The sequence below is a fragment of the Chenopodium album genome, chromosome 26 (genome assembly GCF_948465745.1).
Source record: "Chenopodium album chromosome 26, dcCheAlbu1.1, whole genome shotgun sequence".
NCBI classification, from domain to species: Eukaryota; Viridiplantae; Streptophyta; class Magnoliopsida; order Caryophyllales; family Amaranthaceae; genus Chenopodium; species Chenopodium album.
In genome coordinates, this window is record NC_137859.1 from 13,070,807 (window position 1) to 13,132,500 (window position 61,694).

Here is a 61,694-nt window from a genome sequence, read left to right on the forward strand (position 1 = left end):
GATAGGAAAAATTGATTTACTCACTCTCAGAGTCTCAACTGAACAAAATGAGCAATTCATTGTACCTTGTAAGATACAACCGGTTGTATGTAATGATATGTTTTCTTCGTATTTTCAAAATTGCAAAATTGATGATATATACTTGTATATTCAATAAGCGTTCAACAAAACTACAAAAAGTACCAATTGAATGTTGGTGTAGTGGTTATTGAGACTACATTTGGTAGAGAGGACCTATGTTCGATCCCCCGTAACAACAATTGAGAATGGACTGGAACCCTACCACGCAGAACTGATCCCCGAATTCGGATTAGTCCAAAGAGTGACTGGGTGGAACAAAAAATAAAAAAATAAAAAATAAAAAATAAAACTACAAAAAGTCAATTTTGTTGAAAATAAGTATTGATAGATAATCTTACAAAATTTTGCATACTACTTTTATTTCTTATTATGTACAGCATTTACTATGTTAAACATTATGTGCTACAAATATCTTCTTTCCTTTTTAACTTGTCAATTGTTAATATCTCTCTCCTCATCACATTTTTTTTTTTTTGAGGGAGAGCAAACAAATTACTCATTAATCAAAGTATCCATGAGTACAAATGAAGCTACAATGGGGGGAATACAATTTTCCCAAATCTGCTCTACACCAAATGAAAGTATTTTGGCCAAATTGTGAGCAACCATATTTCCATCACGTTTGATGTGCTGCCATTGAAGACTAGAGAACAGAGAACTCTGGTACATAGCATCACAAAGAACAGAATCAAGATCAGTATTAAACGCAGCCCCCTTCGACAGTTTGTTGATAATTAGCTGGCAGTCCGATTCAATAACCACTTTATCACAACCATACTTACGTCCCAACCTGAGAGCCATAATGATAGCTTTCGCTTCAGCAATTTCCACCTGCCACCATGCCCTTAGTCGTCGTGTTGCAGCAAACACCACTTCACCTTTCGAATTACAAGCTAAAATGCCTAAACCCACCCAACCCTCTTCTGCCAGGGACGCATCTGTGTTGATTTTGATGAATCCAGCAGGGGGGAGACCAAACTGCAGGGCTGGGCTGATGAGAGCTAGCAGGGGACTTGTAGATAGCATTGGCATATTTATTCGTTTCCTCAACCCATCTCAAAACACGAGTAATGAGAATATTATTAGGAGTGCTGGAGTTTTGGAAAACCTTGAGATTACGGTCCTGCCAAATTCCCCACATGAGATACACTCCACGCACCACACCATATCAGCTTGCATTCCCTTCCATTGTTCAATTAAATCACAGGCCCCCTCAGAGGACTCATGTTTAACCATCTCTCCTCATCACATACATCTCTATCTTTTTCTCTTCCTTTAACACTCACTAATAAACTCTCTTATTTGTTTCTTTTTCATTCGGTTTCCAATAATTGCACCAAATGCCCCCTTAATTAGAATTCTTGAGCGATTGAGCATATATTGTCTTGGGTAAACTCTAAAACATAAATATTATATACACATTAAAACTGATAGAGATGAATATCCCTAGAATATTCTCATCCTAGGTTTAGGATATATTTTGTATAAGATTATTACCTAATATAATTAGGTTTCTGATTGTAACCTATAAATATTGATCAATGGAAATCACTCTAATTAAGGAGTTTATATTATCTGACATGGTATCATAGCTTGGTTAGATCTTGGGATTGTTTAGATCTAAAATTTTCTCTTCCCCTACCTAGAGCTGTCAATTCGGGTAAATGGGTCGGGTTTGAGTCGGGTTTGTGTGGGTCGGGTCATCTCGGGTCGGGTCAATACGGGTTAATGTCATGACCTATGTGGGTCGGGTTCGGGTTGGGTCATGCTTGAGTCGGGTCACGTCGGGTCATACATCTTTTAGGGTTCGGGTCGGGTTTAGGTCGGGTCAATAAAAGGTCGGGTTACATTCGGGTCGGGTGAAAAACAAGTTGGGTTAAATTCGGGTTTTTACGGGTTTAAATGAGTTAAGGTCATGTTCGGGTTCGAGTCGGGTTCGGTTCAAGTCAATTATTTTCGGGTTATAATCAGGTCGGGTCATTATTGGGTTTGAGTAGGGTTCGGTTCAAGTCAATAATTTGCGGGTCATTTCCAAGTTGGGTCATTATCGGGTTTGAGTCGGGTTCTATTCAAGTCAATAATTTGCGGGTTATAATTAAGTCGGGTCATTCTCGGGTTTGGGTCGGGTTCGGTTCAAGTAAAAAACTTGCGGGTTATAATCGGGTAATTTCCAAGACGGGTCATTCTTGGGTTCAAGTCGGGTTTAGTTAATAATTTGCGGGTTACAATCAAGTTGGGTCTTTTAAACTTGTCTGGTCATTCTCGAGTTCTAATTGGCAAGTCAATAATTTGCGGGTTATAATCATGTCGGGTCATTTCCAAGTCGGTCTCGGGTGTGGTTCAAGTCAAAAATTTTCGAGTTATAATAAGATCGGTCCTTTTCAAGTCTTTTTATTCTCGGGTTATAATAATCAAGTCGGGTCATGTTCGAATTCGGGTATCAAATATTGGATTAATATGGGTTTAAGTTTGATATTAGGTCGGGTCATATTGGGTCCAGTTACATTTTTTTTAAGGTCATATTTAATTTAGGAAATTTTGTTTTTTACCACCTCACAAAAGCACTAAAATCTATTTTACCACCTCCCAAAAAAAAAGTATTACTTTACCACCTTATAAAAAAAATAAATATAGGTTTTACCACCTCCACCTGACTCCGGTGACAGAAATTTGCTGTGGGTCCCATTGTAACGGCTACTTTTTAAAATCTGGCCCTTTCTTCCTCGATTTTCCGTTAAAAATAACCCGTTTTACCAATTTGTTGAAAAAAATCCACTGATTTTGGGTTTTTTTTTTCGATTTGCTTCCAAAAAGCTCAATTTCACTGTGCCCTAGCATTCCCAGCATCGATTTGTTCCATATTTGTGCTCAATTAACAACGTTCACTGAGACAGAAATTGGAAGGAGGTACGTTGTTCAATTAAATCTCGAATAAGATGAATTTGTAGCAAATTTTTGCAATTGTTGTCTGAATTATGTCGCAAATGTGATGTTTGATTTTAATTGTGGATATGACTTAAGAATTGACCCCCAATTTCGTATTTTTAACATTAGGGTTCATGTTAGTTTCAATTGAATTGGGGTTTTTTAAATTTGAATTGATTATTGTAATTAGGGTATGGCAATGGTAATTTTGTTCAATTGGGAGTAATGTTGATGATGGTGCTTGCCAATTGTTGCAGGAAATGTCTTCCATAAGTTATTCACCATCAAAAGAAAAAAAATGTCAATGTTGAGTGAAGAACTGTGCGACTTAGGGTTTACATTTTGAGAAAGATCAGAAAATGAGAGGAGAGAGATTGAATTTAAGGGAATAATTGATGAGAAATTTATGGAGAGAGGTGAGAATTGATGAGAATTCATAGGGGAAGGTGAGAAAAGGAAGAGAGAGAGAGGGAAATCGTATTCTTTGTCTTAAATGTGGAGGGAAATGATAAATGGTGGGACCCACAGCAACTTTTCGTCACCGGAGTCAGGTGGAGGTGGTAAAACCTATATTTATTTTTTTTATAAGGTGGTAAAGTCATACTTTTTTTTTTGGGAGGTGGTAAAACAGATTTTAGTGCTTTTGTGAGGTGGTAAAAAAACAAAATTTCCTTTAATTTATTTAAAACACCAAATTTTTTTTTTTTGGCTGCTGTCTAGTTCAGTTTTTCTTTGACGAGGATTATGTAAGAGATAAGTCAAGTAAGATGAGAAAGGCCACTTTTGTTTTATAATTGAAATCCATGTTAATAAATTGAAAAAAAAGCCTAAAACTCAATAGTCAATACGGAGTACTCTTTTTATCCTAAAAATTCCTAAATCCTAAAATTCGGGTTAGTATTAGGTCGAGTTTAAATTCAGGTCGGGTCAATAACAAGTCGGGTTGATTTCGGGTAAGGTTTGTAACAGGTCGGGTTTAAATTCGAGTCGGGTTAGGAACGGGTCGGGTTGAACTCGGGTCGGGTTAGTAACAGGTCGGGTTGAACTCGGGTTTTGACGGGTTAAATCGGGTTTGGGTCATTCTCGGGTTTAAGTCGGGTTCGGTTCAGGTCAATAATTTACGGGTCACATTCGGGTCGGGTCCTCTCTAGGTCGGTTCATGGTCGGGTTCGGGTCTCAAATACTTGGGTCAACTCGGGTCTAGGGTTGGTTTCAGGTCGGGTTAGGTCGGGTTCGGGTCACCATTTTTTTCGGGTTCAGACGGGTTCGAGTTAGGGTCGGGTAAGGGTCGGTATTAAACCCACCGGCGGGATTCATAAACAATTACACAAAACACATTTTTTTTCGCTTCCGCAATTTAAGTATGGATTACGATGGTTTACCATCACCGGAAACCCCTCTTGTGCTCCAACTTCCCACCACACGGGAGCGTTGTGCACCACCTCTATCTCTTGGTTCTCCACTTAATACACCACCTAGCTCACTCATAGTCCTCCTTCTTTAACCTAATCTGTGAGTGACTTGCAATCTTGCATAGGTATCACTAGTGTGAGATGAACTAGACCCACAAGATGAACCACCCTTCATTTTTAAATATTTTTTTTCCATCCAGCAGCAAAGGCAGAATCATCCTCCACCTCCTAATTTATTGTCGTCACACTCCAAGCCACCCTTCCAAGCGGAGGTATTTAAACAGTGGCCATCTTTCCTCTTTGGAGTCATGTTCACGTGCAATATAAAGAGAGGGGAGTTGTTAGATTATTTTTGCTCAAATTGCCAATAAATTTTGACCTTTTAAATTAATTTTAATTTTCTTACTAATGCATATATACGGTGGGCTTTGTCATTCTCTAAATGCACCCACTACTTTGTATTAGTTTTTGGTGGGATTTATCACTTCGTGTGGTCATTTTTTTTAAGAGGTAGATGTTTCTAAGTGGTTTAGCGGTGGAAATTTAGTATATTCCCAAGCAATTTTATTTGCTTTTATTCAATTGTGATTTCCTGCAGCATTAGTGCTCTCTCTTTCGACGGTGGTACGATCTTCTCCTTTTCTCTGGATCTGCAATATGGCCTAAACTCGCAACCCATGCGCGGCCCTTCAATCTCTACTTGGCCTAGCAGCATTCTTTTCTCTTATGCGTAGATTGTGGCTATTGCTTCTCCTCGTCATCATCGGCACTCTTTGGCTGCTTCTCTTTTGATCGTGGGTTACCATAATATCCTATATTGTTCGATGCAAGATTCAGATCCAGTCTGAGCATTCAATTTTTCTCCCACTCCGACTGCAGGGGTGTGATAGAGAATATCCCTAGAATATTCTCATCCTAGGTTTAGGATATATTTTGTATAAGATTATTACCTAATATAATTAGGTTTCTGATTGTAACCTATATATTGATCAATGAAAATCACTCTAATTAAGGAGTTTATATTATCTGACAAAAACAAATTGAGCATATATTGTCTTGGGTAAACTCTAAAACATATATATACACATTAAAACAAATCGTAAGATACCATTCAATAAGTTTTGAATTTGTGAATTCTTCAATCACATGATTATTAAATTAACGAAATTGAATTGAGTTGTACAAGTTTAGGGATAAATTAGGTTGATATACATGATACACTCATAGATTTTAGCTGCTATCAAATAGTAATAGTAATTGCAATCACTGAATCAGATAGAATTCACATACAGAACCAACAAGGAAAATTCAAAACAAATAAAAACAAAACAAGCCAATTTATCAAACATCAGATATAAGCTTGTTACAAAGATCAATTATATTCATAGCTTGTTGTCTTGCTTTATCCCCTTAAGCTTGTTTCTGCAAGATCAACAGTCTTCTTCCAAGCAGGCCTAGCCAAGATATCCGAACACCAAGCACTCACACAAGGTCTCTCATCGAATAGTTTCTTGACTCGGGTGCCCATTAACCTATTCAATTGAGGCAAGTGATGAAGGTCAGCTAAGGTGAATGTTTCACCACCCAAGTACTTTGTTTGACTTAAACGAGCCTCGTATACGTCAAGGACTTTAACCAACTTAGCCTCGTTCTCCTCGACTATAGCCATGTCGGGTGGTTGCATTCCAAACATGCCCTTGAACACAAGCTCCCAAACGAGCTTGGTAGCAGGTGGATCAAATTGATGAGCCTCGACTTCCATCCAAACGGCTTGGATCGCCTTTTGTTTCATGTCTTGGCTTATTAATGTAGTCCCATTTCTTTCGTACATGTGTGTTATGTAATTTGTAATTGCTCTTGATTCTGATACATAAAATTTTCTAGTTAAAACAGATTGATTTCAATATAATGAATGCATATTGAAAATTCTGTTTTTCATATGCATTTATTGAATTGGTGTACAAATTAGTCATTGTCAAAGAACGTAGATTTCAATCTTTAATTTCAAGTGAATTGATATACTAATTTGTTATTCGATCACCATAATAATTTAATTAATATTGCTAATTTCAGTTCAATGAACAACTTATATAGCTAGAAATAACACATCCTTAATTCAATAGCAATGCAAGCAAGTAAACTCACCAAAAAGTTGGAGATCTCCATCTTCAAAAGCAGGTACTTGACCAAATGGCTAAAATTATAAGATAGGGAAAAAAAAATGTTACAACGTTTCTCATTTTATGTTTGGCAATGCATTATCTCATGCATAATGTATTAATAGGTAAAAATTATTATAATTTGATATTATATATAAATATGTAATTGAGGCGAACCTGGCCTAACAAGATCGTCTTACATGATTACACATATATTTTTTTCACTAGCTATAAATCATAGTTTCCGTTACAGTATGTTACTGTCCTTACTGACTATCAAGACCATCACACAAATCCTATCAAGTAAAATTTCATCACATAAACAAGTCAAATAAATTACGAAGTAGGTAATTTGGATCTTTTTTCACTTCTTATATAATACTCCTTCCATCTCATAATTCTATTTTAGACAATTTCCTTAAGATTTTGATGTTATTCATGTTATTAATTTTTCTATTATTATCTTATACTCCGTATTTTATTTAATAAGACAATTATTATTTATAGCAAAGAAAACAAAATCAAAGACCAATATAAAGATCATAAATGATAAACTAACTTACATTAAGGGCAAGATGAGGGAGTTGTTTGTGAGCACCAGATTCAAAGTCAACGGGAACAAATTGAAAGTCAACCTCCTTTTCATGAGCGGCAACCACGACTCGGAGAGTCGGGCCGGAGAGTGAACTTCCATGAACCTTGACCACCATGGCTTAGGCTAATTTGTTTGACTTTGATCCAACCAGTCAAAGGAGAGATAAAGATAGGAGAAGATATGAATGAGTATTCTTCGCCAATGACTCAATGATCTAGTGCATGTTAGTCTTGCAAACCCCATCTATGGTCTTCTTTTATTATGTAATTATGTGGGACCACAAAATGTAATTTCGTACACTTATTAGTTGGTCGCTTGGACCAATGGGTGATTTTGTAAAACAAAAAAAAAAAAAAAAAGTAAGACTAAGGTCCCGTTCTCTTCACCTTAATTTTGCTGAACTGAAATTATTTTTGCTGAACTTAAATTATTTTTACTGATTTTCTATTATAATTCTTCTTTAAGAAAACTGAATTCTACTGAATTGAACTAAAATTATTTTTACTAAACTGAAATTATTTTTACTGAACTGAAATTTATTTTACTGAACTAAAATTATTTTTACTTAATATTATTTTTTTTAAAAGTGAAGAGAATAGGGCCTAAATCATAATTTATTTTTCTGGTTAATAGACTAAATTATTTTTGGTTAAATCAATTAAGATTTTGCATTTTATTGTTCTTCTTAAAATTTAATTATTAACTTATTTCTACTTATATTAACATTAATATATTAAGGGCATAAAGGATTTAATTTTAATGTCATTAGAACTTAAACTTTTATGCTCATTTGTAACACAACATTGCCCCCACAGAAGCAATGGCACAGGTTCTTATAAAAATTGATTTTTTTTTAATAATATAGATTAAGAATAGAACCCCAAAGTAATATCAATAGTCAAAAGTCTCAAAACTGTTATGAAAAATGCAACAAAAAAGAATAAAACTCAACTATTGAACAAACAGTATCACAAATTTACATGAATCACTAATAATGAACTGGGTTAGCTAGGCCAGAGAAGAGAAGAGAAGAGAATATTAATCTTTAAAAAATGACACCATAATATAATGATGTGGCAAAATCTAATTGGTCTATATTATGTATTTTGATTTTTGTTTTGAATTATTTTTAAGGTCCATAATATTCTAAAAGTGTATTTATACTACATATGTATTCTTTAGAACTTAAACTTTTATGCTCATTTGTAACACAACATTGTTATTGATTGGTTATTAGTGATTCATGTAAATTTGTGATACATATGAAACCTAAGAAGGCGGTTGGCCCTGATGGGGTACCGATAGAGGTGTGGAGGTGTTTGGGTAAGATTGGTATTGATTGGTTAACAAACCTTTTCAACAAGATATGGACGGCTACAAGGATCCCACAAGATTGGAGGAAGAGCACCTTGGTCCCGGTTTATAAAAACAAAGGAGACGCTCAAGATTGTTCTAACTATCGAGGAATTAAGCTTATGAGCCATACTATGAAGTTGTGGGAAAGGGTGATTGAACAAAGGTTGAGGGCATGCACAAGCATTTCAGATAACCAATTTGGTTTTATGCCTGGGAGATCTACTATGGAGGCAATCCATTTGATAAGACAAATGATGGAGTTTTATAGGGTAAAGAAGAAAGATCTTCATATGGTCTTTATTGATTTAGAGAAGGCATATGACAAGGTGCCAAGAGAGATACTTTGGTGGGCAATGTTGAAGAAAGGTATCCCACGAAGGTATGTAGACCTAGTTAAGGATATGTATCGGGATGTGTCAACAAATGTGAGGACATGCGGAGGGTTGACAAAAGATTTCCCTATTACAATCGGATTGCATCAAGGGTCTGCATTAAGCCCTTTTCTTTTTGCAACGGTTCTAGATGAATTAACTAGACCAATTCAAGATGAGGTTCCATGGTGTATGCTGTTCGCAGATGATATCGTTTTGGTGGATGAGACTAAGGATGGGGTTAATGTCAAGTTGGAGCAATGGAGGCAAAGGTTGGAATCTAGAGGGTTTAAGCTAAGTCGGAGTAAGACTGAATATTTGGTATGTCGTTTTGGCACTCAGAGGGGGACAAGCAATGAAGTGGTGAGTTTGGATGGAAAGGATTTGACCATGAGTGAATGTTTTAAGTACCTAGGGTCGATCATCCAGAAGAATGGTGACATTGATCAAGACGTGACCCACAGGATTAAGTCAGGGTGGCTTAAATGGAGAGCGGCCACGGGAGTGTTATGCGACCGCAGCATTCCCTTAAACTTGAAGGGAAAATTCTACAGGACTGCCATAAGACCAGTGTTGCTCTATGGTACAGAATGTTGGGCTTCTAAGAAAGAGCATATTAAAAAGATGGAGGTTACGGAAATGCGCATGTTAAGGTGGATGTGTGGAAACAATTTAAGAGATAGAATCAGAAATGAGGTTATTCGCAAGAAAGTAGGTGTGGCGGGCATTGTAGATAAATTAAGGGAAAATCGTCTGCGTTGGTTTGGACATGTAAGACGGAGACCCGAGGGTGCACCGGTGCGAAGAGTGGAAGAGTGGGACCATGGAGGGATTAAACGAGGAAGAGGGAGACCAAAGATGACTTGGTTGGAAGGAGTGAGGAAGGATATGAAGTGCATGGATTTACGTGAGGATGAAGTTTTGGATCGTAAGGGATGGAGGAGAAAGATTTATGTTGATGACTACACGGAATAATCAAATTTGGTTCATGTTAGCCGACCCCACTTTTGGGATTAAGGCTTTGATTGATTGATTGATTGATTGATGTATTCTTTAGAATACATGTATTTATTAAAAAATAATTAATAATAATTATGAAAATCCCTTTTGTGTCCTTGCCTTTACACCACGTCAATCACCACCACCAACAACTCCCAAAACCACCGCCTACAACCCAACAACTCATCGCTGCCGCACCACCAAACAGCAAAACTACTACCTCCAACCGTCGGACAGCCAAGAAACCACCATTAGCCCTCTTGATGCTCCACCCACCGCACTGCTACAACAGGTCAGCAGCCCCATCTGCTCATCCTTCAGCCCCGCAATCAATCACCACCGCCCAACTCTCAACCGCACAACAACACCATTTTCAGTCATCAATGCAACCACCACCTTCAATCCACGCCGCTTCAATTCACCAACACTGAAACGCAGCAACATTAGAACCTCAAATCCACCATCAATTACATTAATTCACTACCCAGTTACAATAATTTCGGCCTCCAATTCCAGCAACATTAGAACCTCCAATCCACCATTAATTACATCAATTCGCCACCCAATTACAACAATTCCGACCTTCAATAGCAACAACCATTTCGAATTGTGCTCCAATTAAAGATCCAGAAGGTGCACTCATGGAAGAAATTCGTAAATAATAAAAAATTAAATACTATAACTATGTATTTTATAAAAAAAATACATGTATTTGTATAATTTGTGTTTTAAAAATAAATAAAAAATTGACCAACCATAACATGCCACATCAGCATATTATGGTGTCATTTTTTGAAAAATGACACAGTAGAATCATCCATGTTATTTTATTTATTCGTTGATGGATTTGTTGATTGATTAACGTAATATTTTTTTCACCACCACCGACACTTTCAACGACTTTGTGTTGTGCTTGAAAAAATTATAATTGGACATGCTAAGCTACTTGTCATTTTCTTCCATTTATTTATGTTTCAACAATTTCTAGTATATTAGGATTGCAAAACAAGTGGTAACAAACTACTAACAACTAAAGGAAGTGCACGACTTGACTCACTATTTTTCGTTTATGTAATTGTAAAAGTTTTCACAATAATGGTTATTGGCACGAATTAGCTTTTTTAATTCTTAATTTTTGTCCCTATATGAAGTCAATGAAACACACATAACTTAGGTCATATATTGTTAAATTACAATAACAATTACTCGTTCTCATTATAGACAAATAGATGTTATAGGTTCATGTATAATATTTAAAATTAATAAAATCGAGGTTTATAATATCGTTAGTAAGACGTATAATATTATAAATTTAATTATAATAAAATAGTACTGTGCTGGATTTTCAATATACTTTTATTAATAAAGATAAATCTTAACTAACGATAACATTTGGGTACACAACACAAGTAGTAAAACACCAACATAACTTAATATAAGAATACAAGATTGGACATGGTACAAATAAACTACAAACAAGCATTACAAAGCTTATAATGATGAGGTTGGTGACAATAAGTTAAAATTAATTAAGATCATTTTGCATGGCCCAAGCCTTTCCCCAAGCAGGCCTAGCCAAGATATCCTTGCACCAAGCACTAACATGAGGCCGTTCATCGACCAATTGCTTCATTTTATTAAGCATCATGTATTGAAGTGCAGGCAAATGATAAAGATCAGCCAAAGTGAATGAATCACCGGCTAGGTACTTGGACGTTGCTAATCGTGCCTCGTAAACGTCTAGGACCTTAGCCAACTTAGCTTCGTACTCCTCTACAACCGCGTTGTCGGTTTCCAAGCCTAAGTAAAGCTTGTAACCTAGCTCATAGTTGAGTTTAGTGGCTACTGGATCGAATTGGTGAGCCTCGACTTCCATCCATACGGCAAAGTCTGCCATTTGCTTTCCATCTTTGTAGAAAAGAGATGTTCCATTTTCTTGATAGGTGAATGCTATGTACTTTGAAATTGCCCTTGATTCTGTTTAAACATATAGAGAAAATGCAAGTTTATCACTTTGATTAACAAAATCAAATGACAAAACCGTATATTAATCAACAATTTTTTTTTATCAAATATGAGTCCCACTGCTGTTGATATATTTACAAAAATGTGATTGAAAATTTATGTTGTCTTATTTACCATTTTTCCACTGGAGGCTTTCTCTTAAACATAATAGGTTATTAAACATTTTATTACAAAATAGATTTTCTAAGGAACGTGAACATATGGACACATTGCATAATAGCACTTAAATTTCATGGTGAATGATGTTTGTTTAATTAAGCATCGATAAATAAATCTTACCAAATAGCTTTAGATCTCCATCTTCAAATGCTGGAACTTGACCAAATGGCTAAAAGTACAAGACATAAAATGAATAAGTAAAATAGATTAGGAAACTCCTTTGGAATGGCAAAACAATGACTATTTAACCTATAGCTCAAGTGGTTAGAGCTTCCCTCCCGATTCCAGGAAATTCTGGAATGGGATTGATTCTCCCCCCACCCTTGTGGCTCTCTAAATACTAAAAAGAAAAAAAAAAAAAAAAAAAAAAAAAAATTAAGGTTCGTTGCTTACGTTAAGGGAAAGAAAAGGTTGTTGCTTGTGAGCACCAGTTTTCATGTCAATGGGAACTAACTCGAAATCGATTTCCTTCTCATACAGAGTGGCCAAAACACGAAGGGTGGCGCCGTGAGGGATTCCATGAACCTTGATTCCCATGGCTATGCCTTAAGCTTAAATGTAAGAGAATAATCTAAGAGATGAATGAAGTTGGCTATAAAAGTGGTTGTTGACTTAATTTGATGAAATCTCATCTATACTAAGTAGAATATTTATAATGTGAGCTGAATTAGTCCCATTAAGGTACCTTTCGTTATCATTTCCAATCAAATAAGTTTCTTCACTTTGAATTAATGATCTTAAATTAACAATAATTGATGGAGATCTTGAACTTATCTCCCTTAACTACGTCTGTGATGATGTAATGTGTTTGGGATTTGGTTCGACGAAATTGCCTAGAGGTGGAATATTCACAATCGTCAAGAAAATTTATATGGTAGCACGACTACGAGTGTAGCACTCACTCTAAAAGTCTAGCTAGTACACATACTAGTCTCGATCTAATCCTTTTTATTCTTCCTATTTGAAGTTTTTTGTGAGGAAAAAAAATCGAAGTGGGATGAACACAAAGAACCGTAGAGAGTAGGTAATACACTTGTACCATTTTATGAAGTACTAAAGTTTTGGTATTGATTCTCCATTTCTTTTTTTTTTTTTTTAGGGAAATTCTCCATTTCTCCATGTTCAAATAATTTATCTATACCACCTTCAAAAAAAGAAAATATATCTATACCACTATCCACCGTGGTATTTTGTTACATAGAGCAACTCCAATAGTTCTAGTCTTCTAGGTAGAGATTTTCTTGCAATTATAAATAGTCCCTAGCTACTATCATTTGGAGCTAGAATATGCAATTAGCTTGGTCAAGCTGTTTGAAATGGGAAAAAAAAAAAAAAAAAAAAAAAAAATTGCCTAAAAGAAAATGCTAAAAGTAAATTAATAATTAAGATGAAAACAATAAATTAATCATTTAAATAGTAAGCTAATAGCTAGTTAACCATTGGGACTCAAAGTAGCAAGAAAGATAATTACCTTAAAACTTATGTAATATGACAAGTTAATTTGACAATTAGCTTGCCATTGGAGCTCTAAGTAATTACGTTTTCATGTTTGTCGATAAATAACGGTCAACTATTGATAATATTTTACTAAAATGAACGAATTATAATGTTACAAAATTTTGATAATTTGAATATTTAGATTTCATAACTAAAGTACTTGAGAAAAATATTGTCAAATTCTGTATAAATAATACAACTACCAACCCCCTCCGCCTTTCATTTTCATACATGGCCTCAAAAGTTGTCTTCATGTAAACCAATTCAAGTCAACTACCTACAAATCGCTTTCATGACTTGGCCGCTTGTCGTGGTTTACATGATTGTGCTAAGATTTTTTTTTTGGAAAATTTGTTCAAAATGACTACTTAAGTGGCCTCTTTTGTTCAAAATGACCTACAGTATTAAGAAAAAGTTGTTGAAAGGGAACATAAAAGACAGTTTAGGTTGTTGAGGAGGATCAAAGCCGATTTTCAGGCAAGTCAACGCCGGAGTCCGGCGTTGACCATCACGTGCTTCATTATTTTGAGGCCAAAATTTTTTTTCCCTCATTCCACCAATTGCCCTTAAATTTCCCCTTTACCCCCCAATTTTTTCCTTTCTTCTTCTTTCTAACTCCTCAAAGCATAAACCATGAATCTAATTAAACCATGAACCAAATTTGAGGAAAAGCAAGTTTATCTCAGGGGTAAATGCGTAAATTTATCAGTTAAATGAATGACTAGACTAACAGACGTTATTGACATAAGGTAATCATGGGTTAGCTAAAGTAACCAGCCTTTAGGGGAAGAGAGAGAAAAACTAAGTCAGAAAAAATAGAGGAGAGAGAAAAATTATAACCAGCCACTATAGGGGAGAGAAGAAAGAAAAACTAAATCAGAAATATGGAGGAGAGAGAATAATTAAACCAGAAAATTCCAACGAAAAAGATGACTTCAAGTTGAAACTGGAACAAGAAGAAGACGAACAAGAAAAAATCGGACCACCGTCACAACCATTAACACCACCGCGCGAGCTAATTCCTTTCCCTTAGGGGTTAGTATGGGCCCACTTTACAAGCTTTGTAATTAGGGTATCGTTTGTATGGTCGGCTGGCTTGCTTTAGCGGCGACGATCATTATTGTGCAATGGTGGTCATACAAAGGACAGAGAAGAAAATGCTTTTGCAATGAAAACTAGTTCACTTCTAACCATGGGTTAGCTTTAGAATCAGAATCTAACAGACGTTTTTTCATGAAAGGACCCACACTTATTACTTTTCACGCACCTTTTTCAAGTTTTTATTATATTTTATTCAGCCTTTCTTGAGATATCTAATTTTTGTTAATCTAGGAGATAAATGGGGGCAGCCTCAACCAATGCAAATTTGGTTTTTCCTTTTTCCATGATTTCCCCCCATTTTTCCCTTTAACCCCTATTATCCCTTTTTCCCTTCATTCTCTCTCCTCATTTCTGTAACCTTTGATTATACTCAACCCGTAATTTCGCATTTATTTCCAAACGATCACACAACAATTGAGGATAATTCGCACAAGATAATCATTGTGGGTTTAGGTGGTTGTGGGTTCGTTAGGTGTTTGTTTGGGCTGTTTGGTGGAGGTGCGGAGGTGTGTTGGAGTGGTGGCCTGGTTGCTGCCGGTGGTGAAGTGGGAGGAGGGTTAGCGTGTTGTGGGTTGCTGTTGTGCTTATTTGCTGCTTGTGGTGAAGTTATTTCATTAGCCAGTTAACTTGATGCTTTGACCTCACTAACAATGGCAAACAAGATGAGTAAATGCCATGAAAAATGCTTCTAGATCGAGAAAGAAAGGAGGAGAGATAATGAAATTGGAAAGGGTTAAATTGGGTTTAATTGGAAAATTAGAGGAAAATTATGGAAATAGGAAAAAAATTAAATTTTGATGAATTTATTAGTGAGTCACGTGCTTGGCACGTGATGGTCAACGCCGAAGTCCAGTGTTGACTTACCTGAAAATCGGCTTTGGTCCTCCTCAACAACTCAAACTGTCTTTGATGGTCCTTTTAAACAACTTTTTCCTTATTAGGTCATTTTGAACAAAAGAGGCTATTTCAGTGGTCCTTATAAACAAATTTTCCTTTTTATTCATACATACTTCTTTTATTTATTTTTATTTTTTTTTAATAATTTGGCATACAAAATTATTAACTCATACGTACCTTTTGCCGAACATACAATAATGTACCGTTTATCATTTTAATAATTTTGCATAAGAAATTATTAATTCATACATAATTAGTAAAATACCAACTTAAAATAATTTTAAAACCTTAGCTCAACTCCTTCAACCTCTTTTCTTGCAAAGCCCAAACCTTTTCCCAAGCAGGCCTAGCCAATATATCCTTACACCAAGCACTAACATGAGGGCGTTCATCGATCAATTGCTTCACTTTTGTACGCATTAAGTATTGAAGTGCAGGCATATGATGAAGATCAGCCAATGTGAAACATTCACCAGCTAGGTACTTGGACATTGCTAGCCGTGCCTCATACACGTCAAGGACCTTAGCCAACTTAGCTTCATTCTCCTCAACAATCTCGTTGTCTGTTTCCTTGCCAAAAAAATCGGCGAAAAAAAGCTCATGAATGAGTTTAGTGGCTATAGGATCGAATCGGTGAGCCTCGACTTCCATCCACACGACTATGTTTGCCATTTGGTTTTTGTCTTTGTTTATAAGTGAAGTTCCTTTGCCTTCGTAGGCGTGTGCTATGTATTTTGTAATTGCTCTTGATTCTGTTTGATATTAGTGAAGATTTAATCAAAATTACATAAATAACATAACCTTAATTAATCACAAGTTCACAGTATAATATCATAACGTTTATAATTCATGCAATTGAAAGTTGTTCAATCTCATAAAATTCTCTAAGTGGATGCATGCACTATATTACTTCATGATAAATATATATAAGAATTTTAAAATAATAAGTCATTCAATGCGCGTGAAAAATAATAATAATAATAATAATAATAATAATAATAATAATAATAATAATAATAATATTCAGATATATGTATTACACACAACTTGAAATTAACCTCTTCAACCACTAGATCGTACCACTTGCAATTAAAATATTACATGTTGATGACCTATTTAATTAAAGGTGTATCATATCTTACCAAATAGCTTGAGATCTCCATCTTCAAATGCTGGAACTTGACCAAATGGCTAAAATGACAAGACAAACAAAATAATTAATCAAGATGTATGTAACCTATAATCTCTTTTGCAAATGCAAAAAAAAAAAACGAGTCTCACGATGTGTTTGGATAGAGAAAGGGGAAGGAAAAGAATGGGAGGGAGAGGAAAGGGTAGGAATTGGAAGGAAAGAGAAGGGGAGGGAATATTGATGAGTTTTCCTTCTATATCCATTCATTGTTGGAGATATCAATTTCTTACAACTTAGGGCATGTTCTGATTTACTGAATTGAACTGAACTGAACTGAACTAAAATGAATTCTTAAAAAGAGAAGAAAATTAGGAACTGAACTGAAATTAAGCTGAAGAGAACAATTAGTCTCTCCATTTCATTCTCTCCCCCCCCCCCCCCCTCCCATCTTCCACACGTCCTTCCTCATTTGTTATCTAAATGAAAGATAATAATTTATCTCTCCATTTTCCTTCCCTCTTTCCCTCCATTTCCTTTAATCCAAACAAAGTGTCAAATTTGATGCATGAAATCATTGATGAAGGCCATTCTTTCATATTTATGAATGATATGGAAAGTCATGAATTCTATGATGTCTCTCTGAGAAAGACTATGATTAGACTCTAGATAAATTAAAGGGATTTCTATCTCCAAATACCTTCACTTTACAGTATTCAGTATTCACCCTGTAAAATTTAAAAGTCTATGGTAATTAGTAACCCATTTACCAAGTGAGTCAAGCTTTAATGATTATTCTAATTTAAGACAAATGTATAAAAAAAAAACATTTTGAATAAGAAATAAATACTCCGATCACCATTTGTCCTAAATAGTTCGAATACTTATTCAATTCATCCATATTAGATTAGTTTGAAAGCTTTCTATTGGAAAAGGTCAACTCTACTATTATTTCAATAAACTCGCTTTCCACTATCAAAAAAATAAAGTATCACTCTATCACATTCAACTACTAAATAAAGATAATAAAACTTGATTTATTTTATTACATCTACTTCTTTAACAAAAAACAAGGCACCACTTTCTTCTAATTCATCCAATTTTTTAATTTAACGATACTTAATAACGTCTCAACAAACTATTATCAACTTAAACTCTATGCTCAATAAAGAGTTCGAACTCAGAAAATGGAGTATAATGTATGTCATATTTTTTATTAAGGCTCTGTTCACTTTAGCTTATTTTTAGTTCAGTTCAATTCAGCTCCAATCAGTTCAGTGCAACTCCTAATTTCCTTTTCTCATAAAATATTCATTTCAGCTCTCTTTAGTTCAGTTCAGTTCAGTTCAGCGCGACTCCAATCAGTTCATTTCAGCTCAATTCAGTAAATGTAAAGAGGTCCCAAATCATATTGAAATCTTTTGATTAGTAGTTACAGTTTTGATGTATAAAACAATTTTAGAAAATAACTTAAATAAAAATACTACCTCTATTTCTAATTACTTTTTTTTTTTTTTTGAAACCAATTACTTACAACAATTTAAAGAGCTATTATTATTTTTGTGACATACAAAAATTCCTTAATTTGTTGCAAATAATTAAAAACGAAGGTAGTAATATTAGGCCAATGTGTAGTGTCTTGTATTTAAATAGATGAAAGAAAACACACTCTCTGTTTATTTTGGCCTCTTTATTCAATTGTTATTGCTAAAAAAACTAAAGAGAGATGAAAATGAGGATTATGCATAAAAGTACTTTTACTCTATAAAAAGAAGATAGATAGAAAATAAGATTTTGATCTTTTGAGCTTCTAAGCAGAGTAAAATAGAGCAGATTATTAACATGGATGGCTCAGTAAAGCAGGGCTTAACAGAGCATAATAGATTTTAGCAGAATAGAGAAAACCACAACAGCTCAAAAGAACAGGGCCTAGAGATTTGTTAAATACAATTGGTTCCACATAGTGTAATAGTATATGATGAAAGATGTTTTAAAAAAAATAGTTATAAAAGAAATACGGATAGTAAGTCAAACTTAGACCATCTCCAACGGTGAGACTCAAGTTTGAGTATTTGTTTTTTTACCTCCAATGGTGATATCCAACCCACTTTTCAATTTAGCAACTCATATAAAGTTTAATTTCCCAATTATGAGACTTTCTAAAGTTTGTTAATGTCACAATCAATTTATGGCCTACCAATCATATTATAAGTTTTTTTACAAAAAAAATAAAAATAAAATTGAAAACTTTAATAAATTACAAAACATATTATAGTATTGATAGGGGCTCACACTCTTTGTCAAATGAGACTCAAAGTTGAGTATCTAAACTTAGCAACTTTCTTTTGGAGTTGCTAAGTTTAGATACCAACTTATTGGTATACATTGCAAAAATTACTCTCTCTCCAAAAGATACTCACTTGAGGCTCACCATTGGAGAGGGTCTTAAAAAAAACGGAGATAATATGATAAGATGCTTACGCTAAGAGAAAGAAAAGGTTGTTGTTTAATAGCACCAGAATACATGTCAACTAGAACCAATTCGTAATCGATCTCCTTTTCTTCAAGAATCGCCAAAACACGAAGGGTGGCACCTACGGGGACTCCATGAACCTTGATTCCCATGGCTATGCCTTAAGCTATAAGAGTTGCTAGCTAAGAAAAAATAAGACCGTTTACTTTGCTTGTTTAGTTGATGAAATTTCATCTACTATTAGTAGATTATTTATAGTAAGAGCTAATTCAAACAAAGTTTGTTTAGTGTTTTTTAGTCTATTTTATAATTTAATTCTAACAACCCTAAGCTAACACATAGGTAATGATGTTGCATTGTGTTTGGGGTTTGGTTTGGTTTGATTTTTTTTTTTTTTTTTTTTTTTCATCTGGTTCACCCTTTGGACTACTTCGGATTCAGAGTGAGTTCTGTTTTTTAACAACCGTGAATTAGTATTGCGGAGGATGAAACACGTAGTCCTTCTCACCAGTTGTGGTTTAGTTTAATTTGATGAATTTTATGTGTAGCACAATTAGCACGGTATAACACCCACGATATTTTGGTTTTGACAATTGACTCTCTATATGCAAATATTTTGTCAATTATTATTTCTCTTTTCTCCTTTCTCCATTTTTTTTTTAAAGGAATAATACACAAATTACAATTATACTTCGTACCTATCTTCTTTCAAAATTAATACTAGTACAGTTTTACATAATCTTATTATAAAGAGAAAAAAATTTGGAAAACTTACTATCCAGTAGTAATTTTAATTTGTTGATTATTAGTCTAGTATTCTAGCAAAGTTACAAATACAATAATTTGCAACCTTTTTTTTTTTAACGGGAATAATATGCAACCTTAAATATTTGTAGATTGATCTAATTAAAGTTGTTGGATAAATGGCTTGATTGACTTTGTCCACTGAAAGATGAATCTTTTCATGGGCTGGAGGCATTATTCAAGTAAAATATTAATAACAATTATACTGTCACCTTCAATAGAAATATGGGAAATGAGGATGTTTGTTGGAGAGCTTATTGGGGCAAGCCGGGCAACATTAACTTATTTGACTAATATTAGTTGATTGCCCACTACAATATACGAAGTATAATCTAAGGTGGTGATTGGTGAGCTGATTCAAAACGTTGATTGCACCAAATAAGCACTTTTCAATAAGATAATTGGATTAGCCTTTCATCATCTTATTCAAGTATTCTAATATAAAGTGAAATGACAATATAGTTATACCAAAACTCTATGCTACAACAATAAATAAGTCAATGTCCTTATTGTCATTTTGCATACGCAAGCAACTTTAATTTAAAAATCAATTATTACCAAACACTTTTATATAATAGATTAATAGTTATTAGCCAACTCATTTAATGCAATCCATAAGAAACTTTGGTTAAGACTATTTGAAAAAAAAAAAACTCCACATTGCCTCATTCATAGGAGGACGATCGTGTAGCTTAGCTTAGCCTGGCCTTCTCCTAGGAAGGATTAGGTTTTGGGGTTAGCCGTGCTATTCAATACTTAGAAGTTGACGATAGATAAACATAAGTTGCTTATTATTCTGACCTACGTTCGAATATAAACAATTGGTCAAAATTAACTTACACAATCATCTTTAGTTTTCAGCAATTCACCAAACATGGCCTAAGACGTTAAACAGGTAATAGTCCATTACCAAAAAGCAATTGCTTAAACTAAGAAGGAGAGCAATAAGCATTGATATCCAATGACAACTCCTGCAAGCCAAAATTATGACAACTCCGCACATATCCTCCTACTATTGCACAACTTAGGGTCTGTTCACTTCAGCTTAATTTCAGTTCAATTTAGTTCAACTCCAATCAGTTCAGTTCATCTCCAATTAGTTCAGTGCAGTTCAGTTTAGCTCAGCTCCTAATTTCCCTCTCTCATAAAATATTCATTTCAGCTCAGCCCCAATTAGTTTAGTTCAGTTCAATTCAACTCCAATCAGTTCAGTTTAGTTCAGTTCAGCTCAATTCAGTAAATATGAACAGGTCCTTAAGCTATCAATATCTCTGATTTAATTGACACAAATCTCATGATCTCATACGTAATTTTTTCTTTTCTGTAAATGGTGAGAATTTATATTTAAGATCAAACAAACTTTTTGAGTTTGAAACTAATTAATTTTGAACAATGAAAGTATATAGCAACACTCAGGCAATCAGTACTCTTATTAATTAAAATGACAAAGTTGGAATACAGAAATTCAAACGATCAATTATAAAATCAAAGCAATACAAACAAACAAATTAGGTAACAAACATAAAATACTGGCTTGATTCTTGTCCTTAAGGTTGCTTAAGCTTGGTTTTGCAAGGCTACTGTTTTAACCCAAGCTGGCCTAGCCATGATATCAGTGCACCAAGCACTCACATGAGGGCGTTCGTCGAAAAGCTTCTTGACTTGGGTGTTCATTAGAAAATGAAGTTGAGGCAAGTGATGAAGATCAGCCAAGGAGAAAGTGTCACAACACATGTACTTGGACTGACCTAAATGAGCCTCATAAACATCAAGGACCTTAGCCAACTTAGCCTCGTTCTCCTCGACTATTGCCATATCGACTTCCATGCCAAACATGCCCTTGAACACAAGCTCCCACATGAGTTTGCTAGCTGGTGGGTCGAATTGGTGAGCCTCAACCTCCATCCATACGGCTTGAGACGCCTTTTGCTTCATGTCTTCACATACCAATGCAGTGCCATTGCTTCCATAGGCGTATGCTATGTATTTTGTAATTGCTCTTGATTCTGTTTGATATGAAAAAAAAAAAAAAAAAAAAAAAAATGATTAGAAATGTTCTCACTATTATATATTGAATAATGCATACCTCACTAAAATAATTTAATTATAAAATTGAATGAATAAAACAAGGCCTTAATTAGATGTACGAGTTGACTTACCAAAAAGCTGGAGATCATCATCTTCAAAAGCTGGTACTTGACCAAATGGCTGAAATCATATGGTAAGAAAAATAAATTAAAATTTACATAATTGTAACATAGGATCACTAAAATGATTATCAATAGAACCCGGTCGTAATCTACTTTTGAGGTGAATATTTGATCAAATTGTACGTTGACCCAAAAAGTTCAGCTATATCAGCATATATTTGACTACAATACATTATGGTCAATTATTGATCAATGAAACAATCATCGTCAACTATTGTGTACTCTAATCCAAGTAATGCTATGACTAATAACATACATTTATATAATTAAAGTTGTTTCTTTAAACGACTTACATATACTTGACCTCAAAAAAATAAGCTATAATTTCCAATGATTATGAGATTTCCATAGAACAAATCATTTTCAATCTCAAGTTTTTAATTATATCTATTAGATGACAGATTGTAATGTACGTATTTTTATCACCAAGACGTAAGAAATTGATTTAGAAATTTAAACTTAAATAACCAAAAAAAAAATAACAATACTAATCAAAAGAGTAGTACAAGTTAAATGATGTTAAGTGATAAACTTACGTTAAGGGCAACATAAGGTTGTTGCTTGTGAGCACCAACACTCATGTCGACGTGAACAAATTCAAAATCAAGTTCCTTTTCATTAGCGGCAGCCACGACACGTAGGGTGGCACCGGAGAAAGGGCTTCCATGAATCTTGATCCCCATGGCTTATCTTAGACTTGTAATAATTAAAGGAGAGTTTGAGAAATTAAGGAGAAGATAGAATTAATTAGATAACAAAAGAAGGAGATGGATGATAGAGGATTGTTAAGAAATGCTACAATTCGAGGTTGAATTTATAGGACATGTTAGTCACTACCTAAATACATTCCACAATTGTTTAATATAGCTTTTTGTTGAATGTGTAGTCGATACATGAATGACAAGGAACAAGCTAGGGGAGTGCACATCTTGACTACGTTCATTTTCGTTGACTTTTGAATTAATCCAAGAGAGTAAAAAAATAAGGTTCTTTTTTCCTTCCTATTGATGGTTAATGTTTTGTAAACTATATATCTAGTAAGTTTTTATTTTATGTCTTTATAATTATTAGAGTTGTCAAATCGGATTTATGTTTCATGTGATATTTTTTGATAGTTTAAACAAGTTTATTTTGTCCATAATTCCAAAAAAGGGATTGAATTTGTAGAAATTTTAATTTGTTCAGGTCATTTTTGCTTTTGTCATGAATCATGACAGTTTTCTTACTCCCTCCGGTTTTTTTTAGGTGTTACACTTTGACCAACATATAGTTTTAGGCAAAATAATTAATTTAACTTGAATACATAAAGATGAAGGTGGGTAGTTGCGGGTATTTTTAATAAATTATAAGAAAAGATAGTGAGATTAACATATTTTATTTAAAAATAAGAGATATGATGAAGCAAAGATTAAAGTCTAATACTAGTACTACGTATCTATTTATCTATCTATCTATCTATCCATCTATCTATTAACTTATACTAAAAGCGAATAACCAATAACACTTGTCATTACTTGATAAAAAAATTTCCCGCCGTTTTCGCTTTTTTTTTTTTTTTCTTTTTTTGCAAAATCTTTAAGTAAACTTTTTATACATTATGATATTTTCTTTCCACTTTAACAATCAAATTCTATATATACATAAATAAAATATTTTTTCATATCTTTCATAAGTAGTAGTGAGTTAGACTAGTAAAGGTGTTCAAAGTTCGGTTTGGACCGGAAAAATAGACTGGATGAGACCAAAATGAAGAAACCCGTTGTCCGTCACTGGGTTGATAAATTTTTAAAAAGCTAGCTTTTTAAAAAAAAAAAAATCAGTCTTGAACCGAATCGATTTTCTTAAAAAAAAATTTAATATAACCTTTATAATGTTTAACTTTTAAATTTAATATGTTACAAACATTTTAATTTTGTGAGTTATTTCATTTTAGACATTCAAAATATATACTACCTCCGATTCTTTTTTTAGTTGACACGTTTTGACTTTAGCACTATTCTTACACTTAATTTCCTTTGACCATGTTTTGTGATTTACACGTAATGAGTATTATAGTCATGTGGGGCCTTGTTAGAATCATCACGGTATATATTTTCAAAACATCAACTTTTTATAATTTTTGCTTTTCAGTAATTAAAGATATTAATGGTTGAACTTGTGCTTTGGCAAACGTGACTAAAAAAATGTGTCAAATAAAAAGAAATTAAACGGAGAAAGTGTTAAATAATCATTTTTCTTATATATATTTTCCCTTTTTTCATATTACAATAAAAAAAAAAAGTATTGGAAAAAAAATCCATATACTTTTAAACTGGTTCTTGAATCCATCAACTTTTTCTTTCCAGTATCTGGTTCTTGAATTTTAAATTTCCAGTCTCACTTCAATCCAAGATATTTTGTAGGTTATCATGATTGTTTTTTATGTTAACCAAACCAGCTTTTGATATCAAAATGAGTAGATAAAAGAAACACCTAGCCTTAATCTTATCACCCAATTAAAGTTTGATTATACCAAACAACGCCTGGTCGAGAAAAGTTTAATTGCATCTGTGGGATCAAGCTTCATTAGCGAAACTTTGTGGTGAGGGACTGAGGGTTCTCTTACCCTTCCCTCCCACTCCTACCAAGGTTGACTTGTGAGAGATTTCGGCTCGATAAAGCCCTTCTCCCAACAACAACAACATAATTGATTGTTAATTACTCAAATTGCTTCTTTGTCTAACTTTGACAATGAGTTTAACATTTAGCCCAACTACCCAATTTTTAAGTCCTTTGTCTAATTCTGAGAATGATTTGGAAAAAAAAACAAAAAAAACAACAACTTCATTTAATCCAAGCCCAACTCAACGAATTAGCCCACGTTCTACACTAAGCTCAAATTTAGCACAAAGTTTAAATATACTCAAGCTACATTTAGTAATATTTTAGTTCACCTGATAATAAGTTGTGACTCATGTGAGGATCATTTTTATACCCTAATCCTTATGATAAAAATAAAATAAAATAAAATAAAATAAAAAATAATCAAATGAGATGTTGTTCAATTTGTATTAATGTAGTCTATCATCTTTAATACTCCTTATTTTTCTAATGATCTCGTGCAATCCTTATGATAAAAATAAAATAAAAATAAAAAATAATCAACTGAATTGTAATCTTGTGCAATATTGAATTGAAATATATACATTCCCACTATGTCATAGTTTGGTAGTTTGATACAAATTGAAGTACGGTATAAGATGTATTCCCATCGTTTTTGAATGATGTATCCATTTATTATACTCTTGGATAAAGAGTATAAAGTTTGACTACAATTATTTACCATGTAAAGGAAAACATAGTTAGGGTCTTGTTAAAATTGTTGCAATATGTAATCTCCGAACGTAACCTTTATAATTTTTTAGAAAAAAAAAATAAAAAATAAAAAAAATAAAATCATAACACATAAATAAATATATTGATACTACAGAAGTATAGAGTCATGTTTAAAATCCTAAAAAGGCAAATGGGTACATCAGATAAAAAGATGACAATACAGATATATAAAATATGAAAATTAAACTATGGTATAAAAAATCATTCAACCAAAGTAGATATAAAATATTATTTAAGCCATCAAAGAGAAATACAAGTAATTAATAACAACATTAAACTATAACTATCTAAAAAAAAAAGGTTACATTTGACCAAACAAAAATTTGCAACAATCATTAAATCATCTAAACATTACTCACTTAAACAAGTATAAATAAATTGTTCATTGCAACAATTAAATTCTCCCAAATCTTTGTATTATAACTTATTTAATTTAATTCTCCCCATATTTCATATTTTCAGAAACTTTCTTAAAAGCTGGTCTAGAAGAAATATCCTCCCACCAAGCCTTAACATTAGGGCGACTATCAATTAAAGTAGCATAAGGAGTAGTCATGAAATAATGAGTGTAAGGAAGATGATGAAGATCAGCTAAGGTGTAGTTATCCCCGGCTAAGTACTTGGTAGACCTTAGCCTTTCGTCGTAGATGTCAAGTAGTTTACCAAGCTTATCAAGATTTTCGTCGATGATTGTTTGATCAGGAGTTTTTCCTTGTATTGGAGCCACAAAGTATTGGTATATGATTGGTTGTATTGATGGGTTGTAATGGTGTGCTTCTACTTCCATCCATACTTTAACTATTGCTGCTTCTTTTAGGTCTCCTTGTCTTAGAAGATCTGTTGTTCCATTGTCCTTGTATTTCTCTGCTATGTATGATGAGATTGCTCGAGATTCTAGGATGTGACAATGAAAACAAGAAGTTGGATTCAAATTAGGGATAGGTCAAAGCAAGCGTTATATATGAAAAAAATATATTTTATTCATCTGATTTGCACTTATATAAACTTATCTTATTTGAATTTATCTAAGCTTACCTAAACTTATTTGACCTTATAAAACCTTTGAACTTGAATAGCCCTTATTTAACCTTTATCAGAGCTGATTTTTCATGAAATTATTTTATTTGGACTTATCTGAACTTGTAGTGAAAATAAGTTGAACATTCCTAAAATTAGTGAAAATAAATAATCATGTTCTACATCACATATGCAAATATATACACCCAAAAAAAAAAATCCAAATGGAATAGTATCATAGTTGAGTTATCAAATCATCTCATCTCTTAATATCTAACGGTGTTTAATAAAGTTAATTCTTTGTTTTCATAATATTGTAATAGAAAGAAATCAAAAGCCAATACTTTCAAGTATGATTAGAGAATCGAGATTTTCAAATAATCAATACTCACTTTCTTAGAAATTATATAGCTGCTCTAACTATGCTATGGTACATAAAATGTTAGATTATTGTCAAATGTTTGCTTGTAACTGTTGTAAGGATTGACAAATATTTACTCCAATACCTAGGTATTAAATTAAACATTTACTATAGACATAATTATTTTATAGGTATTAAATTAAACATTTACCATAGACATACAATTTATATGATAATAGAGACATATACAATTCTATACGATGATCGATAGAGTAGAGGGTGAAAAAATTGAATAAACATAATTTATTTGCTACCTTTAAATAATGAGGGTCATAGATTGCACAAGTTTTACTACATGAATAAAATAATACAGAATATTATATATATTTTGCAGTTTATTTTTTCTCAGATATGAACAAATTTTAATGTTTAATTGAATATGAAAAAGAACTTTAATTAGTAATGTGTTGAGAAAGAGCATATTTAGATAAATAATTTTCATCCATTCAAAAAAAAATAAATAATTTTCATGTTTCAAAAAAAAAAAAAAAAAAAAAAAAAAAAAAAAAAAAAAAAAAAAAAAAGATAAATAATTTTCATAATTACAAAACAATTTATCTAAAATGGAGTAGTGCTTTAGTTGTAGACTTACCGAACAAAGTAAGATCATCATCTTCAAGTACTGGGATCTGCCCAAGTGGCTGCAAATAAAGTGTATAAACACAAATTATTATGTTATAAATATCAAATTAAAGAAGTAATAAATATCAAATTAACATACCAATATGTATGATAATAGGAATAATTACTAATAAATAAATTAGCAATCATACTTAGTACATAATAACTAAGAAATGTTAATATTAATAAAAGAAGTGAAGAAAGATTTAATTACATTTTTAGAGAGGAAAGGAGGTTGTTTGTGCTCAGCAACAAAGAGATCAACAGGAAGAAGCTCAAACTCAACTTGCTTTTCATGCAAACAAGTCAAAACTGTAGCTGTGCATGTTGATATTGGGAGTCCATACACCTTCACACCCATTTTTATTATTGCCAAAGAGAGAAGAGAGAGTAAGAGAGTGTATAAGAAAGTGAGAGAGAATATATAATGGTAGTAAGTATGGTTTTGATTGTGTGTATCTACTAGTAAAAGAGTTACTTATAAGAGTTACTAGATACGTTGGTAGTACATCAGATGTCAACTAGTTTAGTCGGTGAGGTTCTTTTTTACTCTTTTTTCCAGAACCTGGCGTCTTTCTTCTACAATCAATCATCTAATGAAGTAAGTTAGTGTTGATGATGAGAATAATATTGTAGAAAATTAAATCTAGAATACATTCTAATTGTTTTGTACGCATTAATATAGTATTCTATTTATATAAATAACGTAAATTTTGGGGTTAATTAATCAGTCAGTCAGGGGTAGCTTGGTAAGGGGTTACTTGTTCAGGGTTACTCCTTACTCAGCCGGACAGGGGTTACTCTCATACAGAAAACGTGCTAACCCACTAAGTAATCCCGCCCAGAATAAAAGTAACCCTTGACCGACTGAGTAACCCCTAAATAAATAACCCTGACCTTACAGAAAAAGCACCGTATAAATAATTGTTTTAAATTAGAAAATTCCCATATAATCTAGCTCTCTTTTAAAAAGTTAATAATAAACCTTGTTTAGGTTGGTAGATTGCACACCTTAGCAACAATAATTCAAACATAGGGTCTGACTGTTAGAAGGGTATAATGCTTAATTAATTTAGTGCACTATATATATATAATTATATGTGGCGGTGTAAGTGTGTGGTTTTGATCCAATTTGGTAATATACAAGTATGAGTATCCAATTAACTAAAAATGGTATGTATGGTTATCATTTGATGAAAAGAGTACAGTTAATATATGAAATTATTTGATAATTCATATATAATTTCTTTTTGAGACTTTCATCGTTTTATGACTGTCATGTATTGTTCTTGTTATTACTTATTAGGGTTGTTTTGTGTTGTTCTCGCTACATTTTTGTTGATTATCTTTGTTTGCAATTGGTCCTTGAAATTAGCTAGGAAGGAATGGCTAGTAATGCTTCCAAAAGGAGCAATATTTATTCCTACCAAAAGGAGTTGTAGTTATGAAAAAATTAAAAGCTACAAACTTTGCACTTAAGACCACTTTCATCAAATAATAATGTTTCGATATAGCTTTTAGATCGTCTTATTTTATGTTATTACGGGGTGACTTTTTATAACACTATGAATGACTTTAAATGTATGTTAAATTGACGATCTACATAATTTAGGGGTGACTACTTACAGGATTAAGCTCGCTTTGAAGTCCTCTCAAAGTAGGTTTTGTATGAATCGACCCTAGAAGAATTTGGCATAAATGTATTGGGGGAATGGGATTGCTGGTTTCACATTTATTTCACCAAATTCAAACTTATTACGTTTAAGACAATTATTGTTGACTAGGGAAGGATATGGTCAAAGTTACAAAATGAGTATCTTTGAAAATGCACAATAATTCGATTACACACAATCAATCAATCAGTCAATTGTTCTCATCTATGCACTGCCTACCGCCTAGAGTCTAGAGATGAAGAATAAACTAAACTTCTAGAACTACCACCCTACAATAATTATACCTAGATTCGGTCCAACTGCCCTCACATTTATACAATTATTAAATGTATGGATGAATTATTCAATGAAATTAAAACTACCATGGGACATAGTTTGTGGAGCACAATGTCTACTAATTTGATGATGATGACTATAAAGTATAAACATTTTTTAGAAAAACTAGCTAGGAAGAATACAAGTTATGACCAAAATTAGATTTGCTAAGATGTTGGACGTGTGTAAATTGAAATTTAAGATCGGGTTTTGTATACATAATGTGAAGAAATTATAATGAATGCACAATAAGGCAAGAAAGGTAATCTAAATTGAGATGAAGCAAATTTTTAAGATGTAATACGATATCTAAGTTAAGTTTGGATTATTAGTGGAATAAAGACACATTTCAATTTTTAAGGTGATTCAATCCCCAATAGGCTTACTCTGGGATAGGACATCCCGGCCTATACCTTACCTCTCACTTCACAAGTGTGTAGCCCGCTAATACGGGTCAAGTTGACTTAAAAAAAATGATTCATCCTATTAGAAACCTTCATCTTACCTACCAAAAAGTATATGGAATACTAATTAATTTAAATAGAGGTGGTCCAATACAACTAATGTATTGAAAAATAAGAGCAACAAGTAATTACATATCATGTTAGCCATCAAATTTTCTCCGAAAAGACTTTCTTAGGCATATAATTAATGGATCACCCACATGGTAAAGTTTTGGGTGAGACGGACTCACGTGAGTCCACTATCATGTTTTTGGTGTTGCGAGCCTCGTGATCGGGTTTAGTTAGCCCGCGCCTTTTTATTGGACTTTTGTTATTGAGCCCGGTCTCACACAAAACCTTTTACACCCACATTGATTAGGTTTCCTTAATCCATACATATTTAAACAATAACATTGCTTTGGGCTTGTAATCCACAAAATATAGATATTGGGATTCCAAGTCTATACAATTTGACCTTTCTAATTACTTCATTTTTAATACTCCGTATAATGTACATTTTTGGTTAAAAATTGTATTTTTCTTGGCATTAAAATTTTAAAATGCTTGAGTCGTACGTATGACCAGGTCAATTCAGAACACAAATTTCAGTGAACAATCTTCAAATCTGTCTGTATTATGTACTAGATCCGAATAAAAGAATGGAGGATCCTTTTACACATTTATCAATATGATTGGGTCAATGTTACCCGTTAGAAATGGCCACTTTGTATGGTTATTATGACTTAATTAATTCAATAACTAATAAGGCCATTTTATTAATCAAATTCAGGTTGGAGCATCTCAAGAAATGCAGTTGTTGGAGTCTATAGAAAACTACAATTAAAAATACAAATATGAGTATAATATTATTTACTTGCATTATTCTTATTCTACAAGAAATTTTGGAGAATAATTGCATTATATCTCTTGCTTGTTGATGTTAATTACAGATCGTGATTTATAATTAGTTAGTGCAATAATTACTTATTGATAGAATACACTCCTGGGTTTCAACCATCGGTTTAAGTTTTTAGTTGAATTGGCCTTTAAACTTGGTATCTGAGACAATGTGACACAAAGATCACGAGTTTGAATCTCATTCACATACCCCTCCGTTCATAATGGAATATAAAGCGCTGGGTAAGGCCTCAACCATCTGATAGAGATTTTGATTGAGTTGGTCTTTTAACGCTTATAATTGTAATATGACTATATGAGCAGTTATGCATCCCATGCCCTCTAGGCCTCGACACATTCTTATCATTTTGAGAGGAGTAATGAGCACAATAAATGTACAGAGCACATTCGATACACCTGAATTAACCGATAATCATGGAATGACCATGTATATATTAGATAATGTATTAGGCTAAAGGCCTACATTTTTGCATACATTTTTCTTTGAAAAACTAACTAGTATAGTATATACACTTTGTTTTCAGACAAACCATACATTGATGATTTGATAACATTACTTTTGAAAATTGTAATGAATTACAGAATATGTTAGTTTAAGCATAGCTCTAAATGAGATTGAAATTCCATGGTTAGCAATTGGTACAGTATGTATGAGTGGTCCCCTAAACAAGATGATCAGATTCTGAGCCTAACTCTGAAACTGACAATCAACTGCAAGTATCCTAAGCAATGCAAATAATTAGATAATTATGCTCTACTTACAGCTTTGCCGTTCACATGTAGCAACATCAAAATTAAATTTTTGTCTAACAAAAATGTGATTGGTTGAGTAAAATTAGTCTAAAAAGGTTTAAATCTGAACAAAATATTATGCCAAACGGCCTAAGATTGTTACGTAAAAATAAGCTAAGTTTAGTGAGAACTATATACAAAATGAAAAAAATAAAATAAAATAAAAATTTTATATTCACGAGGAAATAATAAAGGATACTGCAATGGGTCATAACGACCATAGTTATGATAAATTCTATGCGATACATCAGATTTTCCAGTTACCAGAATATGAGGACCTAAACTTTGGCTAGAAGAAGCGTCCTCTGGCCATATGACTGCAACATCATCTACAGCAGGTGCATTGAAAACACGTTGATCTAGAACCGTACTTTGATTGAGAACAATTTTAGTATCCACAGTAATTTGTCTTTCTCTGAGAAATCGGAAGAACACTGCATATGGATTCTGCTCTGATACTCGCATGAGAATATCAATGATATCTTGCCTTACCTCTGTAAAGCATTTAAGTCTATTGTTAGCCTCATTCTGCCCATCAAAAAAATACAGTTGTAAATACTTTGGGGTGCCTTTATCAGGCAATAAGTCTGGAACAAAATGGTACATCTGACCATGCATCTTAAATACATATATACCCTTGTAAGTGCTTGCATCAAATTTCCCTCCTATAGAACTAAAAGCAAACAAATTATTGTATAACCTAGCATAAGTTCTGAAGTGAATTGCATCTTCATCCTTTGACGTAAACAAACGCTGTAGCTCAGGAGGATATTCATTTGTTGCTATCTTCACCTCTCCACCACTGCAACAAAAATTCTCAATTTCAAGAGCAAATTTTTTGGCAGCACATTTTAAACATTGTGTAGGACACGGCAACTTCAAAGAATCCATGGGTAACGACTGGCCAGACATAGCAGCAGGAATAACTGGCATCAATACAGACTTAGTTAATAGAAGTTAGTTCACAAAACTCACAAAAGCAATAATATAGAGTTCAAATCCATGTTAGGTTAAATTATTCACAAACATACAATGCAGCTTTGGTTTTGAAGCAGATTTCTTTTTCTTCAGTGATGAACCACTGTACACCAAAAACAAATCAGCACAACTTGTCCATTCTAACCAATCTGTAAAACCAGTTACCAACAATATGCACCTCTTTGGTTGTGTCTGAGCCATATCAGCTATGGTGCGTTTTCTTCTGGTTGCATTCTCTTGAGGTAATGGCTTACATCCATGGGCATTACTGAGCATAGTCACAGTTCATCAAAAAAACCATACAAAGCAACCATGTTACTGCAAAGCATACTACACTTATATACATTACTGAAGTCACTATTAATTACCTTAGAGATTCTTGGTCACCAGCAGTACCATATGCAAGAGAAGAACAAATCGACTTCGTTCTGCACATGTGGTCACGCACATTACCAAAAACTAATAAATCTTACTCCAAACACACCCAAGCGAACAATTGTTTACCTGTCTAAATACAACTCTAACGGTCCACCTAAGGGACGATTTCTCTTTGAAAGTCGTACAAAAGAAGGCTGCCCATCTTCTTGCTCCCTATTATAATGAAATTGTTTAAATCCAATAATTAACCTACATTACGCCTTGGGTAAAGAAACAACAATTTAACTAAAACAAATACATATATAAGCATTTACCCAAGTGCTGATGTTTGGGATGACAAATGAACAGCTCGATTTGCCCTGTTGCAACTTCTTCTTGATAAATAAGGAATACCATATTGGCAATCCACCATGTTGTTCTAAATTCTTAGTTAATTTTCAATAGCAGAATACACATGAAACCATCCTGTAAATTAGTAAGCAATAATTACCACAAATCAAACCACGTTTGTTGGTTTCCCTCTTTGTTTTGTACTCTTTTTTTGTTTGCTAAGTTGTACATACTATAAAAATGGCACTGATATGCTGGACTTCAGTGTATATGCTACAATTCCGTATCCTAACAATAGCTATATACATTAGCATTTACAACTCAAACATCATACAATATGTACAGAGTTCATACTACCAGAATGACAAATATAAGAGAACATAAAGAAAACCAGAATAAATTATCATATCATTTCACATGCGTAGACACCCAGATGAATAGTTCAATTCCTCAAGCGAATTTGTGAAAATTAATCAATAAGATTAACTCAAAAAGAACTAACGGATTTGTGTGAAAATTCAAGCTATATCCTAGAACGTCAATTACCATCACATAATAAAGGATACAAACCCAAAGAAGGCCATTGAAAGAATTGTTAGTGCCATTAGAACAATTAAGAACACATAAAAAAGAAACTTATATTTCATAAATATTCACATTATATGTTTAATTACAACAAAAGAAGTGGCACCTTTATAACTGCCACTTTAACTACACCAATATTACAACCCAAAATAATCAGTCTGCATAGCCTAGTGGCACTATCCTTACATAAACCGACACAGAATCAAAACGGCCATTTTCTTCAACTGACATTCTACATACTAAAGAAAACAGAGCATGTCAATCCCTTACAACTTCTAAGCTCCAGCTAATTAGACTCGGCATTAGTAAACAACTGTCCAAGTTCCAGCAAGCCAGAAGCTGCCTGATCTGAGGTGCCTACCCCCAACTCCTTTTCATGAGCTATCTGTAACATCTTCTTTCGCTTAGCAGGAGTAACACATATAGTGTTACTGTCAGGGACCTCAAATTCCTTGCCACTTTGAGGCACATTCTCCTCCAGGACCACAGGGTTCATGGCAGCAGGAAGTTGAGGAGTCTGCTCCAACCGATCAAGATGCCCCTTTAAAACCAAATACTTCTCCCTTAGCAAGTAACACTCTCTACTCAACTTTGCTGTAGCCCCATAATTAGCATCGACTATCTCCAGATTGTATTTACAAGCTAAATAAAACACAGCCTTCTTTGCAACCCTTTGCTCAGCAACACTTGCTAAAGGACTGAACTCACTGAAAATGCACTCCATCCCATTACTACTACGCGGACAATTAACCATAACCCACGAAACAAAGCCATGACCCTCCACCCAAGTCGTCTCAATAACTGTCACAGATGCACCGGTCTTGCGCACAACAATCACCAAAACCTCTGCATAATCAATGGACACATGAAAACCATTGCCAACCAAATTATGTCCAGAACTCTCCCCTCCAGCTTGCCTAGGGGTTTTTCCCTTCTCTTGCAATAACTCAGCACACTTATTCCTAAACAGCTTCAAACATAATTCATGGAGTCTAATCTGATCATATGTAAAATCAGAAACCTTAACACCAAAAAGATATATCAATTTCTTCACAGCCTTCTGAGCTGCCCTCTCACGAGACTCCTGAACCGTACTTGCATCACCACCAAAGAATGTCAAGCGTGCTCAATTGTTTGACCGCACAACCTGCACCCACACATTATTCCTAGCACTATCTATGAATCCGTAAACTGGTGCTGGGAACTGCAGCCAAGCAGTGATCTTTTGCAAAAGAGGTTCAAAAGGAATGAACACTTTGTTAGGTCGAGCAGCCATAACCTGTAATGGCAATAACCACATTTAGACCAGATTCCCTTACTCAAATGTAAGAAATGGACATTCTCCCAAGAAAAGCTGCACAACTACATAAACCATAACAGGCGCAACAGCCAAAATACATATTCCAAGCAGACCCACATCACTAAACAGCTCAATTCCCTCTTATAAAGGGCACAACAAAAAAGGGGAAATTATGTAAGTATAAACCACCAATTACTAATAAACCATAAACATATTTTTTTGTTTTACCTTATAAACCTCATATCCCCTCATCTCACCAGAGGGCCACACATGCCTACTCCTAACCTGTAAACTAATACCCAAGCCAAGAAAAACCCCAACCACTCTCCTCCCAATAAACAACAAAATGAACTAAAGAGATTAGCACAAACCATACTACCTACATACTAATACCCCTAAACATTTAGCCCCACATATGTAGCAAATAAGCAATTATCCAACAACCAAATAGCATACTAAACATGGACAAACCCAAAAGGAAGACATGCCCAAAGTAGGCGCAAAACGACGTACCATTAAAAAGAGCAGCTTCTGTAAGCAGATTCCACCCAACAAATACCCGGACAAATGTAAGACACCTGAAAGTCCCACATCACGAATAATGAGTATATCCGCATTCAAAAAGAAAATGGACTTGTAAACAAATAATGTATATATTGAAAAAGCAATAAATGAACAGCCAAAAAATAACACACACTGTAAACAACTAAACTCACTACTGCAGAAGTACACAATAGATGTCCATGCAATATTAGGCAAACTATGCTAATTCCGTCTCTAAACACCATACAACCCAAATAACACCCAATATAGTAAACAATTGAGGTAATTGATACAAAACATGTATATACAGACAAAAAAATACATAAAAAAAAGACAAAACAACAGGGATGCATGCAAATTCAATACCAACAAAATACACTAAAACACACAATTAGGCCATTGCTTATGAAAAAAGTCAAAAAAAAAAAAAAAAAAAAAGAAACAAACCACACAATAACAAACCTCTTAACATTTAAAGAAAGCAATGAGATTAAGAACCAAACAAATTAAGAAACCAATGAAACTAAGACCAAAAAAAAATAAAGGAAGCAATTAAATAAAAAACAGAATGAGCAGGAATAAACTTACAGAGAGAAGACGACACAAATACACTACAAAGAACAATCAAAATGTTGCTTATTCAGAAAATGCAATAGAAAAAAATAAACAATAATAAATAAACTTTTTAAAAAAATCAAAATCAATGAAATTGAAAGGAAATGAACAGGAATACAAAAAAATAAACAATAAAGCAATGAAATTCAAAGGAAATGAATAGGAATACACTTACAGAGAGAAAATCGCACAAACCCCATCCTGAATTAGTCCAGACATGTATATATATACAGTCCTAAGAAGAAGCAATTTTTTGCAGCCCATAAACACCGACCTAAGTACCCAAACAGTATCAAGTACTGTACACCGTACCAGCTCAGACCTCAGTCACCCACTCCCACCACCAAATTACACTAAGCAGATTACCATACACTAATTCATAAGCAATCAACGAAACTAAGTACAATTCTGAATACATAATCATGATGATATGTATTATCAACCCAATCCCACGCTCTAACTGGCAAATCCACCACAGCAAGCAAGAAGGAAAACCACCTGCTTAAGCAAAGGAAGTCAAAGCAAGCAAGGGCAAATCTGGCAATACATTAATGTTGGGGGCAAAGGGGTAATAGCGCCAGAAGTTACTATTCATAAGAACAGTAACTCCCCTCTTGAACTTTTATATGGTTTATAGATTAAAAATAAGTAAAGTTTAGTAAAAATAAATTAAGAATAATAACTCCATTCAGAAAAAAAAATGAAAAAAAAAGGCAACAGACAATCACAAGAAACCCAGGGAATCTATACATTTAGGCATTCAGCGGTGACCTAGGAAATGGTAATAGAGGTGTGATGATTTTTGGTCTAAACACTGTAAAGATCATTTTCAGTATGAACCCACCAGGACCAGGCCACCGACGTGGTTGTCATGGTATTTTGCTATCGAATTCAGTTTTCACACTTACTAATGCATAATTTCAACCATCAAAACTTTAATCATCGATAAAAAGTTAATATGTTAAAAGTATATTTAACGCGATTCTAAGTTTCTAACTATATCTTACGTAACTTTTTTTAAGATAAATGTGAAAGATTAAAGATAACCAAACATGGTGGGTAATTAATGTAAAATTGAAACATTGCAACTAAAATTAAATGTAGGAAATATTAAAATGACATTATAAAAGAACATGTGCAAGGAAGGGTCTGTAAGTAAGCAGCTTCACATATTACGAGTACATCTTATCAGTTAAAGAGCATCCAATTACAGCGATCCATATAAGTAATAAGCCAATATTTACAACATAAACATGCGCAGTATATACCTCTGAAAGCTTAATAGATACAGAGGTAACCGAGATGGTTAAACAAAAATCATAACAATATACATTGAAGGAGTGGGAATGCTAGGAATGCTACATTCTTTTTATTTCCTGTGCTTCTGTTAGAAGGGTTCCTCTGGCTTCAGAAAGTTGTTATATTCCAGTTGGGTCATCTCTCCACCCTTTGCAGGATCAAACTTGCAACGATAGAAGCTGCATTACAAACAAAACTGTCAGTCATCAAAAAACTTGTATAGGCCATAGTACAATCATATAAATTACCAAACATGCTTACAAAAAAGTTCTCCAGTACTCGTATTCACTTAAAGGGGAGGAAAAGAAAAAACGGATGTGTGTATGGTTGGGCTGAAGCAATAAAGGCACCATAAAATATTTCCAAAACAGAAACAAAAAAAGCAACTAGAAACAAAGGAGAGGGATTCGCCTGGTTTGAATTATACAACGCAGAAAAGGGTGGATTCATTATTGATGCATCATGCACGTCCTATGTTGCAATTTGAAGAGGAGAAATTTTAAAAATAAGATGTCCCAAGATGGTGACTGGAATTTGGAGTCTTGCTACTGGATTCTTGTATCATGAATTTCAAAAAATAGATCATATCGAATCTCACCAATAAGTTCGAGAATTTTTAGACCCAAAATACAGGTAGATTAAAAAAGGTCAATGAAAATTTCAGTGATTGAAAAAGGTATGCTGACTACTGAGGTACACCAGTAACACCACTGATTGTCCTACAGCGCCTACACATCGGCCTGATGGCTCTAAGAGAGAACTTTATCAAAACAAAATGTAAAACCCTTCCTCAATCTGTCATCACATTCTCTCTATCTCTCTCTCTGTCGAATCATTAAGGATTTGTGAATGACCAGGGGTGGGGAGGGTAAATATATGCAAGTGACCTACTACTGTGAATGAGATGCAATTATTATGAAATACATGCAAGTGATCTTATAGCATATTTTCATCCTGTGATTAACAGTGGATTGAAATTTAATTACAGATGAATTTTCTCACTTCAGTTGTGCAGGCACCTCCACAGGGCTCCAACTATCACCTAGTGATGCAGGTGTGACTAAATTCATGTGGCCTTACTTAAAAATTCAGGACTTCCATTGCATAGATCAGTGGATATTCAAACTAATAGAAGATCACTTGGTTTCATGTCAACGAGGCTTTGAATTAAGACCTATAATGCTTGAAGGGTCAATAGTGTAGGAAGCACAAGGTGTAAGAAAATTTCAATGTGAAGTAAAAAAGTTCCATACAACCACCAGGGTCAATATATCCAAGCTAGGCATGAAATCAAGATGGCAAAAGCTGGATTGAAGCTTTGCCCAATCACCAGGGAAAATTTAAGCAGGGAGGAAATCAGCAAAGTAGAAAGGCAGAGTTGTAGACAGTTCAATCAATAAATCAAGTTGTAACCTCCAAAAAATAGTAATTTTGATTGCTCATATTCATCCCAGAAATAAATAAAAATTATTATTTAAAAAAAAAATTAAAATAATAAAAAAAATAATAATAATAAAAAAAAAAGAGAGAGAAAAGAGAGAGAGAGTACTATCGAAGTTGAAAAAATCAGCATCAAAAACTGCTTTAAAACTATGGATATACTACAGCCTGCAGGCTCTCTATCACCTCAGTGTGCACCCTTCAAAAGCTGAAAATGGAAAGGACTTAATTGGAAAAGTGTTCCCACTACAGCCAATAGCTGTCAATATAATGTATTTTAATTTGAGATCTTAGTTCCCATTCGGGGAGGAGGAAAATAAACCTACATCCGCATCATCATCAGCATAGTAGTAGAAATGTCTACAATTATGATGAACTCGGCAACACTCAACAATACACATTCTTAGCATAATAGGTAATTTAGAAAGCTGTATATACTTTATACCACACAAAAAGAAACAATAAAACCAATGTGCTATCTATTTGGTTACTGACCTGCCATCCATGCCAAGAATTACCACTGTATTCTTCTGATGCCCAAATGCAACGATATACTGATTCCCTTCAAGTAAACGAAATTGAGCAACTGACCATTCTGAATTGAAATACCTAGGCAATACTCCTGCACAACGAAAATGACTCAGGCCAGCAGATAATATAAACAAAGTATAATATTTTAGAGTGATTTTTTTCCAAAAACCAAGTACACTTTCATCAATCTATAGTCACAAGACAGTAACTGACAGCAAAAAAGGGGATACATAAAGACAAGTAGAGTAACAGCTTAACGGATGAAACTACTAATTGACAAAAAGAAAGACAAAAGTTGCTATTTTTAAAATACTCCTCTAACGTACTCAACATCAAAATGTCAAGAAAATCAGCAACCTTTAGAAAAGATCCATGACCTTATAAATTAAACAGAGATCAATGACATATCAGCCTTAGCTTGATTCTCCAAACTACCAAAAACTGTCCTTACAAGTACTATCTAGCATTATCTATGATTATCAACCTAATTTCATATAAAAACCAAACAATGTGCCATATTTTTCTAAATGTTCCAAGTAAACTGAACACAAAATTTTAATCACGAGAACAGAGGAGCAGGCAAGCATCACAACCAACAAAATCAGATTCAATGCAAGTATCAACACCATCAGCTTGATTGCTACAGAGGCCTGAGAACAATTTTAAGGCAATACATACTTCGCAGTTTGCACAGCCTAGGCTTTTCATGAAATTGTCGCCTAAAGAAAGAATGAATGATATTATACTACAATGGTCTGTCTAGCCAAAAAATTGGTTTTAAGCATTTTTATCAAAGAGCAGATGTAATTGAACAAGTGCGGAAGGAAAAAAAAATATATTAATAAGATGAATAAAAAAAGTTAAAAAGTTATTGAAGTTAAAAGATTATTCAATGCAAGTATCAGCAACCTATAGCAAATTTACACAAATATCCTTAAAAGTTAAGTTAATTGTTTATAATAATCTATACTACTCAAAATCCTTAGTAAGCTATGGTAGGCTAGGGGGCAAAATTCTTTGTAGGAGAGGTAATGGATGAATGGTAAGTAAACTAAGAGGAAGACAAAAGGGGCAAGGACGACAGAGAATTGAGTAAATATTTGTAAACTAACAGAGTGCAGACAATTGTGTCCATGTTCCCAATATCCTTCGTTAGGCTATGTAACTCATTGAGCTCACTAAAAGAACAGTAGGATATGATACATTCAACAGATGAGCAAACTCCTTAGTACAAGAAAATCCCTTTTTAGCTACATGTAACAATCAACATAAGAAAAAAGTTCTGAAGCAATGAGAAATACTTGTCGTCTGATATTTGATTGTCGCCAGAGAAAATCCATTGTGAAAAAAATATATAAAAAGTTTTAAGTAACTTGTAAGTTTAACTGACATTGTATCACAGAGGAAAAAATTTACAAGTTGCTGATGTTTAGGACGCAACAGAAGACACAGTAAATAAAAATAAAATTGCAAGTAATGGCAGACTGACCTTTAATAAAAGAAAGAGATGAGCCAGCAGGTGCACCAGCAGCATTGCTTTCGGGAGCAGGATTTGGATTTTCATTGACTGGAGAACCAGAATTAACTTTCAAGCTGAAGACATGCACAGTACCCTTGTCACTTGAAACAGCTAACCACTGAGCAGTTGTAGAGAAGGCCAAGCTGTATATCTCTGCTCTATCTGCACCTCTTCTTACCTACAGTACCCAATAAACCTGATGTGTAAGATTCATTGGCAATCTTGTATGCCATTGAGAGAGAACTCAAGGATGAAAGCTACAAAATAGTAAAAAAATCAAATAGGGGCCTGCAATAGACAGGGTTAAGCAGGTTCAAATGAATGGAGCCTTAATCCCTTAAAGTACTCGTGCAATACAACCCACGTCAACATTAATTAATCAACAAAAAAGAATAAAGTTGAAGCAGTCCAGCGTAATACAAAAATCAAGGAAATATTAACATTGATAAGCACGTTGTACATGCAATCAATTTACTAATGACAATGAAGCCTAATGCCATTAGTTCACAATGAAGCCTAAATGATGATTGAAGCAGTGTGAAACCGTATATTTCCAAACTTATTGCACAAATAGTGAATTCACATGCTATCTCCAGCTATTGACCGCAAACAAAATATTTCAAAATACAGAAGGGGGGGGGGGGGGGGGGGGGGGGGGGGGGCATCAGCAAGCAGGAAATGGAGTCAGCTTGTCCCTAATAGTACAGCTCTAGTAAAACAAAGGTAAAACCAAGCGAGAAGAATGCTTTTCTCAATGCTGGTTTCATATGCCTAATTGCCTATACAAACTGTGTCGCCTCTTCTCTTCTCTAATTTTCCCCCCTCTCGAACCCTAGTTCCATGAGATGCCTCTTTGTTAAAGCATTTTTTTTTCAATGATAGGAACCAAAGGTGCTCCTATAGTGAGAAAATACTATTTTTTCTTCTTGACAAACATTAGTTACTTACCACAATAAATTACAACTATGCCACTTAATAAACACCCAGTGTTTATCAAGGTGATAAAACATGGGCTCCCTCCTCCTAAAGTAACAGTTTTATGTGTTTACAAGAGAGTACACGTCTACAACATGTCTCTCACTCTCTCCTCCTGCATCGCTCAACTTGTTGTGTTGGATCTCTGGTGCAAAAGATGCTTTACAATCAATGATAAATCATGGTGAACATTATGCCAATGCCATGGGAAGCAAAACCCTTAGTAGTTCAGCTTTAATATATGATTTGCTATTTTAGATCTGCTTTATATTAGAGAAATTGTTATTGTAATTGTCATTTGGGGTTTAATCAGATAATCTTCCATAGGGATTATTTACAAACAAGCATAACTAGTGAAAATGAATACTACTACAAGTCAACATCTATGATAGTTAAGTGGACACAAAGAATAAGCTACAGATACTCATATTTTCAGCTGCATATGTGGTTGTCAGATGCTAAATACTGTGGCAACCAAGGTTCAGGGGTCGCAACTCCCAATAAATTATGCCTTTATTTGTTTGCATTAATATCACCTCTAACATGTTGAGTGATCACATAATTTGTGATTAAATCTCATGACATCCTTGATGAGCCATATAATGTAACCATTGCTGCATTGTTCAAGCTATTAACCGTTTCTCAAGTCAACGACCAAACCAAACCAAACCCAGCATAAAGCTTGAGGCCCTCAAGTAACCATTAAGGCATTCACTTATTTCACTAGTCAACTATTACCTTTTCTTATCCATTTCTCTCCTTACATCAACTACAAACATACCAGCTATCACTTTACCCCACAATGTAAAAGATAAAAAGAAATTTCTTCACCTAGCAGCCTTAATTTTGCATTTTGCCTCTTTGGCTTTCAACTACACTACAATTTCTCTTCAACCTAGTCTCAACAAATGAAGCAACTTTATGAGAGCTGTCAGGCGTCAACTAAACACAATCTCGTAATGTTTATAGCCCTATAATCATCAAAAGTTACACACAATCTCGCGATTACAAACAGTAAGTATCACTATCCGGCATCACAAGACACAGGCATACTTGATATCACAAAATTCTCACTGTGTATACTTGTGAATCAAATTGGCTATGAAACACATGAATACATAAATTAATCTATAAGAAAGAAATACCAAAAAGCAATGCCATTTGAAACAACTCAAATATAAATTATTTCTCAAGCGAAAAAACGAAACTCGAATTAGAAGTTACCTCCTGAAGCAATGTACCATCAAAAGTGTTAAAGATCCTAACAAGCGTCCCCTTCGAGCTCGCAGTAGCCAAAAGACCTCCATCTTGAGTCAAGGAAAAGCAAGCAATCCTAGAATCATGAGCCATAATAAACTTAGTCTTTCTAGAAGCATAATGCTCAACCCGAATTTGCCCCTTCCTCAATCCAGGACAGACTAACACCAACTTCCCGGCCGATTGCGAAACCTCACACAACCCCTTCGGATTAGCACTAGTTTCAATCTGATGCAACAACTTCAAATCAGCAAAATTATAAACAAACACCTTCTGCTCCAAAACCACCACAATTCGATCACGCCGAAGCCGAACACCGCGAACTTCAGACCGAAACGACAATTCCCCAATACACCTGCTCTGATGATCATCCCAAATCATAACCTTATTAACAGGGTACTGAGGTTCAGCTCCTCCACCTACTAACGCAAGAATATTACATCGATACAACATTTCCACCTTCCCAATACCCCCACCTCGATCAAAATCCCTTCGAAAAATTTCCCTAAAAGGATCACAATTATAGATTCGAAACCCTCGATCAGTCCCAGATGAAAAACACCCATAATCTTGATTAAACGAAACGTGAAGAAGAGCAAGAGGTTGAGAAGATGAAAGCGAATTAGGGGAATTGGGATTAGGGTTAGGGTTTTCCGATAAAGAAGTTCGAATTGGGGGAAGAGAAGAAGGAGGAGAGAGAGAATCAGATTCTTCGGGATTGGAATCGAAGTAGAGGTGATCAGATTGCTCCGACATGGAAGTCGGCGGTGATGAAGGTGGAGGTGGGAGGTTTGGATCAACTGCGAGGAATGAATTTGGGGAAGAAGGTGAAGAATTAGGGTTAGGGTTTGGATTGTTTGGCCAAGCTGAAACGGTCGCCATTGATGAAAGCTTCAATTTTTAATTTTCTTTTTTCTTTTTGAAGATGACTTTTTTTTTTTTTTTGGGGGTGATTTTATAGATGTAGTAGAAGAAGAGTGGAATTGAGTGAATTTTCGATTTGGGAGAGAAGGTAGTTAGGAAGTTTATTTGTTTTGTTAAAGTGAAGGGAGAAATTGAGTTATGATATGATGAATTTTCTATGCTTAATAAGGAGAGATTAGTGATTTACTCCTATAAGATAGGGATTAAGGATAGTGACATTAGGATTGGATTCTTTGATTGGGTGTTAAGTAAGGAAAATGGTAAGTTGTGCACACGCAATTCATATTTGCTCCATTGCTAATTTACATATAGGAAAGTCATGGTTTTGGATTCAATTGATTGCCTACTCATATGTATAGTGTAATTGTTAGAATACAATCTTTTTCCAATGTTTTTATACAATGTTTTTTTCTAGTTTGAAGCATTAGATTTCATTATCACGAATATGTGAAATAAAGAAATACAATGTAAATCCAAAACAAAGCTCAGCTTTTTGCTCTGTACCAAGTGTTGCATCACTATTATGCTAGTGTATTGTTAGACCTTTGTAGATATTGTGCGAGCACGTACTCTAGCACCCTAAACCTCACTATACGCAATAAAAAAATAAAATAAAATAATAAAACAAAAAAAAAACTCGTGATCTGGTCCCGCTTATGACTACCCTAACCAGCTTGGCAGTCAGGATTCAACTTATTAGCCGCACTTCGTCGCCAAATGACAGGATTGCCCTCGGCCCTTAAGGTTTAGGCGTCCGCTTGTGTTGCTTTGTATCACAAGCCTCATTTCCGCACAAAACTTGCTAGAAGGAAATAGCATGTCGTCCAATATGATATCGAAGCATTTGGATTGTTGGTATCAAAGTTGAAATTTGAACCTCTTCATAGTCGTCAACAGAGACATGTGCTAGAGACACAAAAATAACATAAATAGCTTCCTCTTCGACATAGAGCAATACATTCGAATTTGTCAAATGAGGGGCAATTTTAAAGTGGATACCAAGATCATGTACCTGTCAGATGATGCTAAGTTCTGGTGGCATACACTAAGCATGATTGCATCAAAGAAAGAAAGTAGAAAATAGACATATAGGCATGATTAAAGAACGCTCAAAGTTCAAATTTACCCCAAGGACATTGAATTGTTGTTCAAATAAAATTGAGAAAGACCCACAAAAAGGGATTGATTTTGCGACTATGTGAAGGAATACTTAGCGTTGTGTTGTATATTCAAGACATATATGAGAAGGATTGGTTGTTTACCTTCACCAATGGGTTACAAGAATCAGAGCAACATGAAAAGGTTGACACTATATCGATCGTCTTGATTGATGTAGAGAGATTGATGGACCACCCCGAAAGACACTCTTTATAGGAAACCCGGGGACGCAATTTCCAAAAAGAAACTTATAAAAGCTCCCATAAGTTGTAGAATCACATCAAATTCAGAGGTTAAAAAGGCTTGTTTTGAGAAAATAGGGGGCAAAGGTTGGCTCGTTCTAATGTTATGCAAATGTTGGCTCGATTTGAGTAGGTAGTGCAAAGGTAGGGTTACTCGCTTCAATTATTCCCATTTTGAAAAATATCAAATAGATCTTTTGTACAACATTTAAGATAAAGTGCACTGTTTCACATAAAATATGGGAAAATACCAAAAGATCATGATAGTAGAGTGAGATAATGGTTAAGGCCCACATCAAATGGCTTGAAATAGTTTATTTTATGGACTACATCATGCCATGTAGGATGGCTTATGGTGAACAAAATAAGTTTGATCACCTTAGAATCTACAATTAAGGAAATAGGACAGTTAATTGGGGAGTCATCAGATTATAAAGGACAATTATTTGAGACTGGATGAAATAATATTTTTTTAGATCGTAGATGGTCGTTGGGCCATGGCCCTCGTGGGCCGAGTTCTATTATCGGGGTAATCACTCTTCAGTTTAAGTCTTATTGGACTTGATCAATGGGAGGCTCCAAAGGGAGGCGAAACTATCAAAGGGTACATGATCCAATATCATAACAAACCTCCAAAAATTTAGCCATAAACTTATTTACACAGTATAATATGGAATTACAGAGAATGTTCTGTATTAAAATGCTAAATTGCTAATCAGTACAAAGTAGATTCTAGACCAGTTGATAATTTCTTCAGATTCAAAGAAAACTCTTAATGTAAAAAAACACTGGTTTTTTTAGTTAGTTTTGCAACTTTTGCTGAAGTTAATATTGTGGACCAGTTGTGGATGGATCAGTTGCAACTTGCAAATAGAAGAAAGGATGGATCACAATATGATGTTGGCTATCTTTTTAATAAGCTGAGCTGAAGATGTTGGGATCATAATATTCATGAAGACGGAAGATGAAGCGTAGGGAAGGTTCAATTGATTAACACTCTCACCAAATCATATCATTTATGTAACAGACAACTTTCAGAAATGTCCTGATGAAGAAAATGGTCAGTGGCAAGATTCTCCTCACTAATGGGGAGAAAAATGCCATGAGCAACCGTCGAATAAGGTAAGATCGAGGTACTGCTAGTTGAGTCTGTAACATCAAAAGAGAAGACTGCAGTAACATCAAACTGAAACAGGAAGAAAGACCAAAGAAAAGACTAAGAGCATGCTTAGGAAACACTACCACTGAAAAATTGGCTGAAGAAGACCTTATGTTCTTACAGTGCAGACAGTTTGCACATTGTGTTGGTCAAGATACAAATCATCCCTTGTACTGAAATGCTACCAGATCCTAGCATATCACCAATACACCAATTTTGTACACAATATCCATTGATTGCATTATAAGAGTATATAAATTTCATATTGTAGCGATTAAGTAAATCCATGTAATCCATGTAAACTGATCAGTAAATCCATGTAATCTAATACAGGATGAAACAATGATCAGCTTAATGTTAGAATACGGAGTATATTTTTTGCATATATTCTCTTATTATTGTACATATCTTTACTTGATTACCATAGTTCTAGCAAAGTAGCAATCAGTTATCTATTTTTAGTTAGTCAATATTCAGTTAGCTAATTTGTAGCCTACCGATAAGTTGATAAACAATCTTAATTCTTGTAATGGCAATGCACGGATTCTTTGAATGTTACACTCCTAAAACCTGATTTTTTTTTCATGGGGAGGGTTATATGCAGAATTATATTCAGATTGAATCAGAAACAACAAAGTCGGATGCTCATTTCAATCTTAAGATGATAGATATATTAAAATTCTGAAATCTATTAATCTGTTCATAACTTGTTAAATTACTCATGTCCCATCAAATTTAGTCCAAACTTCATCCAAATCTGCAAAATTTATCTGTTTACAACAGGCTGTGATAAAATAAACAGAGGAAGTTCTGTAATTCAAACTAGAACAATGGAATCTGTGATTAAGATTTAAGATGATGATAGATAACAATGATTCCAAGAAAATAAAATAAATCTTAAAAAAAAAATCAAGGAAATTAAGATACATAAATCTGGTAAACAGACTAACTAATTCTATCAAAGCCTGAATCAATTAGCAAGCCAATTCATTTACAATAAAACCATACTTGTAATTAGATAAAACCTTAAATTAACAATGAAAAAAAAAAAAAAAAAAACCAAAATTGAACTTAGACCATATAAGATAGATCAGCAAACGAGCAGTCGAAAACCGAATAATCAGAAATCACAATCAACATCAAAAGCATCATCCATAACTTCTCCAAGAACAAGTCCACCAATAGCTCCTCCTAACAGACCAGCTCCCAATCCCATTCCCATTCCACCACTCTTCTTCGGCTTTTGTGGTTTTTGCGCATACCCACCTGCAGGAGGATAAGCAGGGTACCCACCAGGTGGAGGGTATCCCCCAGATGGAGGGTACCCATACCCGGCATTAGGCGGGGGAGGGTACCCTCCATACTGAGGGTACCCCTGTGGTGCAGCAGAGTATGGAACCCCGGTTCCATGCGACTGCTGCGGAGGGTACTGCTGCGGAGGGTACCCTCCTGGTGCACCAACTGCAGCATATGGGATTCCTGCTGCAGGAGGTGGACCCTGCGAATGCGCAGGAGGGTACCCTCCTGCATGATGTGGTGGAGGGTACACATCGACATACCCTCCACCATACCCTCCCGGTGGAGGGTATGGCGCAGCTGCAGCAGCAGAACTCGAACTGCTGCTGCATGACTGCGCAGGCTTATACTCCCCTTTACCATAAGAACCCATATTGTTTACATCAACAAATTTGTATGACAACTTAAGCTCTCCTTGTGCCTTTTGTGACGAAACCCTCTTAACCTGATAAGTTACAAGCTGTGAACCACTAGGATCCTTAACACCATCCAACAACTCTTTCAAAGGTACAAGAACTTCCCCTAAATCTTTATCAGCACCAAAGGTATGCTCATGCTTCAACGTAAACACCACATATTTACCCGGCTTCACAGCAACAGCATCGTCGATAGTAAACCTCATCGTATAATTCCAAGCCGGGTTCGTGCCACCATCTTGATGTACCGGGGTTTTCTGCTTGTTTTTTGGATCATCAGATAGGTGAACCACAACATAAGGATCCATCTTGCCTATAAGATTAACATTCTTAAGATCTTTTGCAGAAATAAGAGTGATTTCCAAGGTTTTGTAAACCATTTTTTTTTTCCTATAATCTTCTGCAAATACAAAGATGAACAAATATGATAGAAACAGATAGAGAAATAATAGATAGATGAACAAAGTTGTTGACTTTCTGAAAATTAGGAGATCAGATAATATCGATGAAATAGATGAAAATTTCTAATGCAGGCGTATAAACAGATAAAATATTGTAACGGAAGTTACTCGCTTATGACGCGTAGAAGTTTTGAAAGTTTCTTTCTTGGTGAAATAATTTAACAAATATTAAGTCATTATCTTTTTGGAAATGGTGGGTCACAAGAAAATTCAAAGTAAAGTCATCTTTATTTATTTACAGAGAAGACATGCAAATTGCCTAGTTGCTTCTAGTTAATTAATGACAAAAATATCTCCACCCAAAATATGGACCCAAAAAAGAAGAATAGAAAAGATAAAAGTAGGTACAAATATAATTGAAAAGAAATTCTGGTTAAATTATACTCCATAGGTTGGGACTTTTGGAAGTACAAAAGTATAGGATATTTTGGACCAAATTATAAAAGGGTAGGATATTAACAAGCATATGCCATATCATTATTTTATCTTTAAAGATTATAATCAGTAATCATCCTGACAACCTAAAACAGGTGTGGAGATTCATTCTCAAATAAGAAGGATATAAAATCATGAAGATTTTTAGTGGATAGTGGATAGTGGTTAATTTGTAGGCTAAATGCATTACATGAACTTTCATTGGTGCCTTTTAAGCTATGTTCCTTGGACTCAATATCTATGTCCAACACGGGTACATGTTCAAGTGTCCAACTCGGCTATTTTGTGAAAAAAATAAATAAATAAAAAAAAAATTGCAGAGCTAAAAATAAAGTGTAAAAATGACACAAGGGTTTGACACAAGTACTTGACGTGAAATAAAGAGTCTGAGTAACATAACTTATAAGTAAGAAAGAAAGTCATATCACATTAAAAACGCACACAAGTTAACCCGGCTCAATTTAAGAAGATAGACACTTATAAAGTTAAAGGAAAAGGTAAGAGGTTCTTTTGATATCAAAGTACCCCTAATAAATATTGAACCCCAATCTCAAGGTAAAAAGGCGCAATTTTTTTCCACTAGTCAAGCTTAACTTGGTGAGTCTTTTTCTTCTATTACTTCTTATGAATCCAAAATATTGTAAAATGAGATGATGTAGCATGTAAATAATGATGATTCAAAGTATATTTAATGAAAACATATATATGTACAATATTTATATTCTACAACAGGTAAATCTTTTTCATAACCCTACAAAAGAGAATCTACTTGTTCTAATACAATTCAAAACAACACATTGAGAAACCAAAGGGCTAAGAAGAGGACAAGATCAAAATAACTTGATTTACCAAGGACTTGTGACATTCACTCCACTACGGGAACATTTGATGGCATATAAACATCATCTGATGTTGTGTCTTGAATCTGATACCTTCTTCAAAATGAATATATTCGAGATAGAACATTGTGAATCAAGTATGGATTTGGGAAAAGTACAAGGTCAGAATTATGATCTCTCCACCCTTTAGGACCTGTACCTCTCTCCTGTCAATAAATTCACAGAAACATTGTGCTTCATAATTCACATTCATAACGGGATCTAATCAAAGTCACATACACAGTACAGTTCATTAGTGTGCATTTATGCATTCATTAGCACGGAGTAAGAAACTTCTTTATAGCAAGGCCAAGCGCCTTTCTACATTGCAACACAATTCCTTCTAGAGAACACTTAAATAATCCAACTTCAGAAACAAAGCCACACAATGTGAGCTTTGTGCTTGTCACTTCAAGCCTAACTAGAGTTATAAGGAAACCACACTAGAGGCCTTTAATATTTCTCACAAATCCACAATATCTCAAGTAACCGTGTTATCTTGTGAAGATTACTTTAAGTTATATATAGGGCCCACACTGTCAACTTAGGAAACTCGAATTGTCACTTGTGATTGTGGGCCCTATAGTCCAACACATAATGCATGATGGACCTATAAAAGTAACAGCAAATTGCCATGAATACTTAATACTACAGCAAAAAGACATCTTAATCTTCCATCTAAAAGAAAACGTGTAGTGAAGCTACCACTACATATAAAATTATACAGCACCAGACTACAAGCAATATTTATGCAAGGAAAATGACATCAATACTTACCAAGGTGGATAGATACGGATTAAGTTCCCTACTTCCAGGTTGACATCACCACAAACCCTCGAGTTAAAGATGATGGTCCAAATCTTCCCAAAATTTTCCTGCTGAGGGTTCTGAAGTGAACTCTACAAAAATTTTAGCAAATAAAATGATTAGGCTGCCAGTTCATTTGACATCCGATGCATATAAATTACAAGACTACAAGTCTACAACCAATGAACAGTCCTTCCCAACACAACAAAATTCATAGTCAAAGAACAAAATTGAAAGAGAAGATGGAAACAATAGATAAGGAATTCCTATAAAGCGGGGAGAGAGAAGTACAAAGACTATAATCAGAAATAACCTCTTCGTTTTCAATTAGTGAGCAACTGCAAACACTAAGTTTTGCATCAAAGGATCTTGATAATATCTTCACGTCAATGCACCTAACTTCATCTGAATGCAGTAAAGCAGGAAAAACTGAGTTAGGTTTCTGGGCAAAGGGACATCAAATCGTCCAAAAAAAAAAGTAATTACTCTAATTTGTTATGTACTACGATTACATAGGAAAAAGACCACACAAAAATTGTTCAACAAAAAATAAATTTGAGTGCTATTCTACAGTATATTTTTATCACCTTTAGGCCAAACTTCAGTCTGCACCTTCTTCAAGAAATCAGCATATTGTTCCTTCTGCTGTTGCATTATATGCTGCAATCTTCCAAAAAGTCCAGTACTGCGCCACTCAAACACATACACAAAATCTCAGGGAGCAGGTTGGAATAAAAACCTTCCATGGAGGAGTTTATCAGGATTCACCTGTTTTCAACACTCACCTAGATTGTTTCAGTGCTGTAAGGGAAGGTCTTTTATCTACCACTGAAGCACAATCAAAGGCTTCCTGGAATTTGTCTGCCATTGATTTCCTTCCGGGTTCTACTATAGCAAGTGCTAAATTTTGAGCATTGTCCTAAACAATGATTGAAGATCTTATTTTAACAGCAGAAAGTTATTTTAATGGTCTATAGAAAACATATTATAATCAGTAACTACATAAAGATACCTCATTGTCTGTTGATGATCCACTTTGCATAACCTCACAAGGGTCTTCATCACTTACTGAATCCTTACCAGGCAAAGTCATGCTTCTGTTCACAGCGCGCTTTCCTTGTCCTTTTCTCCTACTACCCTGTAGCAGATGGTTTATCAGACTGACATGAGATATAGAGCAATCAGAGGGGATTATAATATGTATGTATTATTATGTGTAACCTTTTTTGGCTTCAAGATTGGATTGCTGGTATTTCCCTGGAGGTTGTCCAAAAGTTCAGCCATGGAACGTCTATGATTATCATGTTCTATAGCTGCTTCCAATGGCAATGCAAGACATGATGTCCCAGCATCACTACCTCCAAGGAGTACGGGACTAATTTTATCAATAGGCTGATATTCACTGGGCTCAGCTTTATCAAGCAACTCATCATCACTGGATGAATTGAGATCCTTATCTTTCCAAACAGACCACAAATCTACATGTTTTTGTGGCTGTAAAGATGAAGATTCTTTCTTGAGTTTACATCTGCCACCTGCACCAGGGCTAATTAAACTCTTGCAGTTCCAGTACAACATGCAGAGCTTATTGCATTTCACAGGCTAGATTGACTCAATCAATTTCTTGTAAGGTTAAATACAGGCATCAACTCCGCCAGTGGGTTCCCCGCTGCCAGTCCCAAGCCTGGATAAAGGAGGAGGGTTACGGTAGGCCAGTGACAGCCAGTATAAAACTTCGTCACATCCAATGACATGAGCCAAACAGATATTTTCGTGGGGGCGTTCCCTACTCAGCGACGCGCTGCACTTCCTAGACCCGGGTGTAGTGATAAGTATGCAAGGGTTGCTAGGTCGTCGCCCAGAAGCGACGCGCCACATTGCCCGAGTGTGGTGTCAAATGAGCAAGGGCGTGCCATTGGGGCGTTCCCTACTGAGCGACGCGCTGCACTTCCCAGACCCGGGTGCAGTGATAAGTATGCAAGGGTTGCTAGGTCGTCGCCCAGAAGCGACGCGCCACATTGCCCGAGTGTGGTGTCAAATGAGCAAGGGCCTGGAGTTGGGACCAGGAGGGAGCGTGGGAGAAAGGAATTTAGTTTGCGGATTGGTTCTTGGAATGTGGGGTCTCTTACGGGAAAATCAGCAGAAGTGGTAGAAGTAATGAAGAGACGACGCGTGAACATCATGTGCCTCCAAGAGACAAGATGGACAGGAGAAGGAGTTCGAGGCTTGGTTTTGGGGTATAAGGTATGGTATGTTGGGCAAGAAACGAGCCACAGGACAAGGAATGGTGGAGCTAGGAACGGAGTTGGTGTGGTTCTCGATGAGAGGTTGGCAAAAGAGGTGATCGAGGTCTATCGGAAGAACGATAGGTTGATAAGGCTGAAGTTGCTATGTGGCAAGGAGATTGTGAATGTTATCAGTGCTTATGCTCCCCAAGTGGGTTTAGATGCGGAAGAGAAACGACAATTTTGGGAGGATCTAGACGAGGTGGTACAGGGTGTCCACCACTCAGAGAAGTTATATATTGGAGGGGATCTAAATGGGCACGTTGGGGCGAGCCGAGAGGGCTATGGGAGTGTCCATGGAGGCTTTGGGTATGGGCAGAGGGACGCCGGTGGTGAAGCTATTATGGATTTTGCCCAATCATATGATTTAATTTTGGCTAATACTTGGTTTAAGAAGAGGGATTCACACTTGATAACTTTTCGGAGTGGAGCAAATGCAACTCAAATAGACTTCCTGCTCACAAGAAGCATAGATAGACAAAGTTGCCTAAACTGTAAGGTTATCCCAGGGGAAAGTGTGGTCACCCAACACCGGCTATTGGTAATGACTATTCGTCTGAAAGAGAAGGCGAAGAAAAAAGTTAGACAAGAAGAACCGAGGATAAGATGGTGGACCCTAAGGGATGCAAAGGCTAAGGTTTTTACAGAAAAGGTAATTGAAGAAGCGGATTGGGATGGAGAGGTGGATCCGGACATGACTTGGTTACGAATGAAGAACTGTTTCCTAAGAGTGGCCAAAGAGGTCTTAGGGGAAGTAAGGGGAAGAACTTCGATACAGAGAGATACTTCGTGGTGGAATGAAGAGGTGAAAGCAGTAATTAAGCAAAAAAGGGAATGCTATCAAGCCTTAGGAAAATGTAGGAGTGATGAAACCTTTGCAGCGTATAAGGAGGCTAAGAGTAAGGCAAAGGCAGCTGTTCGTCAAGCGAAAGAAAAGGCATATCAGGAGGTTTATGAAAAACTTGATTCCAAGGAGGGAGAAAGGATCATTTATAAGATGGCAAAGAGAAGACAAGAGGCAAGGAAGGATATTGGCATGGTGAAGTGTGTCAAAGATAAGAACCAAATGGTCCTAGTGCAAGAGGAGGACATCAAGGACAGGTGGAAGGGGTACTTCGATGAATTATTTAATGGAAGTAATGGAGTTGTGATAGGAGATACCTCTGTGAGTGATGAAGAAATCAACATGGAGTATGTGCGAAGGATTAGGAGAGTAGAGGTGGAGATTGCACTGAGGAAGTTGAAACCTAAGAAGGCGGTTGGCCCTGATGGGGTACCGATAGAGGTGTGGAGGTGTTTGGGTAAGATTGGTATTGATTGGTTAACAAACCTTTTCAACAAGATATGGACGGCTACAAGGATCCCACAAGATTGGAGGAAGAGCACCTTGGTCCCGGTTTATAAAAACAAAGGAGACGCTCAAGATTGTTCTAACTACCGAGGAATTAAGCTTATGAGCCACACTATGAAGCTGTGGGAAAGGGTGATTGAACAAAGGTTGAGGGCATACACAAGCATTTCAGATAACCAATTTGGTTTTATGTCTGGGAGATCTACTATGGAGGCAATCCATTTGATAAGACAAATGATGGAGTTTTATAGGGTAAAGAAGAAAGATCTTCATATGGTCTTTATTGATTTAGAGAAGGCATATGACAAGGTGCCAAGAGAGATACTTTGGTGGGCAATGTTGAAGAAAGGTATCCCACGAAGGTATGTAGACCTAGTTAAGGATATGTATCGGGATGTGTCAACAAATGTGAGAACATGCGGAGGGTTGACAAAAGATTTCCCTATTACAATCGGATTGCATCAAGGGTCTGCATTAAGCCCTTTTCTTTTTGCAACGGTTCTAGATGAATTAACTAGACCATTTCAAGATGAGGTTCCATGGTGTATGTTGTTCGCGGATGATATCGTTTTGGTGGATGAGACTAAGGACGGGGTTAATGTTAAGTTGGAGCAATGGAGGCAAAGGTTGGAATCTAGAGGGTTTAAGCTAAGTCGGAGTAAGACTGAATATTTGGTATGTCGTTTTGGCACTCAGAGGGGGACAAGCAATGAAGTGGTGAGTTTGGATGGAAAGGATTTGACCATGAGTGAATGTTTTAAGTATCTTGGGTCGATCATCCAGAAGAATGGTGACATTGATCAAGACGTAACCCACAGAATTAAGTCAGGGTGGCTTAAATGGAGAGCGGCCACGGGAGTGTTATGCGACCGCAGCATTCCCCTACAGTTGAAGGGAAAATTCTACAGGACTGCCATAAGACCAGTGTTGCTCTATGGTACAGAATGTTGGGCTTCTAAGAAAGAGCATATTAAAAAGATGGAGGTTACGGAAATGCGCATGTTAAGGTGGATGTGTGGAAACACTTTAAGAGATAGAATCAGAAATGAGGTTATTCGCAAGAAAGTAGGTGTGGCAGACATTGCAGATAAATTAAGGGAAAATCGTCTGCGTTGGTTTGGACATGTAAGACGGAGACCCGTGGGTGCACCGGTGCGAAGAGTGGAAGAGTGGGATCATGGAGGGATTAAACGAGGAAGAGGGAGACCAAAAATGACTTGGTTGGAAGGAGTGAGGAAGGATATGAAGTGCATGGATTTACGTGAGGATGAAGTTTTGGATCGTAAGGGATGGAGGAGAAAGATTTATGTTGATGACTACACGGAATAATCATATTTGGTTCATGTTAGCCGACCCCACTTTTGGGATTAAGGCTTTGATTGATTGATTGATTGATTGATTGATTGTTAAATACAGGCATCAAGGCTTAGGTTATTAAGTTCACTTAATAAGAAATCTAACAAAGTTTTGCATTTTATGCCTACAATGACAAGGTAAAACAATTACGAAGTCCAGTCTCTAAGTTTTGCATTAAATGTAGGATGATAAATGCAGGAAGATGGACATCTCTACTGCATTACAAGATGATAAATAACATGCTCTCTCTCTTCTTTTTTTTTTTCTTTCTTTCTTTTTTTTTTCCCCCCTTTTGCTCTTTATGTTTAAAGCCATTTAGTTAGCAACAATATAGAGCTCTAGTCCCATAAAGATAGAGAAAACTACATGAACCAATACGTCATTCCCATGAGTATCTCATGTGACCCTTCCTCCATTTTCAATTTCCCCAAAGAAATATCATGAAGACCCAATTTTCTCAATTTATTTGCCCCTTACAACCCAATTTATCCTTGATTTACCCCATTTATAGTTCTCCATTATCCCAACACTTCAGTCTCCAAGCTGGTGCCGCTTAATGTTCTTCACAGATTCTAAAACTTTCAAATCACCACACAGCCTGACAGCCACGTCAACTTACATATTCATCTTCCATAATTTAGTGAAATTGTTTGAAGAGCAGTGCCATAACTTTTCTTCACCTACAGAGACATGTTGCAATCACATAGTATTCTGCCTGCTCCTCTCCATTTGAACCAGCCAAACTTGATTTTGTACCAAACATAAGTCAATATCTTTATCTTTTATGAGTATCACCACAATCAAACCTAAATCACTCATTTTTAGGTAACTACCTCCTGACCTCCTGTACAGTTTCACACTATCTTGATCAGGATCCTCCTACATACTTAATTTTTGCATAATTCAATAAAATAGGCAGCAAAAAAAATGTTCTCCAGATGTTTTTGAGATTAACATTGCTTAGCAAGATAAAATTAGAGCAAAACATTGAATTGAAGTAACTGACAGCTGGCTAATCAATGCATTGAATCACGCGAATATAAAGGTGTCTCATTAAACACAAATGAAAGCGCACCAAGCATCTGCAGAAAAGAATAAGGAGCATGATTATATACAAAATACTACGCTTACCAAGATTCTTGTTTTTGGAATTCAACGGATGGCATGTAGACCTTCTGGCCCTTTCACTTAGTTGATCCATTCTTCTCGTCTCTTTGTCAACCGCAGAAGATGCGCAGGGCTCAAATTGTTTTTCATTTCCTTTGGTAGAAAGATCAAGCATCTCAGATACATTATACCCTTCTTTGACGGATTTGGAAATAATATTCCTTCCTTTCTGACAGAAAAAGCAAGTCAAAAGTATGTCTCAATAAGTTGATAGTTGCCATTACAAGATCAACAGTAAAAAGGGCCATGGTAACTCAGCAGAGACATTATATTAGCACATTATCACTTGTCAGAACGCATCACAACAAAAGTTTTAAGCAACAGTGTACCAAATACCTTAACACTAGAGATCCTCTCCTTTTGATCACAAGTCGAACCACCAGCTTTTGAGATAATTGAGTCACATTCAACATTATTGCCGCAATCAAGGTTCTTCTTGTGAAAATCTGGTGCTTCCACCTCATCTTCAGACAAGAAGCCTGAATCCCTCTGATAGAATAGACTTTGTTATATACAGCACAGCATTTGTAAAATCCATATATACATAATTTAATAGCTGAGAAACAAGTTCCATTCAGATTAATGTTCAGCTGTCTTCCACAAATATATTCAACTTCTGGCAACTCCTTGCTTTGCAGGGTGTGGACCCTATGGAATATTTTATCTCTAAGGTCTCCATAACTGTGGAAATATACAAAGTGACGGTTATCTCAAGCAATAAACACCAGGAAGGCAGGAACCCATTCACTAGGTCATCAAGTCCATGGAGGAAGCCTGTACACTTGATGGATTGCCTTTAGCCTAAGAAAACAGAGTAGCTTTATTGTTGGCCGGTCATAATTTCTTAATTACCTGGTGTAAACCTGTACAAGAGACACTAGTTCTATAAACATCAAAATTAATGTATTAATAGCTATACCTAGCATAAATGTAAGATAATTACAGGGTAAGGATACAGCGTAAAAAAATTACATTCCATCTGAATTGGCAACACCACGAGCGCAGAACTCAAAAGAGAATATCATAACTGATTGCAAGTTCAACACCCTCCTCCCCCCCCCCCCCCCCCACCCCACCACCACCAACCAACAAAAAGGAAATTCTACTAAGTTTTTTCGCTATCATTACTAGCATACACAAACAAAAGGAAAAGAAATTACATATGTTTTTGGGATAGATTGGAAGGCAACCCAGTCCTAGCCAAGCTCAGAACAAGGCCTACTTCAGAAATTTGTCAGTGTTAAAGTGGGGTGGATGGATTGAGTATATAATTTCCCTTACTTCCCAAAAGAAGGTTGTATAGTGTTCATATAATAAGAGAACTAATTAACATAGTAATTTAGGTAATTCACAATCATCACCAGTCTGCTAAACAAGTGTCCGTACAATATGTAATGAATAATTGATCGAAATTCATAACAGAGAGAATTCAATGTTTTCTTTTAACTGCAAAAGGTGAAAACTAAAGAGGTAACTTTCAAAACAACTTCCAAAACCAAACAAGAGCTTCACGATCACAAGTTGAAGAAAACTACAGCCATGCAAGTGGACTGGCATAGCAATAAACACAAAAATCAACACACTTGAGAACAAAGACACATCAGAAATAGTAAGAAACCAAGGCAATGTCTGTGAATACCTTTGAGTAGCTCAAGTTGTGATGCAACTCCCAGGCTTTTCTGAAACAGAAAAAGTATATGCAGTTTTTCAGAATATATAACCAAAACTAAACTCTTTATCCTTATACAAACTTTTTTGTTTTTGTTTTTAAATGAACCCTTATACCAAATTGAAAACTCTTATTTATCATTAAAATTAGCAAGTTCTGCATCATGCACAAAGAGCTTCCATTGGAAAATTAAGTGTCCACCACTTAATTTTTGTTCATACAATTCTGATTCACATAATTATCCCCTCCATCTTTAGTTCTTTATGTGCATAAGGCATTATTCTACCATACAAATTAGAGTAAGTAATTATTAATTCCATTTGCTGTACTGCACAATAAGCTACATTAACACATGTCTCGTTATCAAAACTAATCACTTATGCTCAGTGAAGTTTGCCTTTCTTCACTAGACAACTTTTCCCCGAGCATGACAATACTAGTGTAATCATAAAAGGCGCCCCTTGTCATATTTACTAAGCATTTGGTTAATCTTGTTAACTCATATAATCTAAGCCACCATTTCAAATGCTTTTCTCACATACTTTAGCAACTAAAACTACACATCCATCAAGCTCGGAATGCCTTGAATGATATAGTCTCAACACTAAAATGACTAAAGTTCATTTTCCTCAATAATGTACCAAAGAGTAAAGAGAACTTATCCCCTTTAAGGCCTTACTTTCTATATCCGCATTATCCCGAACACACTACACACTAGGGCAAGGATGCCTACTTCCAGACCGTCTCAAACCCGCCCCTTTATACAATGTCTTACTTTCTACATTCCACGACTTCTAGCTTTACATTATTTTTCAATTACTCGAATTCAAATTCGCAACACATTCACTAAATCACTAGCACATTGTTATAGTAAAATCCATGATAATACTCAAGAACTATATCTTAACAAGTATAATCTCATACAAAAGCAGATTATCTACTCACAAACCACAATTAACAACATTAACAACTTAGAAATAATGTAACCTTCTTATAATCCGACGTTCCGGCTAAGGAAACGTAATTCTCCGACCATTTACGACCTTGTTCTTCTTCATCATCATCGTCTGTACATAATTCAATAAATGGTAAAAATAATTCGAAAATTGTGCTCTACATTAGTTTGATTTTTCATTCAAATATGATTTTTAAAGCTGACTTACCAGAAATACTTTGATCAGAATCATGAATCTCCTAAAAAATAAATTGAATTATCGAACTGAAAAACAATAAATTCCAAGCTTTTGCCAAATATGAAGTGCAAATTCAAAGAAATACATAATGATATGAGACGAACAAATATTACCGAGAATGAATTGTGTCGCCACATTGAAAATCTGAGAAGCCTGATTTGGTGGAATTTTGCGGTTGCAATGATGAGTTTGGGTCGAATGTCGATGCTCTTTTCAATACATTATATTCATTTTTTCAGTTAGCGCAAGTACTCACAGATTCAAACTGGAGTTGCCGAAAGGTCCCATATCAAATCTCAAAATACAAATTTTTATACTACCTCCGTCCCCTTTTGATAGTCCTAGGCAATTTTCACGGGAATTAATAAACACAAATAAGAACAGTTAAAAGTACATGACATGGGAAAACAAAATTTACATGGGAAATTTAAATTTGCAAAAATATTGTTGCAAATTGGAGGAAATTTTGGTAAAAAATTAATATTAATGGTTGTTGGAAAAAGCAAATGGGGTGAACATTTTGGGACTAAAATTTGTCCATAAGGGACTATCAAAAGGGGACGGAGGGAGTATGTGGTAATCAAACCGTGTGGTCGGGATTACTCGAGTTACTCGGTCAGGGATTACGTGAGTTACTCGGTCAAGGATTACTCGAGTGCGGTCAAAGTGTAATATTTAACTTGACTTGTTTGACTAGCTGCTAGTATTAGCTGTTTGTGTGACTGTGTTGACCATTTATTGTATGTAAATAGGTTTGATAAAATCAGCTGATAGTTATTAGGGTCTGTTTTCAATCAATCAATCAATCAATCAAAACCTTAATCCCAAAAGTGGGGTCGGCTAACATGAACCAAATATGATTATTCCGTGTAGTCATCAACATAAATTTTTCTCCTCCATCCCTTACGATCCAAAACTTCATCCTCACGTAAATCCATGCACTTCATATCCTTCCTCACTCCTTCCAACCAAGTCATTTTTGGTCTCCCTCTTCCTCGTTTAATCCCACCATGATCCCACTCTTCCACTCTTCGCACCGGTGCACCCACGGGTCTCCGTCTTACATGTCCAAACCAACGCAGACGATTTTCCCTTAATTTATCTGCAATGTCTGCCACACCTACTTTCTTGCGAATAACCTCATTTCTGATTCTATCTCTTAAAGTGTTTCCACACATCCACCTTAACATGCGCATTTCCGTAACCTCCATCTTTTTAATATGCTCTTTCTTAGAAGCCCAACATTCTGTACCATAGAGCAACACTGGTCTTATGGCAGTCCTGTAGAATTTTCCCTTCAACTGTAGGGGAATGCTGCGGTCGCATAACACTCCCGTGGCCGCTCTCCATTTAAGCCACCCTGACTTAATTCTGTGGGT

At 35.1% G+C, this 61,694-nt stretch overlaps 8 protein-coding genes, 1 long non-coding RNA gene and 1 pseudogene across 9 annotated transcripts; all 10 read right to left on the reverse strand.

The window, feature by feature from the left end:
- Nucleotides 1–573: 573 nt before the first annotated feature.
- On the reverse strand, nucleotides 574–1,113 carry LOC145616839 (uncharacterized). The gene has a single exon (XM_081671563.1). It carries the CDS (start codon nucleotides 1,111–1,113, stop codon nucleotides 574–576), a length of 540 nt encoding a protein of 179 aa, XP_081527689.1.
- A 4,466-nt stretch (nucleotides 1,114–5,579) lies between these two features.
- Nucleotides 5,580–7,382, reverse strand: LOC145616562 (glutathione S-transferase PARB-like). Its single transcript, XM_081671309.1, has 3 exons — nucleotides 7,141–7,382; nucleotides 6,564–6,612; nucleotides 5,580–6,281 (listed from the first exon to the last, which is right to left on the reverse strand). The coding sequence occupies exons 1-3, from the start codon at nucleotides 7,285–7,287 to the stop codon at nucleotides 5,821–5,823; spliced, it is 657 nt and encodes a 218-aa protein (XP_081527435.1). The 5' UTR covers nucleotides 7,288–7,382; the 3' UTR covers nucleotides 5,580–5,820.
- Nucleotides 7,383–11,233: 3,851 nt separating this feature from the next.
- LOC145616445 (glutathione S-transferase-like) lies at nucleotides 11,234–12,720 on the reverse strand. Its single transcript, XM_081671161.1, has 3 exons — nucleotides 12,476–12,720; nucleotides 12,203–12,251; nucleotides 11,234–11,875 (listed from the first exon to the last, which is right to left on the reverse strand). Exons 1-3 carry the CDS (start codon nucleotides 12,617–12,619, stop codon nucleotides 11,424–11,426), a joined length of 645 nt encoding a protein of 214 aa, XP_081527287.1. The 5' UTR covers nucleotides 12,620–12,720; the 3' UTR covers nucleotides 11,234–11,423.
- A 3,145-nt stretch (nucleotides 12,721–15,865) lies between these two features.
- Nucleotides 15,866–19,331, reverse strand: LOC145616840 (glutathione S-transferase pseudogene; annotated as a pseudogene).
- Nucleotides 19,332–21,525: 2,194 nt separating this feature from the next.
- On the reverse strand, nucleotides 21,526–22,914 carry LOC145616617 (glutathione S-transferase-like). The gene is made up of 3 exons (XM_081671370.1): nucleotides 22,730–22,914; nucleotides 22,143–22,191; nucleotides 21,526–21,989 (listed from the first exon to the last, which is right to left on the reverse strand). The coding sequence occupies exons 1-3, from the start codon at nucleotides 22,874–22,876 to the stop codon at nucleotides 21,541–21,543; spliced, it is 645 nt and encodes a 214-aa protein (XP_081527496.1). The 5' UTR covers nucleotides 22,877–22,914; the 3' UTR covers nucleotides 21,526–21,540.
- Nucleotides 22,915–25,979: 3,065 nt separating this feature from the next.
- LOC145618459 (glutathione S-transferase F13-like) lies at nucleotides 25,980–28,047 on the reverse strand. The gene is made up of 3 exons (XM_081673231.1): nucleotides 27,842–28,047; nucleotides 27,599–27,647; nucleotides 25,980–26,462 (listed from the first exon to the last, which is right to left on the reverse strand). Exons 1-3 carry the CDS (start codon nucleotides 27,986–27,988, stop codon nucleotides 26,002–26,004), a joined length of 657 nt encoding a protein of 218 aa, XP_081529357.1. The 5' UTR covers nucleotides 27,989–28,047; the 3' UTR covers nucleotides 25,980–26,001.
- Nucleotides 28,048–37,647: 9,600 nt separating this feature from the next.
- On the reverse strand, nucleotides 37,648–44,611 carry LOC145617439 (autophagy-related protein 18a-like). The gene is made up of 4 exons (XM_081672143.1): nucleotides 43,486–44,611; nucleotides 41,257–41,464; nucleotides 39,732–39,858; nucleotides 37,648–37,975 (listed from the first exon to the last, which is right to left on the reverse strand). Exons 1-4 carry the CDS (start codon nucleotides 44,398–44,400, stop codon nucleotides 37,885–37,887), a joined length of 1,341 nt encoding a protein of 446 aa, XP_081528269.1. The 5' UTR covers nucleotides 44,401–44,611; the 3' UTR covers nucleotides 37,648–37,884.
- A 3,356-nt stretch (nucleotides 44,612–47,967) lies between these two features.
- On the reverse strand, nucleotides 47,968–49,300 carry LOC145617905 (uncharacterized). Its single transcript, XM_081672668.1, has one exon. It carries the CDS (start codon nucleotides 49,091–49,093, stop codon nucleotides 48,122–48,124), a length of 972 nt encoding a protein of 323 aa, XP_081528794.1. The 5' UTR covers nucleotides 49,094–49,300; the 3' UTR covers nucleotides 47,968–48,121.
- A 982-nt stretch (nucleotides 49,301–50,282) lies between these two features.
- On the reverse strand, nucleotides 50,283–52,945 carry LOC145617583 (uncharacterized). The gene is made up of 7 exons (XM_081672297.1): nucleotides 52,516–52,945; nucleotides 52,307–52,432; nucleotides 52,080–52,213; nucleotides 51,882–51,979; nucleotides 51,608–51,699; nucleotides 51,265–51,386; nucleotides 50,283–50,654 (listed from the first exon to the last, which is right to left on the reverse strand). Exons 1-7 carry the CDS (start codon nucleotides 52,870–52,872, stop codon nucleotides 50,582–50,584), a joined length of 1,002 nt encoding a protein of 333 aa, XP_081528423.1. The 5' UTR covers nucleotides 52,873–52,945; the 3' UTR covers nucleotides 50,283–50,581.
- Nucleotides 52,946–59,065: 6,120 nt separating this feature from the next.
- LOC145616391 (uncharacterized) lies at nucleotides 59,066–60,575 on the reverse strand. Its single transcript, XR_014107638.1, has 4 exons — nucleotides 60,429–60,575; nucleotides 60,286–60,316; nucleotides 60,110–60,189; nucleotides 59,066–59,132 (listed from the first exon to the last, which is right to left on the reverse strand). It is a non-coding gene; the product is annotated as an uncharacterized LOC145616391 (long non-coding RNA).
- Nucleotides 60,576–61,694: the final 1,119 nt, after the last annotated feature.

Excerpts from the sequence above, each read along its gene's own strand:
- LOC145616839 (XM_081671563.1), bottom strand. The coding sequence starts at position 1,113 with ATGCCAATGCTATCTACAAGTCCCCTGCTAGCTCTCATCAGCCCAGCC.
- LOC145616562 (XM_081671309.1), bottom strand. The coding sequence starts at position 7,287 with ATGGTGGTCAAGGTTCATGGAAGTTCACTCTCCGGCCCGACTCTCCGA. Across the intron at positions 6,613-7,140 it reads TCCCTCATCTTGCCCTTAAT|CCATTTGGTCAAGTACCTGC; the intron begins GTAAGTTAGTTT and ends TTATAATTTTAG. Across the intron at positions 6,282-6,563 it reads TGGAGATCTCCAACTTTTTG|AATCAAGAGCAATTACAAAT; the intron begins GTGAGTTTACTT and ends TTTATGTATCAG.
- LOC145616445 (XM_081671161.1), bottom strand. The coding sequence starts at position 12,619 with ATGGGAATCAAGGTTCATGGAATCCCTCACGGCGCCACCCTTCGTGTT. Across the intron at positions 12,252-12,475 it reads AACCTTTTCTTTCCCTTAAC|CCATTTGGTCAAGTTCCAGC; the intron begins GTAAGCAACGAA and ends TTGTACTTTTAG. Across the intron at positions 11,876-12,202 it reads TGGAGATCTAAAGCTATTTG|AATCAAGGGCAATTTCAAAG; the intron begins GTAAGATTTATT and ends ATGTTTAAACAG.
- LOC145616617 (XM_081671370.1), bottom strand. The coding sequence starts at position 22,876 with ATGGGGATCAAGATTCATGGAAGCCCTTTCTCCGGTGCCACCCTACGT. Across the intron at positions 22,192-22,729 it reads AACCTTATGTTGCCCTTAAC|CCATTTGGTCAAGTACCAGC; the intron begins GTAAGTTTATCA and ends ATATGATTTCAG. Across the intron at positions 21,990-22,142 it reads TGATGATCTCCAGCTTTTTG|AATCAAGAGCAATTACAAAA; the intron begins GTAAGTCAACTC and ends CATATCAAACAG.
- LOC145618459 (XM_081673231.1), bottom strand. The coding sequence starts at position 27,988 with ATGGGTGTGAAGGTGTATGGACTCCCAATATCAACATGCACAGCTACA. Across the intron at positions 27,648-27,841 it reads CTCCTTTCCTCTCTAAAAAT|CCACTTGGGCAGATCCCAGT; the intron begins GTAATTAAATCT and ends CTTTATTTGCAG. Across the intron at positions 26,463-27,598 it reads TGATGATCTTACTTTGTTCG|AATCTCGAGCAATCTCATCA; the intron begins GTAAGTCTACAA and ends GTCACATCCTAG.
- LOC145617439 (XM_081672143.1), bottom strand. The coding sequence starts at position 44,400 with ATGGCGACCGTTTCAGCTTGGCCAAACAATCCAAACCCTAACCCTAAT. Across the intron at positions 41,465-43,485 it reads ATGGTACATTGCTTCAGGAG|GTAAGAAGAGGTGCAGATAG; the intron begins GTAACTTCTAAT and ends TGGGTACTGTAG. Across the intron at positions 37,976-39,731 it reads ATTCTTGGCATGGATGGCAG|CTTCTATCGTTGCAAGTTTG; the intron begins GTCAGTAACCAA and ends TTTGTAATGCAG.
- LOC145617905 (XM_081672668.1), bottom strand. The coding sequence starts at position 49,093 with ATGGTTTACAAAACCTTGGAAATCACTCTTATTTCTGCAAAAGATCTT.
- LOC145617583 (XM_081672297.1), bottom strand. The coding sequence starts at position 52,872 with ATGTTGTACTGGAACTGCAAGAGTTTAATTAGCCCTGGTGCAGGTGGC. Across the intron at positions 52,214-52,306 it reads GATCATCAACAGACAATGAG|GACAATGCTCAAAATTTAGC; the intron begins GTATCTTTATGT and ends ATCATTGTTTAG. Across the intron at positions 51,700-51,881 it reads GACTGAAGTTTGGCCTAAAG|ATGAAGTTAGGTGCATTGAC; the intron begins GTGATAAAAATA and ends TACTGCATTCAG.